Genomic DNA, 68,210 nt, shown 5'->3' with positions numbered 1-68,210 from the left:
CTCAAATGCTCATGCTACTTGAACTGGATGGATGCTTGTTGGAGCTTTAACGAGCATCGTCTCGCAAACTTCTAAAGTTTCTGGGTCCTTCCTCCACAAAATTTGCCCATTGACTCTTCTTTCACTTAGTTGTCACTTCTAAGTAGGTTCGCATCACTTCTGTTTTCGATTGGCAGTTTGTTGGGAAATGAAGCGGACGATCTACTCTCAGTAGCACTAATCACCGTTGGTGAGGATTTGACAACTATTGTCTTCCATTTTTTTCGAAGGGTCTTTGAACATGTGCAGAGCTCCTCTGCTGGATAGATAAGAGAATTGGGGTACTCGGTTTCGCCCATTCTCTTAAGAGTTGAGAAGGCAAAGGTTACTTGACTTCGCCCGCCCCCTCGAGGTTGTACTCCATGCATCGAGCTGGTTACTAGCCTTTGCCTGCTCTTTGCTCACACTTCTGAAGCACTTGAAGTGTTTGCACTTCTTGCATTGATTTAGTTACTGTGATTCACCTTCTCAATGCCATCGAACTTCTGGAATGCAGGAAGTTTTCACCCCAACTTAGAGTAATTCTCTCATAGGTTTGGTCGCCTCTGGGATTGTACCGTCTTCTCCATCAACACTGTCGCATACTCTACTGAGTAGCAAAGGTACAACAACGCGTACTGCCTGCTTCGTTCCTTGGTTATGCACTCTTGCATGACCTGAAGTCCTTCACTTTCGGCTATCTTGATGAGAAGCTCATTGACACTAGTCTTTCGAAGTTCCTTGGCCTCTGCCCTTCAGCCTTGTCTCGGTACTTGGAGTTTGCCTCTGCATGCTCCACCTCCTTGGCCCCTTTCACGACCAAGCGCTCTCCCTCCATGAAAGCAAGGGATCAATGACTTTCACGGAAGTCCTGCCTCCGCGGTACCATGGCGCTGCCATGCCCATGGCCCTACTATCCGTCGCCTCGCATATATATCCCTTTTCTTCACGATCAGTAGATATGTCTCTGTGGCACTCCTCCGAGTCCACCTTCATTCTAACTGATGCTTGATTTTCGGTAGCTAAGTCCCTCTAGACTCGTCGTCGCTTCCTCGCCCCTTTCGACCCCCTGCTTCAAAAACTCTGTGTTCTCCGAGCAGCTCCGTTTGGTCGATGGAAAGACAGACTGCAACTCCCATGCACGGCCTCTGCCATCACTGCTAGTCATAGGTGCCCAGCAAGCCAATCACGTGAGTGATGGCACGTGTGACTTGATACATAATCCTTTTGCTTATTATATTTTGGCGTATATCACTTTATAACAATTGCATATGTGCATATATATATTGTGATGTCCTTGGATTTGTGCAATGGGAATCGGATCGTGATGAGATCACGATAATGAGATCGATTCACCTTTAAACACATATCCTAAATAATCCCGGTCATAGGTTACTCGAGAAGGACATCGTGATAACCGGATAGACTGGTGTGTTGTATACCCGTCCATATGATGGATGCAGCTGGTCTCATAGCTGCTCGTGTAGGGACACTAGGGATACAGTACAGGTGCTCATTGGAGAATGAGTTCACTGATTGATCCGCTTACGGAATGCTGGATGGTTGATGATGCCTTATTGTCAGACAGCGATTTCGTAGTCCTAGTGGTGTATCTGGTCCTTAGACTTGAGACATCAAGGATGTCCTATATGAGTGCTCCACTCTTTGATACCAGACTTATAGGTTTGGCTGTCCCCAGATCTAGTACAGCTGGTCATTGGGAGTGGTAGTCGACCTTACGAGGGCTATTGAGTGTCAATAGAGGATCATCCACTCTCGGCGTCATGAGAGGAATATCCTATGTGTTCTTGCTCAGACAAATCCCTAGCCAGGGTCATTCAGGTTGAGAGAGAAAGAGTTCTCCGGGAGAATCCGATTAGAGCGAGACTCGAATAGAAACCGTATGGGTCTGACAACACCATGCTCGATATACGGTCTCTGGGATATTAGATGGATGAGGGACTATAGGTACATGGTAACTGAGGACAGACAGGTCCAATGGATTGGATTCCCCTGTATCGTCTGGGGACTACGGCGTAGTGGCCTAGTATGTCCGTAGTCGATGAGTCGAGTGAATTATTACAGAGATAATAATTCACTGAGTTAGAAGGAGTTCTGACAGGTATGACTCACGGCCAGCTCGATATTGGGCCTAGAGGGTCACACACATATGGTAGGCATTGCGATGAGTAGAGGTTCGGATATGAGATATCCGACGGAGCCCTTGTCTTATTGGATGCAGATCCAATACCCACTAGGGAAGGACCCATTAGGGTTTGACACGGGATCTCTATAAATAGGAGGGATTCACAGCCTCATAGGCTAGAGTCTTTGCTTGCCTTTCCTATTCTCCTCTCCCTCTCCACCTCAGAGTAGGCCTGGAGTTTTGAGGAGCGTCGTCGCAACCCTGCTGTGTGGATCACCGCTAGAGAGGAGGACGCTTGACCTCCTTCACCCTCTCCTAAGGATCTGCAAAGAAACAGTGATATACGATCTCCCTAGGTAACACAATCTCTATACGCAGTTTTGTGTTTTGCGGATTTTTGCGCACCAATCTTCGCACGACGACGAACATCTTTTTGGGAATCGGGGATTTTTGTTTTCTTGTTCTTCCGCTGCGCATATGATGTCCCACCAATGATTTCCCAACAGTGGTATCAGAGCCAGGTTGTTCGTGCGAATGATTGGTTTTGAACTACGTGTATTGTGTTTAGGAAGAATTTTGACGTCAAAATCGTTGACGCAAAAGCGAGGAAGGGCAGCAACAGTTGCTGCCCTCGATCTGCATGCCTGCAGCCACCTGCAGCTGCAGCCGCAGCCAGGCAGCACAGCGCCGGCGCATGCGCAAGCGCTGTGCCTACAGCAGCCGGCCGGCGGTCTGCTTGCAGTAGGCTTGCTGCTGGCGGGGCTGGCAGCCCACGGGCAGAGGCGCCACTGCTCTCGCGGGCGAAACCCCCCCCACAGGGGCGGCCGCCCGGCGGGACAGCACCGCCTGCGGAGGCAGCGACGCCCGAAGGGGGAGCCCACCGGCAGCGGCAGCGCCGCCAGCGAGCGTGCCGCCTGCAGGCGAGGGCAGCGCCCTCGCCCCGCCGCACAGGCCGCCGCCAGCAGGGTGGCGGCGGCGGCAGCGGCAGCAGAAAGAGGGAATTAGGGTTTTGGGCAAAAAGACAGTTTTGCCCCTGTGAATTTGAGAAATTCCAGTTTTTGTCTTTTGTCCAAATTATGAAAATACCCTTAGGAATTGAGAAATTCCCTACATGTCCCTGATTTCAGAAAAATATTAATTAATTAAAAGGTTTAGTTGATTATTATTTTTATTATTATCTAGTAGTCCTACATGATGATGATTATTTATACATGTGATGTATGATGTGTGGACGGATGATCATGGACCGTGTGATGTGTGTACTATTGATTATTATTATTGAGGTCTGCGAACCTCCATTATATTTCTCGATTATTGTCGGGCCTGCGTGCCTATGATTAAGTTGTAATCACATGAGGAGGCGCAGCGGGAGCGTGGATGCGACAGCGGGACCCACGAGACGGACGATCGTGATGCATGGAGATGCATCAAGATGTCGACGAAACCGATGAGGACGAGATGGACGATCACAGGGCATGGAGATGCACCGTTGCACACATAGATCTTGATGTGAGTGATTAGGCCTATTGGCTCGGGCCTAATCATATTAGGTTGTGGTCCATGATCATCTGGTGTGATTGCTTATACACATACTAGATATATATATATATTTGCATGCGATGTAGATATATATTAAATATGTATATGTGTGACATGTCATATTAGGAGACCAAATCATAGAAACATCTCTCGATAATATTAAGTCGGTAAACGTGAGGCAATTAGATTGACCCACGTGGCTTTCCATCGTTATGAGTAGGAACCGATTCCCGGTATAGGTTGAGTTGGTCAAGTCCCTCGAGACTTACCTATATCGCGATTCGCTATCTTGCTTACGACATAGAGATGTCACCGGTGACCTGAGGGCATGGTATGCTTGGTCGAGTCCCTCGAGGGTATATCATCAAATCAGACTCATCTTGTAACGGAGGTGTTGACTTAACCGAGCATCATGGTTGGTCGAGTCCCTCGAGGCCATGGTGATTCGGAGACCGAACAGGACGGGAATCACAAGGAGTTGTGATCGGCAAGAGTTGCCTACCTTTTAGGCTTAGTGTGATTGGTCGAGTCCCTCGAGGTTACACTAAGACGCTGATTGGAACCTGATCCCCACTAGAAGTCTGCCGGAGACTTCCGTTTCACGTGCTGAGGGTGTCGCGTGACTCGATAGTAAAATAGTGGGAGCATATTAAGATAGAAGTCCATATCTTGATAGTTTATTTCTTGCAAAATCTGCATGTTATTCATTTCTGCTACATCTTTATTTTCAGAAAATGTCGCTTTCAAATCCCTTACGTGGCATACTTGATGTCAACCGCCTCACTGGTCCAAATTATACGGATTGGCTCCGTAACTTGAGAATTGTTCTCACAGCGGAGAAAATCGTGTACGTCCTTGATACAGTGATGCCTACGCCCGAAGAAGGGGCAAGCGAGGATGAGATCGCTCGCTACGTGAAGTACATTGATGACTCCACTCTTGCTCAGTGCTATATGTTGAGATCTATGACTCCAGAATTACAGAGACAACATGAAAAGATGGATGCCAGATCCATTCTCCTACATGTCCGCAAATTGTTTGAGGAACAGGGAAGGACTCAACGATATGAGATATCCAAGAGCCTTTTCCGCGCTAGGATGACCGAGGGGACACCGGTTCAGAACCATGTCCTAAAGATGATTGAGTGGATAGAGAAACTCACAGGTCTAGGAATGATCCTAGAGGATAACTTGTGTGTGGACATTGTGCTTCAGTCCCTACTAGATTCCTTTTCACAGTTCATAATGAATTTTAATATGAACAAGCTTGAGGTGACTCTCCCAGAGCTCCTCAATATGTTGAGGGAGGCAGAGAGTACTATTAAGAAAGAGAAGCCAGTTCTCTACACTAGTGAGACCAGAAAGAAAAGGAAAGCAGAAAGGTCCCTTAAGAAGGGAAAGGGCAAGGGCAAACAAGGTAAAGCAAAGGTTGCTAAGAAAGACCCAACAAAGGACAAAGGCCAGTGCTTCCACTGTGGTAAAGATGGGCACTGGAAGAGAAACTGCAAAGAGTACCTTGCAAAAAGGGCGAAACAAAAGCTTGATGAAGCTTCAGGTACATTCATGATCAGTCTCCATTTGTCAGACTCTTATGATAACACATGGGTATTGGATACCGGTAGTGCTTATCATATATGCAATTCGTTGCAGGTTCTGGCAAGGCCTAGGAGACTAGAGAGAGGCGAGATGGACCTCAAGATGGGTAATGGAGCAAAAGTTACTGTATTAGCTGTTGGCGAGGTCGCCCTACATCTGCCTAGTGGAGCTATTATTGCATTAGATGCATGTTATTTTGTTCCTTCTATTATCAAAAACATTATCTCCATTTCATGTTTAACAGTTAGTGGATATAAATTTGTTTTTGAGAACAATGGTTGTTCAATATTATTAGATGATAAGATCATCACGAAAGGAACATTGCATAATGGTTTATTTATGTTAGACACCACTCCATATATCATGAATGTAAATGTGTCCAAAAGGAAACGAGATGAGTTGAACAGTGCATACCTGTGGCATTGTAGGCTAGGTCACATCCATGAAAGAAGGATTCAAAAGTTGCTAAATGATGGATATCTAGATCCATTCGACTATATGTCTTATGCAACTTGTGAGCCTTGCATTCGTGGAAAATTGACCAACTCTCCATTTAGTGGAACTGGAGAGAGAGCCACTGAGTTGTTGGAACTCATACATAGTGATGTATGTGGACCCATGTCAACTCATGCCATTGGAGGTTACTCCTACTTCATTACATTTACTGATGATTTCTCAAGGTATGGATATGTGTACTTAATGAAGTACAAGTCCGAGGCCTTTGAGAAATTCGGAGAGTATAAGAATGAGGTGGAGAACCAGACTGGAAAGAGTATCAAAACTCTTCGATTAGATCGAGGAGGTGAGTACTTAAGTACAGAGTTTACTCAGTTCCTCAAGGACCATGGGATATTATCCCAATGGACACCTCCTTACACACCTCAGCTCAATGGTGTCTCTGAAAGGAGAAATCGTACTTTATTAGATATTGTACGGTCCATGATGAGTTTTGCTGACCTACCCATCTCATTCTGGGGATATGCCCTAGAAACCGCAGCTTACCTTCTGAACAGAGTTCCAACTAAGTCGATAGTGTCTACACCATATGAGATATGGAAAGGGAAGAAGCCTGATCTTAAGGTTGCTAAGATTTGGGGCTGCCCAGCCCACGTTAAAAGACACAACCCCGATAAGTTAGAATCAAGGACAAAGCGATGCATATTTGTGGGATACCCCAAGGAAACTTGTGGGTATTACTTCTATCATCTCGAGGACCAAAATGTCTTTGTAGCTAAGAGAGCAGTGTTCCTTGAGAAGGAACACATTCTTGGCGGAGATAGTGGGAGAATGATAGAGTTGAGCGAAGTTAGAGAACCAAGCTCAAGCACCACTCTACAGCCCGAGTCTGTTTAGGTACCTAATACACAAGTTTCAACTTTACGCAGGTCTGATAGAGTATCTCATCCTCCTGAGAGATATGTGGGACATATTAGAGGAGAGGATGCTGAGGATATTGATCCTCAGACCTACGAGGAGGCTATTATGAGTATAGACTCCGGGAAGTGGCAAGAAGCCATGAATTCTGAGATGGATTCTATGTACTCCAATAAGGTTTGGAACCTAGTTGATGCGCCCGAAGGTATTGTACCCATCAGTTGCAAATGGATCTTTAAGAAAAAGATCGGAGTAGATGGAAAGGTAGAGACCTATAAAGCAAGGCTAGTGGCTAAAGGGTATCGTCAAAGGCAAGGTGTTGACTACGACGAAACCTTCTCACCCGTAGCAATGCTAAAATCCATCAGAATTCTATTGGCTATTGCAGCACACTATGATTATGAGATCTGGCAGATGGATGTGAAAATCGTATTCCTCAATGGGAACCTCGAGGAGGAGGTGTATATGATGCAACCTGAGGGATTCGTGTCCAAGAACTGCCCAGATAAAGTGTGTAGGTTGCTTAAATCCATTTATGGACTAAAGCAAGCTTCCCGAAGTTGGAACATAAGATTTGATGAGTCAATCAGATCTTATGACTTCGTTAAGAACGAAGATGAGCCTTGTGTGTACAGGAAGGTAAGTGGGAGCGCTATCACCTTTTTGGTGTTATATGTGGATGACATCCTCATCATTGGGAATGACGTAGGAATGCTATCCACAGTAAAGACTTGGTTATCTAGACACTTCTCCATAAAGGACTTAGGGGAAGCATCCTATATCTTGGGGATTAGAATCTATAGAGATAGATCCAAGAGGATGCTTGGCTTGTCCCAGTCCAGGTACATAGAAACCATTGTCAAAAGGTTTGGCATGGAAAATTCCAAAGGGCAAACATGAATATGATACCTTATACCTCAGCAATAGGGTCTATCATGTATGCCATGCTATGTACTAGGCCTGATATAGCGCATGCTCTGAGTGTCACGAGCAGGTATCAGGCGGATCTAGGCTTGGAGCACTGGAAAGCAGTAAAGTGTATCCTTAAGTACTTGAAAAGGACTAAGGATCTTTTACTAGTATATGGAGGTAATAGCCTTAAGGTTGAAGGCTTCACTGACTCAAGTTTTCAGTCTGATGTCGATGATAGCAAGTCGAATTCAGGGTATGTGTACACCTTGAATGGAGGAGCAGTGTGCTGGAAGAGTTCCAAGCAAGATACCACTGCTGACTCGACCACAGAGGCGGAGTACATTGCTGCATTAGATGCAGCAAAGGAGGGAGTCTGGATTAAGAAGTTCATCACAGATTTGGGAGTCGATACAGATAGCGACAAGTCGACTTCCTTATATTGCGACAACTATAGGGTGATTACTCAAATAAGGGAACCCGGGTCTCATCAGAAGTGTTCTGAGGAGGTTCCAGCTTATAAGAGAGATCGTAACCCGAGGAGATGTAGTAGTGGAAAGAGTTCCATCCGAAGATAACATTGCAGATCCACTGACAAAGCCGTTGTCTCAGATTGTCTATGAGCGTCACAGGAGTCTGATGGGGATCAGACACATAGGTGATTGGCTTTAGGTCAAGTGGGAGATTGCTAGTCATAGGTGCCCAACAAGCCAATCACGTGAGTGATGGCACGTGTGACTTGATACATAATCCTTTTGCTTATTATATTTTGGTGTATATCACTTTATAACAATTGCATATGTGCATATATATATATTGTGATGCCCTTGGATTTGTGCAATGGGAATCAGATCGTGATGAGATCACGATAATGAGATCGATTCACCTTTAAACACATATCCTAAATAATCCCGGTCATAGGTTACTCGAGAAGGACATCGTGATAACCGGATAGACTGGTGTGCTGTATACCCGTCCATATGATGGATGCAGCTGGTCTCATAGCTGCTCGTGTAGGGACACTAGGGATACAGTACAAGTGCCCATTGGAGAATGAGTTCACTGATTGATCCGCTTACGGAATGCTGGATGGTTGATGATGCCTTATTGTCAGACAGCGATTCCGTAGTCCTAGTGGTGTATCTGGTCCTTAGACTTGAGACACCAAGGATGTCCTGTATGAGTGCTCCACTCTTTGATACCAGACTTATAGGTTTGGTTGTCCCCAGATCTAGTACAACTGGTCATTGGGAGTGGTAGTCGACCTTACGAGGGCTATTGAGTGTCAATAGAGGATCATCCACTCTCGGCGTCATGAGAGGAATATCCTATGTGTTCTTATTCAGACAAATCCCTAGCCAGGGTCATTCGGGTTGAGAGAGAAAGAGTTCTCCGGGAGAATCCGATTAGAGCGAGACTCGAATAGAAACCGTATGGGTCTGACAACACCATGCTCGATATACGGTCTCTGGGATATTAGATGGATGAGGGACTATAGGTACATGGTAACTGAGGACAGACAGGTCCAATGGATTGGATTCCCCTGTATCGTCTGGGGACTACGGCGTAGTGGCCTAGTACGTCCGTAGTCGATGAGTCGAGTGAATTATTACAGAGATAATAATTCACTGAGTTAGAAGGAGTTCTGACAGGTATGACTCACGGCCAGCTCGATATTGGGCCTAGAGGGTCACACACATATGGTAGGCATTGCGATGAGTAGAGGTTCGGATATGAGATATCCGACGGAGCCCTTGTCTTATTGGATGCAGATCCAATACCCACTAGGGAAGGACCCATTAGGGTTTGACATGGGATCTCTATAAATAGGAAGGATTCACAGCCTCATAGGCTAGAGTCTTTGCTTGCCTTTCCTATTCTCCTCTCCCTCTCCACCTCAGAGTAGGCCTGGAGTTTTGAGGAGTGTCGTCGCAACCCTGTTGTGTGGATCACCGCTAGAGAGGAGGACGCTTGACCTCCTTCACCCTCTCCTAAGGATCTGCAAAGAAATAGGGACATACGATCTCCCTAGGTAACACAATCTCTATACGCAGTTTTATGTTTTGTGGATTTTTGCGCACCAATCTTTGCACGACGACGAACATCTTTTTGGGAATCGGGGATTTTTGTTTTCTTGTTCTTCCGCTGCGCATATGATGTCGCCCTATGATTTCCCAACAATCACGTTATAGGGCTTGCACCAATTCTGTTCTCCTTAGCTTCTTTGGGAGCAACGTTCGCTTACTCGACCTTGTCCTCTGACTTACCGGGCTCCCTTATGCGAATATGAGCTCTGGAGCAGTCCAACTCTCCAGCTGCTTCAATTATACCTCTGTATGATCAAGTCCCTCCTATGGGACTCACTGGTACTTGCATTCAAACTTTTCTCTTGGTGGAACACAGCCCCCATATGCTGATGACCAAGGTTTTCATCCGATGTAAAATTCGATGCACGCCCGGAAGACCCGCCTCTGCGGTACCATGGCCTTCACTCCTTGAATCCATAGCCCTTCTTGCCATCGTGTTGTTCACCGAAGTGGAGCTTCCAGTAGCTCCCGATCATACCTCCATATGATCTAGTCCCTCACGGGACTATGTCATGTGTATCGCATTGCCACGAACTGTTCCACCACGAACCGCTGCACCATGTCGCCTCCTGGTGACATCTCCATTGCATTCTGATCTTTGTGGGATGAACTCGAATTGTGATCCCTCCATGTGTGGCCTTTGCCAATACATCGTAGGGTCTCTTCCACCTTCGATTTTGTTTGTTCCTTTAGCAATCGACCTTCATCCACCCACTCTTGGATCACACCTAGATGAAGCACCGCTCTAGGATAGTCCGTCGCCTAGTAGCTCCCGAAGTCCACCGACTTCACTGTAATTAGTGAACCATTGTTTGGATCTTGAGCCTTTGCCCCTACTAGCACAATCTCCGCTGCGCACCGCTTCCTTCATGACAACTTGAATGGCAACACTGTGGCATATTCTTCAATAGTACCTGCCTCTGAGTCCTCTTGCCCCGTGCTAAGGCCTTCTGAACCCAACTTCGCCTCCGCAAATTGAGTCGCCTTAATTCCTCCATCAAATGCTCCTCCGAGGTAAGGTGCATGTGCCCAGAAGCTCCCTTCGTCTTTGGCACCATACAAGATGAGTCCACTCCATCAGAATGAATGACCCATGGAACAACATGATCCTGCTCTTACCTCCGCAAGAGTTCATGTCCTTGACCTATGTCTAAGGAAAGCACTATGCCTCCGCTCCATGTTCCATCTTCTATGCTGGCTCCCTTCATACGGCTTGGGTACTTCGTCAAGTTGCACCCAAGTTACTTCGCTCCTCGTTTTTACATTGAGTTAATGGTGGCCCTCGCGCCTACCATTCCACAGGTCAGCCCTCCCTTGAGTCCGATCTCCATATCGACTCCAAGTGTGCCTTCATTTATGTTGCTTTGGGTCGCTCCCCCACTTGATCTCGCAATGCATCTACCAATGCATTCTTTCGAGAGAGATCATGCGATGACTCCTCGCCGCTTGCTCAGTCCATTGAGCTTCGTGGAATTGTTGTTTGTTGAGGTACTCCTCCTCAACTTGTGAGGTCCGTCCCATATGATTCTCCCTTTGGAGAGCCGGGACTTATCCCTCCTGGATAACTGTCCCGTTGGAGCAATATCTCTCTTCGTTTCGGAGACCACCATCCCCTTGGACTACTCCGATCTGCTGAACAAACTGTGCATTGTTCTGCCTCCTGCAAACGCACTTGCTAGATTGCGACTCCACGTCAATACAGCTCCCGCTGCACCACTCAAGGTCTAGCAACATGCTGAACTCATTGCACACTTCAGCATCCTACGGACATATCCTTCACATACCGAAGAGAAAGTTTCAATACTCCATGGCGCCGAGTTTCGGTCGCCTTGGGATGGCCACGAACATTCCATCGTCCGCATACAAGCCTATGCATGAGTACCAAATTCTTCGAGCTAGCAATTCCCCTCACCTCTGTGAGCTTTGCATAACTCTTTTGGTCGTTGAGCAACTCATTCCACCTTGCATGGTCTCATCCTTTATCAAGCGCCTTGCTTGCCTTGAGTACCATCAAGTATAGTTGTCAATGTTGAGCCATAGCTCAAACTCAGCCATCCCAACTTTTGTGCGCTCTGCATTCTTCCAAGCTTGCCTGTTCTCATGGTGCCTCTTGCGCGATGGGGTGGCCATTCCTCTGAATGTCAATGTCAGATGCCCGCTCCTCCGAGCAACTCCTTTTCCCTACATCTCCATGCCCGTTTTTCCCCTCAAACGGTCGTGCGTGTGCTGACTACCCTCAATGCAGCCCTGCTAGGTCCCCCACATTTGCATGCTAAGTGTTTCTATGAGTGCTTGTCCCGCTCTGATACCATATGTCACGGATTTAGCTGGTTTTGCCTAAGTCGTGCGGCACCCTTGCGTGTCCGTCCGCAAAGGTCAGCCTCGCCGAAGCCTCCCATTGTCCCTTAGGACCAGCGAAAGAGAGAACAGGTTAGAGAGAATGCCTCACTCGGGATCCACAAGCAAACATCTCCGAAAACACTTCATAGACAATGCAAATTACAAACAGACTTTACAAGCTCTGAACAATTGCACAACAAAAGGGTAAAATGGTCTATTATAGACCGAGAATCTCTCACACGTGTCCACATGACACAACCTTTATTTACAAGCCTAAAGCGGCCACCAACCTAACTAAAATGGGACTATTAAGCCTTCGGTCGTCCCTCTACATGTTGTACAAAGCATGAACATACCAAAAGACACGGACATACATAAGTATTACATCGAACATCCTGTTTAGAAGTTTATCCGTGATAGTTCGTCAAAAGTTTTGTCAGAACCAACCGAGAAGTCTAAGAGCTTGCCAAAGAAGCTTGTCGGAACTCACTAAGAAGATCGTCGTGAAGTCTAGGAGATTACCGAGAGTCCCTGGAACATTGCCGAGAGATCATCGGAAGTTCCCTGGAAGATCACTAGAAGAAACTAGACTTACAAACTTGTTTAGCTTAGGAAATGTCTTAGAATTCATAGTTAGTACATAATTGGGATTGAAATTGGGCTAACCCAATTAGGAGCCAGTTGGGCCCATGTAAGAACTATGTTGGGCCCAATGAAAAGGCCCAAACAGTGACCCAAGAGGTGGCACCGTCGTGGCACAGTCTCCGAAACTATGTTAGGCGGTGGTACTGCTGGTTTGGGCGATGGTATCGCCTAGTACAGTGTCAGTGTCAGACTGACACTAGCGATGGTACTACCCAGCACAAGCAGTGGTACCGCCCGAACCCAGGAAACCCGGGATGAGATGTTTTTAGGCTCCAAGTTTGAATTAACTTGAGGCCTATAAATACCCCTCTCATCCTTGATTAAACAAGACAAGACTTGAGAGTAAAAATAGAAAGAAACGTTGTTGCAATCTTATGTGAACTCCTCTCAAAAAGTTCTAAGTGTTAGAATAGTTTGAGAGAGGAGTAAGTGGGGGTATAAGGGTTATCTCCTAAACCCAGTAAAAGGAGAATTGAGTTGTAAAAGAGTAGTTGGTCTTCACCCATTGAAAAAAGACTGATAGTGGATGTCGGTAGCCTCGACGGAAAAGGAATCGGCGAAGTGGATATAGGTCACGATGACCGAACCATTATAAAAATCTGGTTTGTGTTTCTCTTGTATAATTTACTTTACTACAAACCACTTTACTTGCTTTACATCTACTATACTCTTCCGTACGCTTTCAAAGTTAATACCTTTACGAAACGGATTTCGTCATAAACGGATTTAATCGCAATGAAGTTTTGAACTGACGTAATTTTTACTACTGCATTAATTCATCCCCCCTCTTAGTGCCGACTCTTTTCCTAACAATTGGTATCAGAGCCTCGTAATTTCTCATTTGGTTTAACACCCAAGAGAAATAGCTCTTTTTGGCTTTTAGGAGGGTTACTGTCTCATTCGTCCTCCCTTGTTCAATGGGATGGACTACACATATTGAAAACTCGAATGAAAGTTTTCTTACTTTCTTTGGATTTAAATTTATAAAGTATTATTGAAAACGGTTTTCGAATGTCTTCTCTTCCGATGAACCATTGAAATGATTTGGAGAAGAAGACTTTTTCTCTAAATGCAAAGGCTATGAATGCCTTATTTTGCGCTTTAGATAAAACTGAGTTTAATCGGGTTTCTACTTGTGAAATGACTTTCAATATATGGCATACTCTTGAAATCATACACGAAGGCACGAATAGAGTAAAAGATTTGAAGATTAATTTTTTAATGCATGATTTTGAGCTGTTTCAAATGAAGCTAAGTGAAACTATTGTTGACATGTACACCCGCTTTATAGATGTTGTCAATAGTTTAAAAGTTCTTGACAAATGTTTTTCGAATCTTGAACTTATGAATAAAGTTTTACGCTCACTTTCTAAAACTTGGAATTCAAAAGTAACGGCTATTCAAGAATCAAAAAACTTGAACCATTTACCAATTGAAGAACTTATAAAATCATTGATGACCTATCAAATGACATACAATGCACGTAAAGAACTTGAGAACCACCTTCCAAAGAACAGGAAGAATTTCGGACTTAGAATAATTGAAGACCACTCGAGCATAAGCTCAAGTGATTGTGAACTTGAACTCCTCATGAAAATTTTAAAATAAGAATTAAAAATTAAAAATGAACTTAAAAAGAAGAAAAGGATGATTTTGGACGAATTAAGCTTATCCGAAGACGAGGAGAAAAATAAAGACGAGGTGGCAAACTACGCCTTAACGGCATTCGATGATGAGGTAATCAAAATTCCTTTAATTTATTTCGAAATTATATGATGCTTTTCATGAGTTATTTTTAATTTAATTTAGAATAATTATTTTTCTTAAAAATTGCATGTTTAAAAATGAAAATACAAAAAAAAATATGATCATGCTAGTAATTTTGAAAATGATAATGAAAATTGCATGTTTTATGTTAATGGAATAAAATATTAGATTTAAATCTAATGGTCCTATATTTGTTTTTCAAGAAGAAATAATGTATATGTTGATGATTTTCGATTTTGATTGAAACCATGCTTGATGTCTTAATGAAAATATTAAGAAGTTTGATATCATGCTTAATGATGATGTATGGCTTTTGTATGGAAAACTAAGCATGAAAAGTTAGATTCACCTAAAAAGAAAAATGCATGACTACAACAAACAAAATGATCTTGATGGAAAATGCTTTATGTTTGATGAAATCAATTTCGATGATGCATAATGATATAATTATGTAATGAAAAAATTAAATATTTTAAAATCATGATTTAATGTCATGCATAATGATCATGCTTAATAAATTTCGAAATTATGCGATTCTTAAGATTTATGGATTATCAATTTTTACGGTAATGAAAGTGGCTTTTTCGGTTTTGAAACATTGATGCCTATTTTTATTTGACATAAATAAAATAAATCACATGAATTGAAACAACTAAAAAGCGGAAAGGTTTTTCCTTGAAAATTTTATTTTTTCCTACTTTATCGATTTTTTCAAAAAAGGGATTAACGAATCTATTTATATCACTTTTATGAATCTCTTGGACCATAAAAATGATTTTGATGAGTTAAATTTGAATGAGACTTATCTTGATTTTTCGAGATTTATAACTTGAGATTTCTTATGCATGAATCAAGATATTATATCATTTGATCTCCTATGTTTCTTTTTGCTATTTATAAAAAAAATTGATTAAATAAATCATGTCTTGTGGCATTCATGATTTGATATTATTATCTTTTATGACATGATATGCAAATTCCTTTGTATTTATGGTTGTAAACCTCATGTAATCAGTAGAGCATTGATGTAAAAAATTGTATTCTTCCACTCTACTTCTTGTTTCTTATTTACAAAGACATAAGGGGGAAAGAAAATAGCTAGCATCTTAAAGAGAACCAAATTTGTTATCTTGAATGATAAACTTAGACATGTTAGATCTTCCAAATGCATAAATTCCTCTTATACATTTTTCGGATTATGATCTTGATCTCTTGAATTTTAGACTTGATCTTTCATTTTTTATGATTGAAATATTGATGTAATGATTTGGAATCATAGATTTTATATTTTGGAAATATACATGATAATTTGGTAACATGCATGCTATACTTCAACTTATGATAATGATGCATTCAATGATGAAATGTTTATGATGAAAAATTGTTTTGATATTCATGACTTGATTTATCATCTTTATTGTTTAACCTTTGTCATAATTTGAAAATTGATGAATTACACAGTTGTTTTAGTTATTCCCCTCCTTTTGCCAATGACAAAAGGGGAGAAAGAATTTCTAGCGTGCACGTCCCTTTTACTTGATAATGACATAGGGAGAGCAAATTTTGCTAACTTGCTAGCTATCTTGTATACTTCGAGAAGAAGCAAGAAGATTGCTTATCTCAAAAGATGCAAAAATCTTGCCAACTTTCATGTATATAAAACTTGCTAGCTCACAAATTGTAAGGAGAAAAAAACTTGTTAGTTTGCTTGCACATTTAAAGAGAAGCAAAAATTACAAATATACATATCGCAAAGAGAGGCAAAATTTATTAGTTTGCTTATCTCAGAAGCAAGAAATGCTATCTTACAATATAAGCAAAAATGCTATCTTACCTATCTCAAAAATCAAAAGTTGCAACTTGCATATTCTAAAATTTTGTAAAATTTTTGCTAGCTTGCATGATGATAAAACTGGAGATTTATGATGCAACGATTTGAACTTGTATCTCAAACACTTAGATAGTTATACTTCTCCTTTTTGTTGATGACAAAGGGGGAGAAGTATGATGTTATGCATAAGTTTATGATAACATATTACTTGGATTTTTGAATCCAAGAGTCTCTATCAATACGACATATTGATAGGGGGAGTTTGTTTAAACTCCGGGACTTAAGATTAACTCCATCATTAATTGGTTGTCATCATCAAAAAGGGAGAAATTGTTGAATCTCAGATTTTGATAATGAAACCAATTGATATGTGTTTATGATTTGATCTACGTTTTGAGTGACATAGGATGCTTCGATCAGGATGAGACAATTAAAGCAGGAAGAATCATGTTGGGCCGTGAAACATGTCAGAAGATTAGACGTCGAGCCGGAGGATCGGTCGACGTATTGACAGAAGGCTTCGGGCCATGGATTCAGCCATCGGGCCAAGAAGAACGGATCTTACGCTAAGGATATCGGAGTTGCAGAGTCAACTAGCGGATTGGGCAATAGGCCACAAGAGAGGACGATGCGCCGAAGAATCGAACGAAGCGTCGATAGACTAATGACATGCCGGACAACATGATTCAAGCTTAGTAATAATTGTCTAGATCGAAGTGTATTTTTACATATGCAGGATTAACTACGATAGCAAGACATAAAGCAAAATGAAGTCCTTGAGTCAAAAATACGATTTCGTTAGGAGTTCGAGAGTTCGTCGGAAGTTTAGACATTCATCGGAAGTTCTGCCAGAACCAACCGAAAAGTCTAGGAAATTACCAAAGAAGCTTATCGGAACTCGCCAAGAAGATCATCGTGAAGTCTAGGAGCTTACCGGGAGTCCACTAGAACATTGCCGAGAGATCGTCAGAAGTTCGCCGGAAGCTCGCCGGAAGAAACTAGACTTACGGACTTATTTAGCTTAGGAAATGTCTCAGAATTCATAGTTAGCACATAATTAGGATTGGAATTGGGCCAACCCAATTAGGGGCCAGTTGGGCCCATGTAAGAACTATGTTGGGCCCAATGAAAAGGCCCAAACAGTGACCCAAGAGGTGGCACCGTCGTGGTATAGTCTCAGAGACTGTGTCAAGCAATGGTACTGTCGGTCTGGGCGATAGTACCACCCAAACACAGCCTCCGAGAGGCTGTAGGTGGTGGTACCATCAGTTTGGGCGATGGTACCATCCAGCACAGCCTCCCAGGCGATGGTACCGCCAGACTGGGCGGTGGTACCTGTTACGATCAAGAGTGGCACTAAGAGGGGGGGTGAATTAGTGCAGCGAAAAATTCTTCGATTCTTGTATAAAATATTTCGTACGTTCGATGAAAACTGAATTGGAATGATAGCAACTTGAAATGTATGAGAGCGTAAATAAGATGAGGAGGAGAAGTAGTTTGCAATGAAATGAATTGCAGTTAAAGTAAATTGCACTAATGAAAAGCAAACCAGAATTTACAGTGGTTCGATCAACATGACCTACATCCACTTTCGGATTCCTCCTTTGATGAGGTCTTCGGCGTTCACTAAAGGCCTTCCTTCAATAGGTGAAGATCGAACACCTCTTTACCGCACTTTCTCCTTTTCTCGAGTTTAGGAGATGAACCCTTACAAGTCTCGCTCCTATTTCTTGGATGATTACAAGGCTAAGAGATGAAGTAGGAGAACTCTAACTTTTACAACACTTAAGACTCAAGAACTCAAGATTATGCCAATAGGTTTCGTGCCCTTTCATGAAGAAAAGGGTGGGGTTTTTATAGGCCCCAATGGCTTCAAAAATGGAGCCAAAAAGTGTCTAATCTCGGATTTTTTGGGTCCTAACAGTACCACCACCATTATTGGGCGGTATCACCGCTTGACACATGATACTAAGCGGTACTACCGCTCAGTTTGGGCGGTACCACCGCTTGACAAAGCTCGGAGACCGAGCTCTAGCGGTACCACCGCTGGCAGCAATAACTGCCGATAGTACCACCGCCCAGTCTGGGCGGTACCACTACCCAGATTTCTTGGGGCACTACTTTCCAACCGGTGCCACTGTCGGCCAAGAATTTAGGGCTGAATTAGGTGTTCAATTCGGCCCAATTTAGCCCTATTAAGGGCCCAATTGGCCCCTAATTAAGTTAGTGGGATTACCTCCCAATCCTAAATTAATTTATGCTCTAACTACGATGATTAAGAAATGTTTACTGCACTTCTTGTTCCGGTGCGTCAATTGCTCTTCCGGTGAGCTTCCGGCGAACTCTCGGCAATGCTTCGGCGGACTCCCGGCAAGCTCCTAGATTTGCGATGATCTTCTTGGCGAGTTCCAACGAGCTTCAATGGCAAGCTCCTCGACTTCTTGGTTGGTTCCCACAGAACTTCCGATGAATATCCGGACTTCCGTCGAACTCCCGAACTCCCAATGAGATCTCGATCTTGACTCCGGCACAACACCTGCTTTATCTTACTGCCTTCATAGTTAATTCTGCACACTTTTCTCAATATATAAATTATATCAAATAAATTACAATTGACTTCATCATCAAAATCCGAGATTCAACAATACCGCCCAGTATAGTGTCAGTGTCAGACTGACATTAGCGATGGTACCGCCCAACACAGGCGGTACCATCGTCCGAACCCAAGAAACCCAAGATGAGATGTTTTTAGGCTCCATGCTTGAATTAACTTGAGGCCTATAAATACCTCTCTCATCTTTGGTTAAACAACACAAGACTTGAGAGTAAAAATAGAAAGAAACGCTGTTGTAATCTTGTGTGAACTTCTCTCAAAAAGTTCTAAGTGTTAGAATAGTTTGAGAGAGCAGTAAGTAGGGGTGTAAGGGTTATCTCCTAAACCCTGTAAAAGGAGAATCGAGTTGTAAAAGGGTAGTTGGTCTTTGCCCATTGAAAGAAGACTGATAGTGGATGCTGATGGCCTCGACGGAAGAGGAATCGGCGAAATGGATGTAGGTCATGACGACTGAACCACTATAAAAATCTGGTTTGTGTTTCTCTTGTACAATTTATTTTGCTGCAAACCACTTTACTTGCTTTACATCTACTACGCTCTTCCATACGCTTTCAAAGTTAATACCTTTAAGAAACGATTTTTCGTCGGAAATGAATTTAATCACAACGAAGTTTTGAACTGACATAATTTTTACCGTTGCCCCTCTTAGTGCCGACTCTTTTCCTAACAGTGGTACCACCACCGGTCTGGACAATATCATCGCCGGCCCTAGTGGTGCCACCACTTGGGCCAACTAAGGGTCACTTAATGAGCCTTCCACTTGGCCCAAAATAGCCCCAACTCAAGCCTAGTTGGCCCTTAATTGAGTTAGTAGGGTTACACCCAAACCTAACTCAAATTAAGGCCTAACTTCGATAATAAGGACTTAAACAATTAAAAGACAATAAATCTAAGTTGTCCGGCTTGTCATTTGTTCATCCAAACTCCCGACGAACTTTCAGCACATCGTTTGAACCTTCGGCGTATCACCCGATCCATGAGTAAGTTGACTCATGCAACTTCCGATCTTAGCGCAACGTCCAATTCTTCTGGCTCGATGCCCATTTTCTTCCTCCGGCTCAATGGCTGATTCTTCTTGCTTCAATTGTTTTGCTTTTTCTAATTAAAGTTAGTCCTGCATCACTTTTCTCAAATAGCACATTAAATCATAAAGTCATCAATTGATTTCATCATCAAAATCCAAAATTCAACAATATGTCGCTTTTTGATTATAACAATCAATTGATGATGAAGTTAAAACTAAACTCCTATTTATATGCTATATTGAGATAACTTTAGAGTTTAAATCGAAATAATTTTAATCATTTTCTCTGTAAACTTTATTATTTCATGTTGATGAACTGATGCGCCATGGCTGGTGAGTTAGCACGGCTCGATTCGCGGGTCGATGTCGGGAGTCTTCGGTCTGCTGAGCTGGTTGCCGAGGTCGATCATGCCCACAGGACAGGATGCTAGTGCCAGAATATTGATTGGCGTCTCTCAGTCGGGATGCTGGTTGGCGACTCTCGGTTGGGATGGTTGCGGCTCGGGGGGTGGCCGCTATCCTGCACAAAAGGCCCTCGTCGTGTGGTTACCGACTTTAGCCTCTCATCGAGTAAGTTAGTGCTTGGTTTTGTTTTCTTTTCTCCTCCTTTGGCCAGATGCCGGCCAAGGGTTTTTATACTACTGTACGAGGGTCGGTCGTACCAGGGTTTGGCGTGGTGGCCGATCTTCGAGAGGCGAGGAGGTACATTTGTGTGGCCGATCCTCGAGGGCCAGAGGTTTTTATACTACTGTACCGAGGAGTGCCTTGGTATGGATCCCAGCTCGGTGCGTGGGAGTACTCCTCTTGTTGACCTGGCAGTGGTGTGGTACGACACTGGTCATGACGTGGCCAGGGCCCAAAATATACCTTATCACTTCTCCCCCCCATTGAGGCGTGTCGTGGGGTCCTTGCGAGAGGACGAGGGGTGCACCTGTGTTAGAGTGCTGCGTGTGTATTGATTGCTCGTGAGGGGAAATCAAGCTGGTTCATCGTGGGGCTACTTGGCAAGCGATGCCCCATGCTTTTGGAAGGATTGGAATTGCTAGCCAGGCGACTGGGCCCAAGTAGGATGGTACTAGCGAGTCGCTGGTCAGGGGATCGAGCTGCGTGACTCGAGCAAAGATCGGACCTGTTGGCAGAGTGACTGATCTCGGACTCAAGTTTAGGACTAGCGAGTATCAAGTCGGGGGCCGAACTGCACGACTCGGGTAAAGACTGGACCTGTTGGCCGAGTGACTGATCTCGAGCTCAGGTTTAGGACTGGCGAGTCACAAGTCAGGGGCCGAGCTACGCGACTCGGGTACAGACTAGACCTGTTGGTCGAGTGATTAATCTCGGGCTCAGGTTTAGGACTAGCGAGTCATAAGTCGAGGGTCGAGTTGCGTGACTTGGGTAAAGACTGAACCTATTGGCCGAGTGACTGATCTCGGGCTCAGGTTTAGGACTGGCGAGTCGCAGGTCGAGGGCCGAGCTGCACGACTCGAGTAAAGATTGGACATGTTGGGCGAGTGATTGATCTCGAGCTCAAGTTTAGGATTAACGAGTAGTAAGTCGAGGGTCGAGCTGTGCGACTCGGGTAAAGACTAGACCCGTTGGCCGAGTGAGTGATCTCGGGCTTAGGTTTAGGACTGGCGAGTCGTAAGTTGGGGGTCGAGCTATGCGACTCGGGTAAAGACTGGACCTGTTGGCTAAGTGACTGATCTCGGGCTCAGGTTTATGACTGGTGAGTCGCAAGTCGGGGGCCGAACTGCACGACTCTGGTAAAGACTGGACTAGTTGGCCGAGTGACTGATCTCGAGCTCAGGTTTAGGACTTGGTAGTCACAAGCTGGGGGTCGAGCTGCGTGACTCGGGTAAAAACTAGACCTATTGGCTGAGTGACTGATCTCGGGCTCAAGTTTAAGACTGGCGAGTCGCAAGTCGAGGGCCGAGCTGCACGACTCGGGTAAAGACTGAACCTGTTGGCCAAGTAACTGATCTCGGGCTCAGGTTTAGGACTGGAGTGTCATTGGGTGGCACGCCGAGGTGCACGTGTGTGCCACCATGCTACGTGGCATGTCGAGTGGAGCGACACAGGCTATAGCGGGAGATCTCCTTGGATTCCCCCAGATTCTCTAGTCTTGGAGCTCCCGTCGAAAGACTGCTCGTGACAAGAGGCCTCCCTTCCAGAAGCCACTCGTGATGAGAGATCTCCCGCCAGAAATCGCTCGTGATAGGAAACTTCCCGCCAAAGCCTACGTCGCTCCACTCGGCATGCCACATGGCACGTGCGTGCGCCCCGGTGCGCCACCCAACGACTCGCTAGTCCTAAACCTGAGCCCGAGATCAGTCACTTGGCCAACAGGTCCAGTCTTTACCTGAGTCATGCAGTTTGGCCCCCTAATTATGACTCACCAGTCCTAAACCTGAGCCTGAGATCAGTCACTCGGCCAACAGGTCTAGTCTTTACCCTAGTCGCGCAGCTCAGCCCTCGACTTACGACTCGTCAGTCCTAAACCTAAGCCCGAGATCAGTCACTCAGCCAATAGGTCTAGTCTTTACCCGAGTCGCGTAGCTCAGCCCTCGACCTGCGACTCGCCAGTCCTAAACTTGAGCCCGAGATCAGTCACTTGGCCAACAGGTCTAGTCTTTACTTGAGTCGCGTAGCTCGACCCTCGACTTGCGACTCGCTAGTCCTAAACCTGAGTTCGAGATCAGTCACTCGACCAACAGGTCCAGTCTGTACCCTAGTTACGTATCTTGGCCCTCGACTTGCGACTTACCAGTCCTAAACCTGAGCCTGAGATCAGTCACTCTGCCAACAGGTCCGGTCTTTGCTCTAGTCGCATAGCTCAGTCCCCTGACTAGCGACTCGCTAGTACCATCCTACCTGGGCCCAACCGCCCGGCCAGTAATTCTAATCCTGCCAAAAGCACGGGGCATCGCCCGCCAAGCAGCCCCACGACGAACCAGCCCAACTTCCCCTCATGAGCAATCAATACACACGCGGCACTTTGACCCAAGCGTGCCCCTCGCCCTTTCGTAAGGACCCCATGACACGCCTTGGTTGGGGGTAGAAGTGATAAGGTATATTTTGGGCCCTGGTCACGTCATGACCAACGTCGCACCACGCCACTGCCAGGTCAGTAGGAGGAGTACTCCCATACGTCGAGCCGGGTTCCGTACCAAGGTACTCCTCGGTACATCCCGTCCAAGAAAGCTCGAGACGACGATCGCACAAAGATACTTCCTCTTCCCTCGAGGATCGACCGCCACACCAAACCCGCGTACGACGGACCCTTGTATAGTAGTATAAAAACCCATAGCTAACATCTAGCCAGAGGAGGAGAAAAGAAAACAGAACCAAACACTAACTCACTCGTTGAGGAGCCAAAGTCGGTAACCACCCGATGAGGGCCTTATGTGCAGGAGAGCGGCCACCCCCCGAGCCGTGATCATCCCAACCGAGAGTCGCCAACTAGCTTCCCGATTGAGAGATGCCAATCAACATTCCGACGCCAGTATCCCGTCCTGCAAGCGTGATCGACCTCGGCAACCAGCTCAACCCACCGAAGACTCCCGACATCGACCCGCGGGCTGAGCCGTACTGACTCACCAGCCACAACGCATTAGTTCATAAATAATGAGTGCTTTTTAGGGAATTCATCCAAAATTATTTCAAAAAATATATATATATATTATAAAAATTCATTCCAAATATATATAAAAAACATATTCCAAAATTATAAAATATAGAAAAAATTATTGTTTTGCAAAACTATGGGATCTTAACATATATAAAAAATAATATATTTTGATGGCGTCGCCCGGACTCGAACCGGAGACCTTCAGTGTGTTAGACTGACGTGATAACCAACTACACCACGACACCTTTGATAGGTGGATGTAATTACATTTTCTTTAAATAAATAAATAATATAATAGATTCTACATAATTTAAGACCATCTCGCCTGTCCCACTTTCTTCGAAACCCTCGCCACCCCCTTCTCGATCACATCTCGTAACCTCTCCCCTCCCCCACTCACTTTCTTCGATTTCCTCAGCCGCCGCCCCGTACTCGATCGATCGGAGATGTCGAGCGCCCTGGACATGTCCCTCGACGACATCATCAAGAACAACAAGAAGTCCACCCCCGGGGGCCGCGGGCGAGGCCGTGGATCTGCCGCCGGACCTGCCCGACGCGTTCCCAATCGGTCGGCGAACCGATCCGGCCCCTATTCAGTCGCGAAGGTACGCTTTATGGTTCCGTAGACCCTGCGATCTTTGATCTTCGCCGGTCAGGTCGAAACGTGTCCTCTGATTTTAGGGTTTCCCGCTTTGATCTTCGATTCAGGCTCCCGATTCGGCGTGGCAGCATGACAAGTACGCCGCTCAGACGGGTGCGCTCCCTGCTCCTGCTGGTAGGGCTTCCTCCATAGAGACCGGCACCAAGCTCTATATTTCCAACTTGGAATATGGGGTTTCGAATGAAGATATCAAGGTGATATTCGTATTCTTGTTGTTTGTCCTTTCTGATCTGATATTTTTGTTGGTGGATCTGAATCTTGATATCTTGTCTTCAGATTGTCAAAGTTGTTTTGTTGAATGCCCGACGAGCTTCATGTTTTTGCCTATGATTCGTTTTTGTGCACTCTTTCTTTTCTAGCAAGATATGTGGATCTGTTGTTCTATCACATAAATTACCTGGATTGGATTTTCTGGTGCTATGATCCGGACATTTTTCAGACCGGCTCAAACATTCATGTGAGTATTAAGAGGGAATACCTTCTCAGAACCCAACATATGGTAGCTTGTAGGGTTAGACAGAACAAGAGACGGGGTTTATGAAAAATGGTTATAGCATCTGGATACCCAAAAAAAAAAGAGAAAGAATTGTTCTTTTTATTATCTCAGGGTGCTTGAATTATTGAGTCACTGTTTGGTAGCTAGATCCTGTTTTCTGAATTTTGTGAACCATTATCCATTGAAAAACTGCTAGTTAAGTTTCTTGATCTTTACTGGAAATTTCAGGCTACACGTTTTTACGAAACAAGTAGGCTTCTCGAATTTGTAAAGAAATGTTCTTTTTGTAAAGCAAGAATTATGGCAGAAAAATGATAATCAAGAAATGATGGTAAAACATTGGATGTGTTTGTTTGTCTAAAATATTTTCTGTGTATTTCACTGGAATTCTGACATCTTTCTTGTAGATGAATGTACGTTTGTTTCTATGTATCATGTTTATTTATGGTTTCATTTTACAGAAAACAAATATTGGTGCAATTTGTAAGATACATGCATGTGTGAGTTTGGATACTTGTTCAAATTTCATATAGGAAGAGAATTCTTTTCTCTACTTTTTCCTATATTCCAATTCTTGGTTTTCTGCATTTGTTTAAGTTGTTATGTTTTATTTGTTCCAGGAGCTTTTTTCAGAGGTTGGTGATCTGAAGCGCTATTCAATAAATTATGACCGAAGTGGAAGATCTAAGGTATTTCTTCAGCTTGACTGAGGTTCTTGGGTTTCAACATAGTTGTCTTCATCTCATTCTTGGAAAAAAAAAAATCAAGGGAACGGCTGAAGTTGTCTTTTCGAGGCGGGCAGATGCTTTAGCAGCTGTTAAGAGATACAACAATGTGCTGCTTGATGGAAAACCAATGAAAATAGAAGTTATCGGAACGAACATTTCAACACCGGCTGCTATCCCTCAATCTGTCTTTGGAAACTTTAATGGCTCTTCCAAAAGGTCTGTTTTCTTGCTTCATGAGATGCCAGATTTAATCTGTCTATTGTTTGTTTGAATATGGTGTTTGAAAGATGACTAAGTTTGTGATTGTTCATATTTTTACATTATATATTCTTGGACTATAAGATTGATCAAGGTAAAAAAAAAAAGGATTAATCAAGGTATTTGAGATGTGTACATACTTGACTGCATCTGCCTATTATCATCTTTCTGTTACCCAGCATTTTATGATTATGGCTCATTATATCCATTGTTTCCAAAGTTTAAACTTTTTGGACATATATGTTTCATAAAGTAGAGTTATTTTTACAAAGGGTTCTGAGTCTTGTCTCAGATGTAATATTGCCTTGATGTACATTTGTTAAGATCAACACTTGATGCCGCAGATTGTTTTGAAGAATGTGAAAAATATAAGATATTCCTGGTACAGGTCAGGTCCAATCCTCAAGAAAAGGTGAGGTTTGACTAGGTTCCACTTGAATTGCATATTTTGGGGTTGGATATCAATTAGCACTTCTTCTGTGAATTATGGTGGTCACAATGGAGGAAGCACGAAAGAGAAGCCTACATAACCTAGGTACTCATGGGGGTGGCAGCATAAACAGCACATGGAAAAGGAGAGATAATATGATACAGAGAGATATTGGTTCATCAAAAATGTTCTTTCATTGGGTCCATTTTACAGATGGATGTTCGTTGTTGCCAAGTGCTATAGAATTAAATAACAGTATTTTCCATTTACTTTGGACTCTTGACCAATTGAGTAAAATGTATTTTTACATCTCAGGCTGAATCATCTCCTTTAGAAACTTCAAGCTAACATATTAGGGGCAATTGTGTGGTGATAATGATATACTTCCATCTATCTTATACTCAAAATCATTGTTGAAATCATATCCTGTAAGAATATTACAATCATACTTGAAACCATTTTGAACATAGAACACCATTTTTGGAATAACCGATCATGTTGATACCAACTACTAACAGTGACAAAAAAACGTCAGTTCTCCAGAAAAAAGACTAAGTTTTTGTTTTTTTATTTCTCTGCATGTATATTAGGTAATGTTTATTATACCTAAGCGTATAATTTGTTTTCTTGCCTTCAATGAATCCAACACCCAGTTGATATGTTGTAGTTTGGCTGATTTATATCACAATGCTTTACTCACAGATTCTAATTATCTTTTTAGAGATCATGTGCTTGTTTCATAGATTTGTTTTTCACACACCTAGCTGTTCCATTCAATTCTTAAATGAAACAACACATAAATAACTTAGTTAGCTTAACATTTCTGCCATCTCTGTTTCAATTAACATGAGTCTTCTTAACTTGCTTTTGAATTGCAGCACTGGACCAGGAAGGGGTTCTACAGGGCCACAAGGTGGTGGCCGTGGAAGAGGGAGAGGCCGTGGTCGAGGCAAAGGCCGCGGTGAACCAGTTTCTGCTGACGCACTTGATGCTGATTTGGATAAGTACCATGCAGAAGCAATGCAAACCAACTGAACACTTCTAGCTGGCTTCTTTGGTTTACAATCGCTTGCTTGATGCTGCTCAATACTTTTACTGTTCTTCAAGCATGCATATTGTAGGAATTGAAGATGATACTGTTAAAGCACTTACTCGGTTTTGGGGCTTTCATTTTCATATTGTTATTGCTTTATGACTTCTACTTGCTACTGGGGTTAAAGACATAAAGTGAACATCTGGTGTCTGTTCTTAGCAGTCATTCATTTGGTTGGTCAAGCTTCTTTCTCTTTACTTTATATTTGCGGCTCGATGTCGTTGTTATACAAACTGGTAGAGCTGGACTTTCCATGGAGAACCTGCATGATAAGTATTTTTGCAGCCATAAGCTGGGCAGCCTGCATCACATGAAGGTATGTAATCTGATTAAATTTGCAATTTGATTTTGTAGATGCTGAATAAACTAATCTTTTGTTGTTTCTGAACATACTGAATGTTGTTACATTGATTCTTTGGATAGGTGGGCCCTGTGAATCCTCCATTTGTAAGAAAGCTTTCCCCTTCAACGTACTTGGAGTTCATTTAAGCTATCTGGTCATTTGTGGTGTGTGGTTTCTTTGTTCAACCGAAGACCATGTGCTGCACTTATGTTTCAATTTGATAGTCCTTTAGTCAGTGTTAATACTATGATGATACATGGTACTGATTGGGTTCTGTGGAAGTATCAGTTAAGAGAAGCTTGCTGCTTGTGGAATTGCATCAGTTTGGGATGCCACAGAAACATGTTTTCATGACTGACTATATTCTTCTAGGTGTCTAGTGTCGATGTAGTATCGGCTCCAAATTTTTTTGATGGAAATATAGGTGATGCTAAAGGATGGTTAGTTTTTGGGTGGCCCTGGATTCGGGATGGAGTGAGTTGTTGGTCACATAATTGGTGTGTTTCTCAAGGATGTTCATCAATTCACTACCATGCTGGAAAGAGGGGAGTGAAGGGAGTATTCATGGCTGATGTTCTTCCAACTGGAAATCCATCATGGCCTGGTAAATGGTCAACCCTGCTCAAAGTAGATATCATTTTTCTGGTTGGAACTTTTGCAGCTCAAAGTGTTATGGAATACGAAGTATTCCTTATAATTTTATGTCCTAGTAACTTGAAAGGATTATCAAAGTGTGGATTTATTTTATAACCAAACTTGGAAACGGAGAATATAGAAAAAGACCTTGACCGTGTGGAGATGTCTATACGCCATCAGATTTAGCTGCAGAAGGTTCTAATGGATTGCAGACCTGCTACTTGGGCCTTTCATCATGCCTAATATTTTTGTGCATGAACTGGTCTAACTTGGCACCTCAGTGCTTCTACTTGCATCACACTGCTGAAGTTCTACACAATTCTTCCCAGATGTTTTGTAGCTTTTGTTAGCAGTGTTACATTTTTCTATTTAGTTAGGCAATTAGCCGGCAAGAAGATGGTCATGGTCATGTTAGCTAAAGGGCTTTGTTGAAGTCATGCTTTTTTAAGGCAGATGACATAATACTCTATGATGCTTGGCAATTCTGCAGAATCAGCTTGTCTGGTAAGTTATTTTGCACTTTTTGGTGATATAGTTTTTGCAAAATATCTTCCTATTTCGATCTGCATGCATGTTGTTGGCTTTGTTGTGCATGTTGACATTCTATCTCGACGATATTGAGTGCATGCTGTCTGAGTATTCAGGACAGGCGTGGCTTTTTGTTTTGCATTTTTCTTTTTGTTGTTGCATTGACATTCACTTTTGCCTGCGGCTAAATTCTGGTCATGTCAGCCCATTAGAATTGGTGCCTTGTATCGTGTGTTGATCTGGTTTTCTTTTTAACCATATAGCTTGCATGATGTCTGTAATGTGTCTTGATGGTTTTATAGCCATATGCTGTCTCTTTGCATTTCATGATAGGCAACATATGGAACTTGGGTTTTCACAGAGAATGGGACCAAGTTTGGATCCACATACGATGCATAATACTTAGAAGGTGGACGTGGGAGGTGTATATGTCGATCCAGTGATTTATGTGAATTATATGATACAAAAAAACCCATACTCTTGTAGGCAGATCATTTGGGGTTCAACTATTGAATTGTTTGCATTCGCATGTTAATTCTGCATCTTAAATTTCTTTAACAAGTTCGTATGATATTTCGGATCACGCTAACTGTTACGACAAATCCTTTCATGTTTCGACAAATATTATGCTGTTAGTAAAATCACTGGAATCAGTGTACGTACCCGGAGGTTCCTCGGGGCTTGCGTTGTCCTCGTATCTGCCGCATGGGATGTGGCGTGATGTGATGCGTCGGGTGGGGAATTTGAGACGGAACAGGAGATCGGTGACATTAATAGAGTGTTGAATTGAAATAATCTGAACAGCGAGAGTATATAATCGCCGAGGCTAAAACCATGGATCTGCACTTATATTAAACTTAGATCATCTAAGTACAAGTTTTGTGGAAAAGATCCTGAACCGAACATATATACCGAAGCGTCATTAATAGATGGTAGCAACCCTGTCCAGCATACAACTTGATTGTTTGCACCGAAAACAACGATAAAGTGATAATATCTCAATTATTTGTAGTCAATATATGGATCTGTTGTTGCCGTCATTGACGTCTATAAAGGCGCTCGTATCTTAGTTAAAGTGTCTAATATTTGTGTTTATTATTTTTATTCGTGTACGTCTGCTCATCCTGACCATGCCATCATGCAAATAGATCTCAAAAAGCAGCTTAAAATTGGTACCAATTATTCGCCCTAGCTTGGGATCTGTAGAACTCCTATTATGTTACTGGTATGTGATTATATTTAACCATGCGGTTAACATGTAATGCTATCTTTCATCGTTATTTTCAGAGGCACTGCACACGTAATGGGAGAGAGAGAGAGAGAGAGATTGATTGATTGCTGCAACTTAAAATTCCGTCTGCTATAGTGCCGCTGGACTTCCGTCTTTACGAGGATCGCTGACCGCAATTAGCCGCCCGTGGAAGACACCGTCGCCGTTCTTCGCTTTACTATCTGTTTTCCGCTGCATGTTCGGCACCCGCTCGTGAAGGTTGTGTACGACAAGCTGGGAGACAGCACCCAATGATAGACTGCGGAGGACGTGACCCCTCTGCTCCAGAAACAGCTTCCCCTCGTTTGCAAACTCAATGTGCTCCCCGTCGATCGCTGTGAAGTTCTCGTAGAGCACCTCGTTTGGAATGAGCTGCAGTGCAGAGATTATTAGACTCAAACAATTTCAGTAGAAGTTTGAACCATAAGCTAATGTACAGATTATTAAGAGAATATTCATGTGATTGATAGAGTTGATGACATATTGGGTTTGACCTATAACTTCCTCGTTTTCTCCTCTTTCTTCTTTTTCCGAGGTTTTTTTCAGTTTCTTATTGACAATATGCGACGGCATTCTGCCTAAATAGTAGACACAGGTGATAAATAAGAGAATACTAAAAATTAACCTATTAGATTTAGCAAGATACCTATTAGATTTAGATCGAATAGAATGATTTTGCCGTATCCAGAATAATACCAATCCAACCTATTTCATGAAGAAAATGTAACCAATTAACCAACCAATAAAACTACTTGTTACAAATAACATCTTGTTGTTGCATCGAAACATATAAATGTTGACTAATCTGGCTATCGTTGAACTTGGTAAAATGAAATGGTTGAATAATTAAAAAAAAGAGATTATTCAGGAATACACATTGAATGCTGAGATTACGCATTGAATTTCTGGTAGTAGACCCATAATAAAAAAAGTTAACAATCTGAAGCTTTTTGAGTTGTATTGATGTTTAATTTCATATATGCTAGCCTTGATTAGCTTAACTCAAGTTTGTCATCGTGGATTTGAAAATCTTAACGGGCCACCAGTTCTCAAAAGAATGAGTCAAAATTTTATAAAAAGTACAAAAAAAAGTTGGTCGTTGATTATAGCCGATAAAAGTTTAGAGAATATTTATGTTTAAGAGACTGAAAGATGACTAAAGAATACCCATACATTGTTAAATATAAAATATTAAAAGAATCAAGATGGTAAGATGACGGTCATATCCTAATCCTGTGTTCAAAATATAACAGGCCTAAACCACTCATGTTAACCCGGATCAATTTGATTTAAACTTATCATCATTGATTACACTAATCTATACTTTTGATCACCCCATTCTGAAATTGTTGGCTTATAAATGTGATTCAGGTTAGATGCATATTCTATATAAGCAAGGAAAAAAAAAGACTATATAAGCAATGCTTTGTTGGCCAGCAGAAATGTTGTAAGGAGCAGAAAGAATAACCGTGTGGAAGACCCTCGGATGCTGAACAGCTTTTAGTGGCTCCATTCTCAGTATGAAGTGGTTCAGGAAAACCTGCACAACTGCCGGAATTATATTAACTCCACCACTGGCCCCAACAACTCCGGCAAGCTGATCGTCCTGAACACAAAACAGCCACCACACTCGATTTCAGTAAGTTGCATAGTACAATTGAACTTTGCACAAGTTTTCATCAAGATAATAATGTATCATATATTTTAGCAGAGCAGTACTACTTAATCCGCTAAGTCTTCCTCAGTATCTGATCAGTAGAAGTCATCAATGTATAGCAGCAGTGCACCAAAGGGTTGCCACCACAGAATCATCCTCACCTTTAGGATAATGATAGGTGTCATAGAAGACAATGGTCTCTTTTTTGGCTCAATAAAATTTGCTGGTGCCGGTGGAAGGCGATCGGGAGTAGCTTCCGTCGGCGTCGAGAAGTCATCCATCTCATTGTTCAGCACAATGCCTGTTGACGGCGACATCACCCGAGCCCCAAAATACCAATTCACTGTGGTCGTCAGAGACACCGCATTCCGATCAGAATCCACCACGCACAAATGGCTCGTTCCATGGTCTCTCAACTGGCTCCATCTGAAAACATGCAATAAACTGAGCCAAAGCAGTCTGTTTCTTGCTAACACAACCATGTTTAAGTGTACTGAGATTATAAGGAAAGGAGGATGTGGTGGACATGTATGTTTAGACCTGCATGGGATTTGTTTCAGATGAACTCCAACTATTTCAATGACTCAAACTGATGCATTGTTAACCTATTCAGTTGAATCATGATCAATGTAGTACACCAATCAAGTCCTGATTCAAATCTTTATCATTTCTTTCAATAATTATTGTCTTAACTCCGATGCAACACGAAGAAAAAGAATTAACAAAAAAAAAAAAAAAAAATCACCTTGCCAGATAGTAGGATGGCTCAAATGTGGTACTGTCGTCGATCTTCTGTTGAAGTGTCTGAGCAAAACTTGACGAAAGCATGTCGGAGACGTATTCCTCGACATCAACAAAATCAGGATCCCCGAGATTCATCCTCACGCCAAACATGTGCTTTAGTGCTTCGATAAGCCGGTGGAGACCGAGCAAGCCTTCCACACCTTCTGATGATGACTCGTAGCTCCCTAAAATGTTGAGAACCTATTTGTCATCATCAAAGAGCTGCCCAAATCAAAAATTGCCATTTGGAACTCAAATGCAAAAAAGGGTCACTCGCTCACTCACCAAAGACATCCCCACCGTGCCACTGGAAGGTGGGGGCATACCCAGTATAGTATACCCCATGGCGTTGGCTACCATGGCTTTTGTGACCTTGACCCTGTACTCCTTCAAATCCTCCATCGTTGCAACCCCGCCAGCATTTCTCACATCCTCGATGAACCTTTCACCGATGCTCCCATTGTAGAATGCCTGCGGTCCCTCGGTTGATATCACCTCCAATGCATTGGCGAGTGCAGGATTGTAGCAAGTGTCATTTGTCTGCAGCAATCTCCCATCGGGTGCTAGCACCGCCCGCAACCCAGGGTCTGCAAGTACATCCTCCTCCTTTGTCCTGATGGCATCTGCAAGATAAGGCACGACGAGGAATCCATCTCTTGCGAGGGTTATGGATGGTCGCAAGAGATCCTTCCAGGGAAGCCTTCCGTACTTCAACCAAGCTGTGTGGAGGCCTGCAAGCTCTCCTGGGATTCCCATCGAGAGTGCACCCTTGGACTTGGATGATGGATCATTCTCGTACATGTTCTGTTCAGATTGCAAACGGTGAGATGGTGATCGATTTCCGTGCCGATCACGATGATGCACGCTGTGCTACTTGATGGGGTTCGTGACAGCTTGTTGGCATAGACTTTGAAAAGCATTTATTTGTACATAAACTATGCAGAGAGAGACAGCGTTTGATGAAATGTATTCCAATGTAGAATTTACTGGACTTATCAAACAGGGAAGTGGGAACATGAAATGAAATGTGCATAAGAAAATGTTGATGTGGATATGAGATCGGCAGATGCATGAATAGAAAAGGCAACACAAAGAGTATGACTCGATATAAACTGGGAAATTGCACATTATTTTCTGGGCTTTTACTGTGACACTAATCTAAAGAGGGAGGGCTGCTTACGAGGCATCGCATGCATCATGGTTTGCTTTAAGATTCGGGATGTTTGGAACCGCTTAGCTTAGTTGGGTCCTGTCATTTTTACGATTTTGACACCATCAGCTTTTCCGCACGACTCTGAAAGCCGACGCGACGTCACGAACGATTGCTTTCTCTCATTTTCACAAGTTTCCCCCCCTTCAGCTTCATCATCTTCTGTGCACGCATCTCGATGCACGAGTTGAAGTGGACGTCACCCGCACCGCACAAGAAAGAGGCCAATAAAGTGACGGTGAGCCTCGTCTGTGTGGGCCAACGTGGGGCCGGGTCTCCATCAAGTCCTGTGCTGCCGACCAATTGCATCCACCATCATCGTTATTACCCACTTACATCCAGTGAAGCCTTGACACGTAATAGCGTGAAAGCCAACCTCTACGATGCGTATTGTCTCATCCGTATAATTTACGAAACAAATGTGACTAATAATAAGTTGATGTTGACGAGTGCACCAGTACGACGCACAAAAGTTCTCCGTCCAAAAGCACCAATAACTCATCCGTGGGTTTAATATTGGCCGCAGGATGGAAGGCAAAAATGGATGAGACACGAAAACAACAAGAGACGAGAGAGGCCTAACCTTCGACGCCGCGATAGGGGCCGTCTCGCGGGAATCAATGGCCACGGCCTCACCGGAATCTGCCGATCGGACCACCATGAATGCGCCGCCACCGATCCCGCTTGACACCGGGTGCACCACCCCGAGGCACAGCGCGGCCGCCACGGCCGCGTCGACCGCGTGGCCACCGGCCCGCAGTGCGGCCGCCCCGACCTCCGAGCACCGCCAGTCGTCCGCCGCCACCACCCCCACCTCCGATTCCACTTCCTCCGGGCTCCCCGTCATCCCCCGCCGTTCCCGCCCAATCTTCGCCGCCCGGTCGCGGCCGCCGGGGCCGACGACCACCACGACGAGGAGGATACCCAAGGCTGCAAGAAACCAGAAAAGGCCAGCTCGCTTCAAGTAACACGACGATAGAGTAAGAGGAGCAATGTCGGAGCCGTTACCGATGAGGGCTCCGGCACTGGCGGCGTACCACCAGATCCGCCGCCGGGAGGCGGCACGACGACCGAGGAGGGAGGACCCGAGGTCATCAGGAGTCGCCATGAAACGAGGGCGCCGCGCGTGGAGGAGAGCGGAGGGATATTCTGTCTACCGTGGATTCCTCTCCCCCTGCAATCTGACACCGGGGAGGCGAATATGGAGTAGAGTTACTTAAGTAGCCTCGTGTCCCACTCCACTCGAATACACGGAAAAGCCAGAACGAGTTAATTGCGAGAAAAGGTGGGTTGATATTTTCTTGGTTTCGGGGCCCACGGTCGCGTCGCTGTTCCCCGTACTCTCCTTGACGTGCCACCTAAGAGACGTAACATTTGCTTCCTACGCTTTGTGACGTTCTGCGCGAAGACAAGCAAGGAATCTCTGTGCCCGGTTTCGCTGAGCAGGGATACATAGTTTGTTGGATCCGATCCGATTAGATTGGACCGAATTTGACATATATATATATATATATATATATATAGACAATTAATTTAAGATTCTTAAGTGGGGAAAAAAAATAAAAGATAAACAACACCCATGAGGCCACTTCAACTAGAAGTCTCAACTTTCTAACCATCATTATTATAATCTCAAATATTTTCCTAAGAATATGTTTATAAGAAAATAAAAAATAAAGAAAAGAGAAATTATACTTGTTATATCTAATTTTGGTAAGCTATACACAGACCATTATTGATTGATTCTATATCATGAAGTACGTGGGTCGTGTTACAAGTTGTAGATTGTATAGATTCCTTTGTTTTTTTTTGTTGCAAAAATCATATATATATATATATATACATGTATATATATATATATACACATGTATATATATATATATATACACATGTATATATATATATATATATATATATATATATATGTATATGTATGTATATGTATATGTATATATACATATACATACATATACATATATATATATATATACATGTATATACATGTATATATATATGTATATATATAATATCATTCTTATATAAAAAAAATATATCAACACAATTCAAAATTCATATATATAAAATAAAAAATTAAAATAGTGTTTAAATCTTTCTAAGGTTCAAATCTTTTAGTTAGGAAATCAATCTAGTTTAATTTTTTAATAGTTATCTACTTGTGAATGAGTTTCTAGATTTTCTAATTTGTAACTTTATATTTAGTCAAAAAGAATATAATTGATATCTTTGTCCGTCCAATGTAGCATTGATTTATATGCAAAAAGTGCCTTCTCCTGAGACGAAAATATCATATGATTTTATCTTCACAAAGATCAAAATCAAGAGAGGCTTCCTGAGTTGGTCCTTCTGACACTCAAAATAGTCTCAATATCAACCTTTGTGGATCTATATTCTTGATTTCAGCACCTCAGTTGAATGGTGTGTTTTTATATCTAACCTTGGAGAGGTGGAATATTCTCATGAATATTTCATAGGGGAGGTGGTTTATAGTTTCCCCGAGCTATCCTTTGGGCTCCTGTAAAATATTTCCATGAATATTCAGTAGGAAAGGTAATTTGTAATGGTCTTGAGTTGCCCCTAGTACTCCTATCCACATGGGCAAGTAGGTGGCAAGCTATCTGGGCCTTTTTCTCACAGGTCTTATATAACACTTGCGTGGCAAGTGATGATTGGTCAATTGTATATTTCCTATCATTTTGTCCCTTCCCCCCTCCCAAGGTATGCTTCGGGGCTTTTATAAGAAGGGTTTGAAGTAGTTCGTTTGATATAGGAGTGTTTGGGATCTCGTCTTACGGGTCGGGTTTTCTCGATTCAAATGTTTCGGGTATGTTGGGCTTATGTTTTTGCCATAGTAGATTTCTCTTGACGCAGGTTGAGTTCTCGACTCACACGTCTCGAGCACATTTAGCCTTGAGCCTTTACTATAGTAGATTTCTCTTCACGTGGCTCGGGTTTTCTCGACTTATGTGGCACAAGCATATTTGGCCTTGAGCCTTCATAATAGTAGATCTATCTTGGCATGAGTCGAGTTTTCTTGACTCACGTGTCTCGAGCGGGTTTGGTTTTGTTCCTCCTCCATACTAGATCTTCTACTACAAGTCAAGTTTTCCCGACTCATGCATCTCGGGCACGTTTGGATTTGTGTCTCTATTATAGCGAATCTTCTACCACAGGTCGAGTTTATCGTAGGGGAGGCGGTTTGTAACTGCCCCGAGTTGCCTTTGGGCTTTTTATGGAATATGTCGATGAATATTCAGTCGGGGAGGCGATTTGTAACCACCTCAAACTACCCCTTGGACTCTTGTCCACACGAGTAAACTAGTGGCAGGTTGTTTGGGCCTTTTTTGTAGGGAAATCTATGGGAGACATCACATGCACAGCGGAAGAATAAAAAGAAAAATATTAGATTTTCATAAAAAAGTTTTATCGTCGTGCAAATATTGGTGCATAAAAATCCGTGAAACTAAAAACCATGTGTGAGATAGTTGTGTTACGTAGGGAGATCATATATCCCTAAATTCTTCAAGAACTATGGGAGAGAATAAAAGAAGTCAACTATCTTCATTTCTAGCGGTGATCCACACGGTAGGAGCTACGAAAACGCTCCTCAAATCGCTGCCCAAATCTCCACAGACCCCAAATAGGGGCTGCTGGTTAAGAGAAGGGGAGAGGAGAATAGGAGATGACAGTAAAAAAGGCTTAGCCTATGACCATTTGGTTCCCTCCTATTTATAGAGGTCCCTTGTCAACTTAACCCTAATAGATCATGCCCTATTGGGTACTAGATCTCCATCTAACTACTCAAGCCTCGTAGATTAGTGGATCTCTCTCAAATAATCTCTCGTTGGCTCCTATTGGATCTCATCCATAGGATCCAATAATTCAGGTTTATTGAATATCCATCTAGAATTCTTATCGATACTAGAACTCATAGGGAAGAAAATGGATTTATGGATGGAATCAAATATGCAATATTTACAGAAAAAAAATATTCGGTTATTGGGGAACAATCAATATACTTCTAATGTTGAATCAGGATCAACTAGGATAGAAATAAAGCATTGGGTTGAACTCTTCTTTGGTGTCAAGGTAATAGCTATGAATAGTCATCGACTCCCGGGAAAGGGTAGAAGAATGGGACCTATTATGGGACATACAATGCATTACAGACATATGATCATTATGCCTCAACCAGGTTATTCTATTCCACCTCTTATAGAGAAAAGAACTTAAAAGCAAAATACTTAATAACACGACGATACATTTATATAAAACTTCTACCCTAAGCACACGCAATAGAGCTGTAAACAGTCAAGTGAAATCCAATCCACGAAATAATTTAATCTATGGACAACATAAGATAGGGGCTCCAACGAATATTTCATATCTGAACCTGTACTCGTCGTAACACCTACCATATGTGTGTGACCCTCTAGGCTCAATATCGAGCTATCTTTGAGTCATACCTGTCAGAACTCCTTTTGGCTCAGTGAATTATTATCTTCGTAATAATTCACTTGACTTATCGACTATAGACGTACTAGGCCACTACGCCGCAGTCCCCTATAGTCCCTCATCCATCTAATATCCCAAAGATCGTATATGGGCATGGTGCTATCAAGCCCATATAATTTCTACTCGAATCTCGCTCTAATCGGATTCTCCCGAAGAACTCTTTCTCTCTGAATCCGAATGACCTGGCTAGGGATTTGTCTAAGTAAGAGCATATGAGAAATTCCTCTCATGACACCAAGAGCAGATGATCCTCTATCGATACTCAATAGCCCTCATAAGGTTGGCTGTCACTTCCGATGACCGATTGTGCTAGATCTAGAACTTCTAGGCCTATAAGTCTGATATCAAAGAGTGGAGTACTTATACAAGACATTCTTTGTGTCTCAAATCTATGAATCAGATACACCATTGGGATGATAGAATCAATTTCTAACAATGAGGTATTATCAATCATCTAGTATTCTGTAAGCGAATCAATCAGTGAACTCATTCTTCAATGAGCACCTGCATTGTATCCCTAGTGTCCCCACTCAAGTAGCTATAAGACTAGCCGCCTCCTGTTGAATCTCGGATTTTGTTGGTGAAACCAATTAATAGCGTTTATGATTTAATCTACGTTTTGAGTGACGTAGGAATAACTTTGATCGTGAAGAGACAATTAAAGCAGGAAGAATCAATGTTGGGCTGGAGTGGAATATGTCAAAAGATGGGACGTTGGATCGGAGGAAGGTCGACTTGTCGACAGAAGGCTTCGTGCCATGAGTTTGGGCATCAGGCCTAAAAGAGCGGATATTACGCCAAGGAGATCGGAGTTGCAGAGATCAACATGTCAGAAGATTGGACGTCGGGCCGATGGATCGGTCGACGTATCGACAGAAGGCTTCGGGCCGTGGACTCGGGCATCGGGCCAAGAAGAGCGGGTATTGTGCCAAGGATATCGGAGTTGCGGAGTCAACTGGCCGATTGGGCAATAGGCTGCAGGAAAGGATGATGCGCCGAAGGATTGGACGAAGCGTCAATGAACCAATGACATACCGGACAACATGTGATTAATGCTTTGTAATAATTGCCTAAATCAAAGTAGTTTTAGTTATAATTGGATTGGTTTCTAATGCAATTAAGCCAACTCAATTAGGGGCCAACTGAGCCCAAATTGGGGCTATTTTGGGCCAAGAGAAAGACACATTCAGTGACCCAAAAGTTCGGTCCGGTGGTGGCACCATTAGAGGCTCAGTCTCCTCCAAGGAGACTGTGTTAGACGATAGTACCACCAGATTAGGTGGTGGTACTTCCCAATGTCAAGCGATGGTATCGCCTAGCGTCAGAGGGTATTGGCGGTGGTATCGCCAGACTAGGTGGTGGTACTGCCCAGTGTTAGTGTTGCAGGCGGTAGTACCGCCCAACACAGGCGAGGGTATCGCCAGGACCTAGAAAACCCAGGATGAGACCCTTTTTAGCTCCAATTTTGAAGCTATTTAGGATCTATTAATACCTTAGCTATTCCTACATGGAGGAGCAACGAATTAGAACAAAAGGGGTTGTTATTCTGGGTTATAAAATTACTAAGTGCTCTCCTCCTTGCTTTCTAGTTTTGAGATCATTCAAGAGAGGTGTGAGGCTTATAAGGATTATATTCTAAACTGATAAAAATGAGAAAGAGTGTAAAAGGGTAATTGGTCTTCACCCATTGAAGGAAGACTGGTAGTGGAAGTCAGTGGCCTTGAGTGAAGAGGAATCGGGAGTGGATGTAGGTCACGACGATCAAACCATTATAAATCGGTTTGTATTTCTGTTTTGCTATTTATCTTTATTGAAAATTACTTTACTTCCTCATTACTTTAGCTGCACACTCTTACGAATGTTTTCAAAGTTAAATATTTTCAATACGAGCTTTTATTATACGAAGATTTCTGACTAAACGTGATTTTTACGTACGCACTAATTCACCCCCCATAGTGCCGACTTGATCCTAACACCTCTATCATATAGATGGGTATATAATATATCAGTCTGTCCAGTTATCTTGATATCCCTCTTAAGTAACCTATGATCGAGATTATTTATAGTCTATGTTTAAAGGTGAATCGATCTCATTATCGTAATCTCATCACGATCCGATTCCCATTGCACAGATCTATGGACATTACAATATATATACGCAACAAACAATATGAAGTGAAAAAAATATCATAATAATAATAAGCAATAAGAGTGTCATGTCATACGTGCCATCACTCATGTGATTGGCTTATAAGGCACCTATGACTAGCAATTTCCCATTTAACCTAAAGCCAATAACCTATGTGTCTGATCCCTATCAGACCCCTATGATGCTAAAAGACAATATGAAATAACAACTTTGTCAATAGATCTGCGATGTTATCTTTGTTGAATCTTAGATTTTGATGATGAAATTAATTGATAAGTTTATGATCTAATATATGTTTTGAGTGACACAAGACTAGCTTCGATCATGGAGAGACAATTTGATTAAACAAGGAAGAATCAATGTTGGGCCAAAGTAGAACATGTTAGAAGATTAGACATCGAGCCGAAGGATCGATCGATGTATTGGCAGAAGGCTTCGTGCCATGAGTTTGGGCATCAAGCTAAGAAGATCGAACATTGCACCAAGGAGATCGGATGTTGCGGGAAAACAACATGCCGATTGGGCAATATGTCGAAGGAGATGATGATGCATCAAAGGGACAGACTAAGCACCGGATGAACCAATTGCTAGTCATAGGTGCCTAGCAAGCCAATCACGTGAGTGATGACACGTATGACTTGATACAGAATCCTTTTGCTTATTATATTTTGGCATATATCACTTTATAACTATTGCATATGTGCATATATTTATTGTGATGTCCTTGGATTTGTGCAATGGGAATCGGATCATGATGAGATCACAATAATGAGATCGATTCACCTTTAAACATAGATGCTAAATAATCATGGTCACAGGTTACTCGAGAGGGACATCATGATAATCGGACAGACTGGTGTGCTGTATACCCGTCCATATGATGGACGCAGTTGGTCTTATAGCTGCTCGTGTCGGGACACTAGGGATACAGTACAGGTGCTCATTGGAGAATGAGTTCACTAATTGATCCGCTTACGGAATGCTGGATGGTTGATGATGCCTTATTGTCAGACAGCGATTTCGTAGTCCTAGTGGTGTATCTGATCCTTAGACTTGAGACACCAAGGATGTCCTGTATGAGTGCTCCACTCTTTGATACCAGACTTATAGGTTTGGCTGTCCCAGATCTAGTATAGCTGGTCATTGGGAGTGGTAGTCGACCTTACGAGGGCTATTGAGTGTCGATAGAGGATCATCCACTCTTGGCGTCATGAGAGAAATATCTCATGTGTTCTTACTCAGAAAAATCCCTGGCTAGGGTCATTCGGGTTAAGAGAGAAAGAGTTCTCCGGGAGAATCCGATTAGAGCGAGACTCGAGTAGAAACCGTATGGGTCTGACAGCACCATGCTCGATATACGATCTCTGGGATATTAGAAGGAGTTCTGATAGGTATGACTCACGGCCAGCTCGATATTGGGCCTAGAGGGTCACACACATATAGTAGGCATTGCGATAAGTAGAGATTCAGATATGAGATATCCGACGGAGCCCTTGTCTTATTAGATGCAGATCCAATACCCACTAGGGGAGGACCCATTAGGGTTTGACAGGGGACCTCTATAAATAGGAGGGATTCATAGCCTCATAGGCTAGAGTTTTTTGCTTCCCTTTCCTATTCTCCTCTCCCTCTTCACCTCAGAGCAGGCCTGGAGTTTTGAGGAGCGTCGTCGCAACCCTGCTGTGTGGATCACCACTAGAGAGGAGGACGCTTGACCTTCTTCACCCTCTCCTAAGGATCTGCAAGGAAACAGGGATATACGATCTCCCTAGGTAACACAATCTACTCTATACGCAGTTTTGAGTTTCGCGGATTTTGCACACCAATCTTCGCATGACGACGAACATCTTTTTGGGAATCAGGGATTTTATTTTCTTGTTCTTCCGCTGCGCATGTGATGTTGCCCCCAAGATTTCCTAACAGAATAATGCATAGTTTGTTCAGTAGATCGGAGTAGTCCAAGGGGATGGTGGTCTCCGAAACGAAGAGAGATGTTGCTCCAATGGGACAGTTATCCAGGAGGGATAAGTCTCGACTCTCCAGAGGGAGAATCATGTGGGACGGACCTCACAAGTTGAGGAGGAGTACCTCAACAAACAACAACTCCACGAAGCTCAATGGACTGAGTAAGCGACGAGGAGTTGTCGCATGATCTCGCTCGAGAGAATGCATTGGTAGATGCATTACGAGATCAAGCGGGGGAATGACCCAAAGCAACACAAATGAAGGCACACTTGGAGTCGATATGAGATCGGACTCAAGGGAGGGTTGACCCGTGGAATGGTGGGCACGAGGGCCACCATCAACTCAATGCAAAAACGAGGAGCAGAGCAACTCGGGTGTAACTTAGCAAAGTACCCAAGCCGCCTGAAGGGAGCCAGCATAGAAGATGGAACATGGAGCGGAGGCACAGTGCTTTCCTTGGACAGAGGTCAAGGACATGAACTCTTGTAGAGGCAAGAGCAGGATCATGTTGTTCCATGGGTCCTTCATTCTAACGGAGCGGACTCATCTTGCATGGTGCCAAAGAAGAAGGGACCTTCTGGGCACATGCACCTTATCTTGGAAAAGCATGTGATGGAGGAACTAAGGCGACTCAATTTGTAGAGGCAAAGTTGGGTTCGGAAGGCCTTAGCACGGGGCAAGAGGACGCAGAGGCGGGTACTCTTGAAGAATATGCCACAGTGTTGCCGTTCAAGTTGCCATGAAGGAAGCGATGCATAGCGAAGATTGTGCTGGTAGGGGCAGAGGCCTAGGATCCAAACAATGGTGCACTAATTGCAGCGAAGTTGGGAGACTTCGGGAGCTACTAGGCGACTGACTGTCCTAGAGCGGTGCTTCATCTAGGTGTGACCCAAGAGTGGGTGGATGAAGGTCGATTGCTAAAGGAGCGAACAAAATCGAAGGTGGAAGATGTTAGGATCGAGAGCACTAAGAGGGGGGGGTGAATTAGTGCAGCGGAAATCTTTCAGCGATTAAAAACGAAAGCTGCGTTCGTTCGATAAAAACTATTTTGATGCAAAAGCCAATTCTAAGATTACTTATGATTAAGTGCAGTTTATGTCTAAACACAGTTTGCGTCTAAGCACAATTTATGCAGTTTGCAGTTTGCGTCTAAATGCAGATTGCGTCTAAGCGCAGTTTACATCTAAGCGCAGTTTGCGTCTAAGCTCAGATTGCGTTTAAGCGCAGTTTGCGTCTAAGCACAATTTATGTCTAAACTCAGATTGCGTCTAAGCGCAGTTTGCGTCTAAGCGCAGTTTGCGTCTAAGCGCAGATTGCGTTTAAGCGCAGTTTGCGTCTAAGCGCAGTTTACGTCTAAGATCAGATTGCGTCTGAGCGCAGTGCAGTTTGCGTCTAAACGCAGTTTTACGTCTAAACACAATTTTACGTCTAAACGTAGTTTTACGTCTAAACGCAGTTTGCGTCTAAACGTAGTTTTACGTCTAAACGTAGTTTTACGTCTAAACGCAGTTTGCGTCTAAACGCAGTTTTACGTCTAAACGTAGTTTTACATTTAAAAGTAGTTTACGTCTAAAACACAGTTTTACGTCTAAACAGAATCAAGACGTAAACGTAAACTGCAAAGAAACTTGTTCGCAGAAATCAGTTTGCAGTTATAAACAGAATCAAGACGTAAACGTAAACTACAAAGAAATTCGTTCGCAGAAATCAGTTTGCAGTTATAAACAGAATCAAGACGTAAACGTAAACTGCAAAGAAACTCATTCGTAAAAGCGCAGAAGACAGTTTACAGTTATAAATAGAATCAAAACGTAAGTGTAAACCGCAATGTAGAGATCGTACGAAAACACCGATTTACGTCTGAATGCAGATTTGAAAAGATCAGCACTTAGAAACTTGTTCGTAAAGGCGCAGAGAGCAGTAGCTATGTAGGAGGTTTGCAGTAATGATAAAGTGCTCAAAATAAATGCAAACCAGAAATTTAGAGTGGTTCGGTCAGTCTTGACCTACTCCACTTTTGGCTTCCTCCACCGACGAGGTCACCGACGTCAACTAGAAGCCTTCCTTCAATAGGCGAAGGCCAACTACTCTCTTACAGATTCACTCCTTTTGACGGGCTTAGGAGACAACCCTTACAGAAGTTTTCTCTCCTCTCTTTACAACTCAAACTTGAAGAATAGAAAGAGGAGAACTAGCAGTTTTGAGCTCTAAGAAACACAGAAAGATAGCAAGATTTCGAGTGTGTGTTCTGTGCTTTCAGTGCTGAATGGGTGGGGTATTTATAGGCCCCAACCCAGTTCAAATTTGGAGCTCAAAACGATCAAATCCCGGAATTCCGGGATCAGGCGGTTGTACCTCCTGACTGGAGAGGTTGCACCGCCTGGCAGAGCTCGAAGACTGAGCCCAGGCGGTGCCACCTCTTGACTGAGGCGGTTGCACCTCTCTGCCAGAGCTCGAAGACCGAGCTCAGGCGGTGCCACCTCTCTGTCAGGGAGGTTGCACCGCCCAGTCTAGCTCGAAGACTGAGCTCAGGCGGTGCCACCTCCTGGCTGGGGAGGTTGCACCGCCCAGTCTCGCTGGGAGGCTTAGCCCAGGCGGTGCCACCTCCTGGCCTAGGCGGTTGCACCTCCTGGTGCAATCAGGGTCCGAATGGTTAGCTCCATTCGGCCCAATTTCAGTCTTTCAAGGGCCCAATTGCCCCAAGATTAAGCTAATGGGATCACCTCCCATTTTCCAACTTAATCAACGTGCTAACTACGATTAGATCTAAGACAATTTCTGCAGCTTTGCTTCGGTGCGTCAATCGCTTCTTCCGGCGAGTTTCCGGCGAACTTTCGTCGATCATCCGATGAACCCTCGGTGATGCTTCTGCGGACTTTCGGCAAACTCCTGGACTTTGCGACGATCCACTTGGCGAGTTCCGACGAGCTTCGCTTGGCAAGCTTCTGGACTTCTCGGATTTGTTCTCGCAGAACCTCTGACGACCGTCCGAACTTCCGTCGAACTCTCGAACTCCCAACGTGATCATGATCTTGACTCCGGCGCAACTCCTGCTGCTTGTCTAACTTTCATCGTAGTTAATCCTGCACACTCAAAACAAAAACTTTGATCGAGACAATTAATCCTAAGCAATTAACCAAGTTGTCCGGCATGTCATTGGTCCCTCGACGCTTCGTCCGATTCTTCGACGCATCGTCCTTTCCTGCAGCCTATTGCCCAATCGGCTAGTTGACTCCGCAACTCCGATATCCTTGGCACAATACCCGCTCTTCTTGGCCCGATGCCCGAGTCCACGGCCCGAAGCCTTCTGTCGATACGTCGACCGATCCACCGGCCCGACGTCCAATCTTCTGACATGTTCCTCCGGCACAACATGATTTTCCTGCTTTAATTGTCTCATCCTGATCAAAGCATCCTGCGTCACTCAAAACGCAGATTAAATCATAAACATATATCAAGTAGTTTCATCATCAAAATACGAGATTCAACAATCTCCCCTTTTTTGATGATGACAACTACTTGATGACGGAGTTAACCTTAACTCCCGGAGTTTAAACAAACTCTCCCTATCAATATGCCATATTGATAGAAACTCTTAGATTCAAAAATCTAAGCAACATGTCATCATAAACGGAGTTAACCTTAACTCCCAGAGTTTAAACAAACTCCCCCTATCAATATGCCATATTGATAGAACCTTGAATTGAAACTGAATTCAAGTCATTGCAATATTCATCATGAATACTTGCAACACGTTATCATGAACTTATGCATAAACTTATGCATGTCATGTCATCAACATACTTTCATCTCCCCCTTTGTCATCAACAAAAAGGAGAAGTACCACAATCAAGTGTTTGTGATATTGGTTCAACTCATTGCATGAAAAACATAATATCAAGTTTTATCATCATGCAGTTTTGAAGCCGGAAAATTTAGCAAATGTTACATCATGCTTAGAACATTCAAGCTATCAAGTTTTACAGCATGCAAGATAGCACTTTTATAACATGCAAGCTAGCAATGTTGCAACATTTTAGAACTTGCAAGCTAGCAATTTAGAGATGTTCAAGAAGGCAACTCTTGCTTCTTGAAATATGAAAATTTTGTCCACTTTGCTAGATGCGCAAGTTAGCATGTTTTGCTTCTTGAGATAGGCAAGATAGCACCTTTGTTCTTTTTGTTTCTTAAGATGTTCAAGATAGCAATTTCTTCTCTTTTGAGAAGTGAAAATTTGCTTTCTTCTTGAATTGTGCATGCAAGTTATCATTGTCAAAAAGAAGGGAAAACCCTTTCTGTCAATTTCTAAATCATGACAAAGGTGAGTAATCATTTTTATTTCAAAATTCCATAATTGAGATAAACCTTGAATTCAAATCAAGGCAATTTTAATCAAGGTTCATATCATATGCAATACATTACGTAGAAAGCATAAGTATTGCATGCATCATTTTAGCAACAAATCGTAGCATTTCATCACATGGCAAGATATCATCAAGTAGAATTACGATGCAAGTTCTTGATATCTTAACATGATGAAAATTCAAATATGGCACTTATAGTATCAATTCATATATTTCTCCCTCTTTATCATCAACAAAAGGAGAAGTAGCTCTAGCTATTTTAAAATATATGCAAGTTTTTATAACATGAAGCTATATTTTCATCACAACATATAAGCACAAAAGCATAGCAAGATTCTTAGGTTCAATCATGGCAATTCAACACTTGCTTCATGTGCAAGATTGCACTTGCTTTTCTTTGGATGTTCTAACTAGCAAAAGCTTTCTCCCCTTTGTTTTTGTCGAAAAGAAGGGAGAAATCAATGGCCAAAAATTTTTAATTATTATACAGGACATATTACAAAATCTTGTCATGATATTAAGAAAGTTCAAGAAGGACATGATCCATTCAACAAATCCTTTTAATAGGGCAAAGGAATTATATAACCAAGAATCATGATTAAAATATTTCAATATCATAGATCAAGTCATGATTCGTGATTCATCATAAAGCAAATTAATTTTCAATCATCACATAAGGCATTTAAAGAATTTTTGAAACATAGAAGAATGATTAATTTAAGCATGTAATGTTTCAATCAAAATCAAGTCATGAATACCAATACTTTGATATTGTGAGTATCAATTCATGAATACCAAAAGATATTATTTGTGATTTCAATTTTGCAAGATCATGATTATGATTTAGACATAACTTATTCAAATCAAATCGTCAACTTGAAACTCATAATCAAGTCATTAAAATTAATTTCGAAATTTACAAAATATCATGAAATCAAAAGACAAGTTGCATTTCATTTGAAGAACTTCTTTTTGATAAATGTAGGGAGCATAATGAACGATCTTGATTTATAAAGAGCTTCATGTTATAATTATCAAGATCATGATTTTAATACTTATTCTCTTTAGCAAAGAATCACAAAAGCACTTTATTTTTGCATAAGAAATCTCATTGTATTATGATTTATAAATTCTTTTTATGCACATGAATCATAGGAGATATGTATGTGAAACAAATCTTTGCAAGCAAAGACACTATCATTCATATTTCAAGATGGAATTTATAAGCAGGAATCATTTCATCAAATCCATTTTAGAAAAATATTTTTCATAAGTGTATGAGAAAATCCGATTGTTAGGATACCAATTGTTAAGTGAATCCGAATATGAAATTAGTACTTTTATGCATTCGGATAAGATTTTGCTATAGATTTTCAAGTTCAATTATGAAGATAAAACATGCTCATGATCATAAAAATTTATGTATCCAAAACATATAATTTCCAACATGTTATAGTGTAAAATCATCATGGCAATTAAGTGTTTTGAACATTGAATCAAGAATGTCCGAAAAATAATCTTAACACGTTCATGCATTCGAGCACATTTTTGCCATAGTTTCTCAAATATACTCATGAGAATAACACATGCTTATCATTGGCTTAAAATCTCATGCATAAAATTGTTAATCAAAATATTTAATTTCATCATTATGCATTTCTTCAAATCAAACATGATCTTTAATCAAAATCGAGAAATAACAATGGAAATCAATGTAATACACATGATTTCATATTTTCAATCAATATCATTTTATTTGTTTATCATAAAATATGCAATATTATCATTTTCGAAATTACTTAGTATGATTATTTTTTTTTTTAACATGTAATTTTTAAGAAAATTAATTCTAAACTAAAAGAGAAAAATACATCATGAAAGCATCAAGTAATTTCAAAATAAATTAGGGGGATTTCGATTACCTCATCATTGTAGGCTGTTAAGGCGTAGTTTGCCGCCTTGCTTTTGTTGACTTTCTCTTCTTCGGAGGAGCTCGATTCATCCCAATTTTTGTTCTTCTTCTTGCGTTTAAAGCAAGTAGTTCGATTCTTTTTGCTTTTTAATTTTCGTTTCATTTGTAGTTTAAGTTCACCATCACTTGAGCTTATGCTCGAGTGGTCTTCAAATGTTCTATGTCCCAAATCCTTCCTGTTCTTTGGAAGGTTGTTTTGTTCATCATTGTCCTCATCACTTGAGTCATCGCTCAAGTGGCATTCATTTGTCCAGAGTTCCAAATCCTTCCTGTTCTTTGGAAGGTGATTGTGTTCAACATGTTCATCATGTGCATTGTGCACCATTTCATATGTTATCAATGAACCAATTAGTTCTTCAAGTGGTAAGTTGTTTAGGTTTTTAGCTTCTTGTATTGCAGTTACTTTTGAATCCCACTTCTTAGAAAGAGAACGCAAAATCTTGTTTACGAGTTCAAAGTCCGAAAAACATTTTCCAAGAGCTCTTAAACTATTGACGACATCCGTGAAACGGGTGTACATGTCGCCTATAGTCTCACTTGGTTGCATTCGAAAAAGCTCGAAATCATGCAATAAAAAGTTAACTTTCGAGTCTTTGACACTACTAGTTCCCTCGTGCGTGATTTCAAGTGTTCACCAAATGTCAAAAGCTGTTTCGCAAGTAGAAATCCGATTGAACTCATTTTTGTCCAAAGCGCAAAATAAGGCATTCATAGCCTTTGCGTTTAAAGAGAAATACTTCTTCTCCAAATCCGACCATTCGTTCGTCGGTTTAGAGGGAAGTTGAAAACTGTTTTCAATGATATTCCATAAATCCAGATTTAGAGAAATCAAGAAAACTCTCATTTGAGTTTTCCAATAAGGATAGTCCAATCCGTTAAAGAACGGTGGACGAAAGACCGAAAAGCCCTCTTGAAGAGCCATTTCTCTCGAGTGTAAATCCGAAATGAGAAATACCCCGCTCTGATACCAATTGTTAGGATCGAGAGCACTAAGAGGGGGGGGTGAATTAGTGCAGCGGAAATCTTTCAGCGATTAAAAACGAAAGTTGCGTTCGTTCGATAAAAACTATTTTGATGCAAAAGCCAATTCTAAGATTACTTATGATTAAGTGCAGTTTATGTCTAAACACAGTTTGCGTCTAAGCGTAATTTATGCAGTTTGCGTCTAAATGCAGATTGCGTCTAAGCGCAGTTTGCATCTAAGCGCAGTTTGCGTCTAAGCTCAGATTACGTTTAAGCGTAGTTTGCGTCTAAGCGCAGTTTACGTCTAAACTCAGATTGCGTCTAAGCGCAGTTTGCGTCTAAGCGCAGATTACGTTTAAGCGCAGTTTGCGTCTAAGCGCAGTTTACGTCTAAGATCAGATTGCGTCTGAGCGCAGTGCAGTTTGCGTCTAAACGCAGTTTTACGTCTAAACACAGTTTTACGTCTAAACGTAGTTTTACGTCTAAACGTAGTTTGCGTCTAAACGCAGTTTTACGTCTAAACGTAGTTTTACGTCTAAACGCAGTTTGCATCTAAACGCAGTTTTACGTCTAAACGTAGTTTTACGTTTAAAAGTAGTTTACGTCTAAAACACAGTTTTACATCTAAACAGAATCAAGAAGTAAACGTAAACTGCAAAGAAACTTGTTCGCAGAAATCAGTTTGCAGTTATAAACAGAATCAAGACGTAAACGTAAACTGCAAAGAAACTCGTTCGCAGAAATCAGTTTGCAGTTATAAACAGAATCAAGACGTAAACGTAAACTGCAAAGAAACTCATTCGTAAAAGCGCAGAAGACAGTTTACAGTTATAAATAGAATCAAAACGTAAGTGTAAACCGCAATGTAGAGATCGTACGAAAACACCGATTTACGTCTGAATGCAGATTTGAAAAGATCAGCACTTAGAAACTTGTTCGTAAAGGCGCAGAGAGCAGTAGCTATGTAGGAGGTTTGCAGTAATGATAAAGTGCTCAAAATAAATGCAAACCAGAGATTTAGAGTGGTTCGGTCAGTCTTGACCTACTCCACTTTTGGCTTCCTCCACCGATGAGGTCACCGACGTCAACTAGAAGCCTTCCTTCAATAGGCGAAGGCCAACTACCCTCTTACAGATTCACTCCTTTTGACGGGCTTAGGAGACAACCCTTACAGAAGTTTTCTCTCCTCTCTTTACAACTCAAACTTGAAGAATAGAAAGAGGAGAACTAGCAGTTTTGAGCTCTAAGAAACACAGAAAGATAGCAAGATTTCGAGTGTGTGTTCTGTGCTTTCAGTGCTGAATGGGTGGGGTATTTATAGGCCCCAACCCAGTTCAAATTTGGAGCTCAAAACGGTCAAATCCCGAAATTCCGGGATCAGGCGGTTGTACCTCCTGACTGGAGAGGTTGCACCGCCTGGCAGAGCTCGAAGACTGAGCCCAGGCGGTGCCACCTCTTGACTGAGGCGGTTGCACCTCTCTGCCAGAGCTCGAAGACCGAGCTCAAGCGGTGCCACCTCTCTGTCAGGGAGGTTGCACCGCCCAGTCTAGCTCGAAGACTGAGCTCAGGCGGTGCCACCTCCTGGCTGGGGAGGTTGCACCGCCCAGTCTCGCTGGGAGGCTTAGCCCAGGCGGTGCCACCTCCTGGCCTAGGCGGTTGCACCTCCTGGTGCAATCAGGGTCCGAATGGTTAGCTCCATTCGGCCCAATTTCAGTCTTTCAAGGGCCCAATTGCCCCAAGATTAAGCTAATGGGATCACCTCCCATTTTCCAACTTAATCAACGTGCTAACTACAATTAGATCTAAGATAATTTCTGCAGCTTTGCTTCGGTGCGTCAATCGCTTCTTCCGGCGAGTTTCCTGCGAACTTCCGTCGATCATCCGATGAACCCTCGGTGATGCTTCTGCGGACTTTCGGCAAACTCCTGGACTTTGCGACGATCCACTTGGCGAGTTCCGACGAGCTTCGCTTGGCAAGCTTCTGGACTTCTCGGATCTGTTCTCGCAGAACCTCCGACGACCGTCCGAACTTCCGTCGAACTCTCGAACTCCCAACGTGATCATGATCTTGACTCCGGCGTAACTCCTGCTGCTTGTCTAACTTTCATCGTAGTTAATCCTGCACACTCAAAACAAAAACTTTGATCGAGATAATTAATCCTAAGCAATTAACCAAGTTGTCCGGCATGTCATTGGTCCCTCGACGCTTCGTCCGATTCTTCGGCGCATCATCCTTTCCTGCAGCCTATTGCCCAATCGGCCAGTTGACTCCGCAACTCCGATATCCTTGGCACAATACCCGCTCTTCTTGGCCCGATGCCCGAGTCCACGGCCCGAAGCCTTCTGTCGATACGTCGACCGATCCATTGGCCCGACGTCCAATCTTCTGACATGTTCCTCCGGCACAACATGATTTTCCTGCTTTAATTGTCTCATCCTGATCAAAGCATCCTACGTCACTCAAAACGCAGATTAAATCATAAACATATATAAAGTAGTTTCATCATCAAAATACGAAATTCAACAGAAGAGACCTTGCGATGTATTGGCAGAGGCCACACATGGAGGGATCAGAATTCGAGTTCATCCCACAAGGATCAGAATGTAATGGAGATGTCACCAGGAGGCGACATGGTGTAGCAGATCGTGATGGAACAGTTCATGGAAATGCGACACACACGACATAGTCCCGTGAGGGACTAGATCATACGAAGGTATGATCGGGAACTACTAGAAGCTCCACTTCGGTGAACAACATGACGGTAAGAAAGGCTATGAATTCAAGGAGTGAAGGCCATGGTATCGTAGAGGTGGGTCTTCCGTGCATGCATCGAATTTTGCATCGGATGAAAGCCTTGGTCATCAGCATATAGGGGCTGTGTTCCACCAAGGGAAAAGTTCGAATGCAAGTACCAGTGAGTCCCATGGGAGGGACTTGATCATACAGAGGTATGATCAAAGCAGCTGGAGAGTTGGACTACTCCAGAGCTCATATTCACTTAAGGGAGCCCTGCAAGTAAGAGGATTAGGTCTAGTAAGCGAACGTTACTACCAAGGAAGCTAAGGAGAATAGAATCGGTGCAAATCCTACAACGTGATGGTAGAGGCCATGCATGGGAGTTGCAGTCTGTCTTTCCATCGACCAAAGGGAGCTTCTTGGAGAATACAAAGGTGTTGAAGCAGAGGGTCGAAAGGGGCGAGGAAGCGACGACAAGTCCAGAGGGACTTAGCTACCCAAAATCAAGCATCAGTTAGAATGGAGGTGGACTCAGAGGAGTGCCACGGAGACATATCTACTGATCGTGGAGAAAAAGGATGCAGATGCGAGGCGACGGATAGTAGGTCCATGGGCATGGCAACGCCATGGTACCGTAGAGGCGGGACTTCCGTGAAAGGCATTGATCCCTTGCTCTCATAGAGGGAGAGCGCTTGGTCGTAAAAGGGACTAAGGAGGCGGAGCATGCAGAGACAAACTCCAAGTACCAAGACAAGGCTGAAGGGTAGAGGCCAAGGAACTTTATAAGACCGGGTGTCAACGAGCTTCTCATCAAGATAGCCGAAAGTGAAGGACTTCGAGTCATGCAAGAGTACATGACTAAGGAACGAAGTAGGCAGTACGCGGTGCTGTACCTTTGCTACTCAGGGGAGTAGGCGGTAGGGTTGATGGAGAAGACGGTACAATCCCAGAGACAACCAAATCTATTAGAGAATTACTCCAAGTTGGGGTGACAACTTCTTGCATTCCAGAAGTTCAATGGCATTGAGAAGGTGAATCACAGTAGTTAACTCAACGCAAGGAGTGTAAACACTTCAAGTGCTTCAGAAGTGTGAGCAAAGAGTAGGCGAAGGGCAGTAACAAGCTCGATGCATGGAGTACAACCTCGAGAAGGCAGGCGAAGTCAAGTAACCTTTGCATTCTCAATCCTTAAGAGAATGGGCGAAACCGAGTACCCCAATTCTCTTATCTATCCAGCAGAGGAGCTCTGCACAAGTTCAAAGACTCTTCGAAAATAATAGAAGACAATAGTTATCAAATCCTCACCAATAGTGATCAGTGCTACTTAGAGTAGATTGTCCGCTTCATTTCTCAATGAAATGCCAATCAAAAGGGGAAGTGATGCGAACCTACTTGGAAGTAACAACTAAGTGAAAGAAGAGTCAATGGGCAAATTTTGTGGAGGAAAGACCCAAAACTTTAGAAATTTGCGAGACGATGCTCGTTATAAGCTCCAACAAGTATCCACCCAATTCAAATAGCATGAGGCATTTGAGAGACTAGCACAGTAAGGATGGTCTTTTCCTTTATTTAGAGGATCCGCAGGAATCAACAAGGATCAACACAACTCAGCTAACCCCACACCAGAGTCAGAGTCATTGGTGAGTTGAAGTAGCATGGCGGATCAAAGGTTTGACTACTCAAAAACAGTAGCGGAGAGCAACTGAGAGCCAAGAGGTGCATTGTAGCTGGAGCAGAAGATTGAAGACTCAACAAAGGCGAGGAGTTGCAATGTCGACAAAGGCTTCAACGAGGACGTCGAAGGAATAAGTGGGGGAGAATGTCACGGACAAACTTCTAAACAAGATGTTTGATATAATGCTTATGTATGTCCGTGTCTTTTGATATGTTCATACTTTAACTAGCATGTAGAGGGATAACCGAAGGCTTAATAGTCTCATTTTAGTTAGGTTGGTGGCCGCTTTAGGCTTGTAAATAAAGGTTGTGTCATATGGACACGTGTAAGAGATTTTCGATCTATAATGGACCATTTTACCCTTTGTTGTGCAACTGTTCAGAGCTTGTAAAGTCTGTTTGTAATTTGCTTTGTCTATGAAGTGTTTTCGGAAATGTTTGCTTGTGGATCCTGAATGAGGCATTTTCTCTAACCCGTTCTCTCTTTTGTAGGTCATAAAGGACATGGGAGGCTTCGGGGAGGTTGACCTTTATGGACGGACACACAAGGGTGCCTCACGACTTAGGCAAAACTAGCTAACTCCGTGACACAATGTCAGGTGTCGGGCAGTGGTACCGCCAATACCCCGAAAACCGAGAAAGTGATACTTTTTTGCTCCAATTCAGAAGCCATTGGGGACTATAAATACCCCATCCTTTTCTGCATGAAAGGGCACGAAAGTATTGGTATAATCTTGAATATTTGAAGTGTTAAAGAGTTATAAAAGTGCTAGAGTCCTCATCCCTTTCTAAGTGTTGAGATCATTCAAGAGAGGTACGAGACTTATAAGAGTTATCTCTTAAACCTATGAAAAGGAGAAAGCACTGTAAAAAGTGGTTGGTTTTCACCTATTGAAGGAAGACCATTAGTGGATGCCGATGACCTCGACGGAGGAGGAATTCGAAAGTGGATGTAGGTCACAACGATTGAACCACTCTAAATTCTGGTTTGCATTTCGTCTTAAGCAATTTACCTTTCTTGCAAGCTACTTTACCTTCTTACTGCTTTCTCTACACTCCCATATGCTTTCAAGTTAAAATCTTTATGAAATGATTTTATCGAAATCGAGTTTAATAAAAAACGAAGACTTTTGAAACGGATAATTTTTTCATTGCACTAATTTACCCCCCCCCCCCCTCTCTCTCTTAGTGTCGCTCTTGATCCTAACACCACCGCCCAGACTAGCGGTATCACCGCTTGACACAGTCTCGGAGACTATGCCACGAATGGTTCCACCTATTGGGTCATTGTTTGGGCCTTTCACTTAGCCCAACACAACCCAAACTTGGGCCTAATTGGCTCCTAATTGAGTTGGCTCAATTCCAACCCAATTACGTCTAAAAACTACTTCGATCTAGATAATTATTACAAAGCTAAATCAAATATTGTCCGGTATGTCATTGGTTCATATACGTCTCATCCAATTCTTTGGTGTATCAGCAAGTTGACCTCCACAACTCCGATTTCATTGGTGTAATTTCTGCTCTTCTTGCCCCGATGCTCGATCCCATGGCCCGAGGCCTTCTGTCGATATGTCGACCGATCCTCTGGTTCGACATCCAATCTTCTGACATATTTCACTCCGACTCAACATGATTCTTCCTGCTTTAATTATCTCTCCCTGATCGAAGCTTCCTGCGTCACTCAAAACGTATATCAGATCATAAACACATCAATTGATTTCATCATCAAAATCTAAAATTCAATGGTCTTTGTGTTTATCTATGATGCCCTTGAGACAAGACTTCGCTTTCTCTCCATCTAGTGATGGTGTCCTGCCTAGAGTGATGGGATATATTGTCATCTTAGATAACATCTAACTCATGACACTAACTAATAGGGTTTATCAAAAAAATGCAGGCAGGTAGATATCACCCCAACCCACAAGGTTCAACCTCACTTGGTCAACAAGCTGCATAGACAACACCTTTCTAGAGCAGGTTTACTACCGCTACAACTGCATATTGTATTTTGGTGAAAATTGTTTTTGATGAACATTTTGAATAAGTTGACATTTATTTACCTTCGATTCAACTTTTGAAAACTAGGTTTTTTTTTTTGTTCCTTTTTTATTTGTCTTGTTAAAAGTATTTATAAACATTAAACATTTATGTTATAATCAGAAATGAAAAGTTGAGATCATTCCCCAAGAATAGTTGAAGAGAATGAAAAGTTGAGAACTCTGTTGGACGCTAAGAACAGTACTTCTAGACTTTGGTAGTTATTGTGTTTCTGAGATTTTTTATAGCCAGTTGAATATGCTGATTAATTGGTTAATAAATATGAAAAATATGTAGTTTCTGTCCTCTGTTGTTGCCTACAATGTGCCATTTATTAGATGGCTTCTAACCAAAGTTTTCAATCCAACCAAGGGTCAATTTTTATTTATTTACTATTTTTCCTGTTGATACAGAGCTTTACAGGTTGGTTGAGCACCCTACCAGTACCTTATCTTTCTGACCAGTTGTCAAAACCAGTATTGGATTTTTAATCTTAAATCCTTGCTTCTAACAACGCGCAATATGAGCCTACATTCTTTCTATAAAGATCAACAAAATAATAATAATAATATTATTATTATTATTATTATGGTGACATTTTTGGTGGTGACTAATACTTATTGTGGATGAGTGCAAATGACTTTGACTATCGTGTCCCTCTCAGACTCACAGCTTACCAACAACAATATATTTCCTGGAGATTTTTTTTGTCTCCGCATTTGCTTTAAAATGATTGTAATTACCTACGACGTCCATTCCAGTCAGTCATATTGATTTTTATAGTTGAGATTAGTAATGCTGGTGGTTGGGATTTGAGATTTGTAATTACCCACTGCTCACATTATTATGCGAATATTACATGGAAATAAAAACATTAAAAAAAAAGTATTATTGTGGCCCCTCCGTTTCGTGTCCGCTGGATTCGGTGGGAACTGTGGCACCCACGGCAAGCGAAGGCGGAAGGCTCCAAAACGGAAGATGATGCCGCCACGTTCCGTTTCTGGTGGTAAAGCCGTGGAAGAAAGCAGCGAGGCGAAACGAGCGGCTGCCGCCCCACGGTATTAAACGACTTCGCACGAACCGTGCGTTTGTGGGCCTCTCACTCCACGAGACCGCCAAAGCGGCCTGATGCCGCCGCCTTCCTCCTCCTCCTCGTTCACCGCGGCGGTGGCGGCTCCCGCCCTATGTGCCCGCCGTCAAGCGCGCCGCTTCTTCTCCTCGGACTCTCGGCTCCGTCCACGAACCGATCGACGCCGGGGCCAGTGGCCTCTCGCCCTCGCCTTCACGGCGCAGGGCCCCTGCTGCCTCTACGTGGGCCCCGTCGAGACGGCCAGTAAGGAGATGCTCGAAGCCCTCTATCAGCAGGTGCTATTTCCGTTCCTTCTTAATTTGCTTATAGCCCCTTTTTTGTGAGTTGGAAGTAGCACAATTATATCACATCTCCTTGGTTATTGTTCGTGTTCCTAATTTGTTTGTAATTGCTTCACCACACCTTCGACAACTTATCATGGTATTCTTTTTTTTTTGTATTTATTGTTGCTTTCTTTTCATATAATTAAAAGGAACGTCATTTTTTTTAGTATTAAAATGTTGCTACGGAGGGAATACGGTGTCAATTTTTGGAAGCACTGTTTTACATTGTGAAACCCGTCACGTAAGCAGGTCTTATTCTACTTCAGCTTAAATATATTCTGAGCATCGAGCTAATTAATTTGAATATTATATGTAACTAGATGTATAAGGGACTGTATATTTTATTAAGATTTAAAGTATATCTTTTAGAAGATTTTAGATTGTTATCTTTTATCTTTTAAATAAGTTGATTAAATAAAATTTTAGAGATAAGGATCTCCTTGTCATTGATATCTACATGTATAGATCCATTCAAGTCTAAGTGTTTAGGCCTATAGGGCTTAAGTCAAAGAGTAGTTTAAGATCCTGTAAGTGTTTTTCATTTTGATAAGTTCAATATAACTTTTTTTCTTTTACTTCTGCCTTGATTTCTTCTTCTATTTAGTTTGATCTTTGGCCGGTAGTACCTTGTTACTATTATTTGAGAAAGGGTTGCACTTGCATGTGATCTCTCTTTTTCTTCACACAATATCAGAGCTATAAGAGTGGTAATCTATATTTCAAAATCTCCTTGGTGAAGAAGATATCATTTTTCAACTATGGATTACAATAGTCGAGTTGGTGGGTTTGATATTGAACTTTTCAATCAGTCTAACTATGAGATCTAGAAGACTTGTTTGAAGTCTTATCTCATAGGGGAAAAAGATATATGGGATGTGATTGGTGGCAATGTAACAACAGCACCAAATGCTATAGATAGGGACGCCATAAAGAGATGGAGAATATTAAATGCAAAAGCTGAATTTGTGTTAAAGAGATCTATTTCTCATTATCCTTGAACACATTATTGGTTGCAAATCAGCTTTAGAGATTTGGATAACTCTAGATGCATTGCTCAACAAAAAGAATATGGTTTGGTTTTAGTATTTGGAGAATGATTTAGCAAACACTATCTAAAATGATATCTCAATTTCTCAGTATTTTTTAAAGATTAAAAATTTATGTTCAGAGATATCACTCTTAGATCCAAATGAGCCTATTTCTAGTGTACAAATGAAACGTTATATTATTCATAGTCTTTGATAATATATTTTTCATAGTCTAGTGTACAAATGAAACGTTATATTTTTCAAATGATGAGAGTTTATACTTCAGGTAGAGATGAAGATGTCCGTTTTACAAATAAAAAATAGGTAATAATAAATATAAAGATAATAAGGATGATGCTAACGGCAAATCAGAATCTTCTTCGAACAATGGTGTAAATCGAAAGAAAACCAAGTGTTATAGGTGTGGCACGTTAGGCCATATCAAGAAAAATTATTATGTTAAGATTAAAAGAGGAAATATTATAAACAAAGAAGATTGTTCTAATGCTACTTATGAAGATTAGGACAAATCTTTTATGGCTGAAACTGTTGAAGCCACGACATCTATCACCTTCGAACATGATTGGATAGTTGATTCAGGATATGATCATCATCTCACTAGTGATGGTACCAAATTCATCAATCTTCGTCAATGTGAAGGTAATGATGTAATTATCATGGCAGACAACACTATTCACCAACTGGAGAAGGAAGGCACCGTTATAATCTCAAATAAATATAATGATCCTATTATATTAAAGAGTGTGTACTATATTTTAGGTATAAAGAAAAATCTTTTTTTTGTTGCAAATTTAGTTGATGCTAGAAATTATGTTCTTTTAAGTCCTAATGAAATCAAGTTTTTTCGTAATATAAAAAAAATAAATGCAGATATAGTATATACTGTTAAAAGGGTCAAAGATTTATATATTTTGTCAGCATCTAACTTTTATTTTAATAAGACGAGTAAAAATGATGATGCATCAATCTAGCATGCCAGACATGGTCATATAAATTTTCTTAAATTAAAGATTATAATACAGAAAAGTGTAGTTAATAGTCTTTCCAATCTTACTACTTTTAGTAGTAAGAAAGTTTCTAAGGTTGTTAATATGACAAAGCACACAAGCAACCTTTTGATATATCACTTTCAAGATTCAAATTTTTTTTAGAGCTTATTCATGAAAATTTAATGGGTCCTATTCTAACGACATCTTATTCAAGGTCTCGTTATATGCTTCTCTTTATTGATGATTTTACGAGGTTCACTTGGGTCTACTTTGTGAAGGAAAAATTAGAAGTTTTTCATAATTTTAAAAATCTAAGTTAACAATTGAAAGTGTTCTTGAAAGGAAAATTAAAAGGTTACACACCAATAATAGTCAGGAGGTCACTTCTGGTAGATTCTTCTCCTTTTGTAAATAATGACATCAAAAGGGAACTCACATGTGTAAATATACCACAACAAAATAGTGTGATAGAATAGAAGATTTAACATCTCGTGGAGACTTATAAGTGTTGGCTTCATGCAAAGAATTTACCCAAAGCCTTATGGGTAAAAGGTATGACATGTGCAATTTATGTTATTAATCGAACTCCTCTTAGTCCAATCAATCTAAGGTCTCTATATGAGCTCATGTTTAGGGAGAAATCATATATTAAACATTTCAGAGTATTTGGTTCTTCATGTTAATGTTCACATACCAGACTTAAAGAGAAGTAAGTTTGATGTCATGGTCAAAAAAATACATGTTTATTGGCTATGATAAAAAGAAAAATGATTGGAAATGCATGGATTCACAAACACATAGGTATGTGGCATCTCGAGATATTATGTTTGATGATGTTTCTTTTTATTATCTTTCACAAGCAGTTTTTTTTTACAATATCAATCACAACAATGGAAGTGACATATGTTCAAGATTTGTGGTTGAGTTTCCTTTGTCATCTAATATTCCTATGGATTTTGACTCTTCTTCTTTCTTATCTGTATCTACTTCTATTATTTCATCATCACCAATGGTGGAGCAAAGTGACAAGGGAAGTAATGATTTTTATGAAGAAGAAATTCCAACATCGAGAAGATAAAAAAGAATAATTATCAAACCAACACGTTACAAAGATGGAAACAATCTTAGCATATATTACTGTTTCTTTTCTGATTCAATTGATGATTTTGAGCCTACTTGTTTTGATTAAAGCCAAAAGTGTTAAGGAGTTGGAAGATGCCATGAAAGAAGAAATGAAAATTCTTCATAAAAATGAAACTTGGGTTCTTATGCTAAAGCTTGTAGATGTAGATCTAATTACTTGCAAATGAGTTTACACGGTGAAACGTAAGTCAGATGGAAGTATAGATTGCTCTAAAGCAAGACTTGTTACATGGGGGTTTTCTTAAAAATATGAAGAAGATTATAAGAAAACCTTTAGTTCTGCGGCCACGATGATATCTATCAAGATGGTGATTGCTCTGGCAGCTAATCTTAGATGGAAACTTTGATAACTTGATATGGAAAATGCCTTCTTATGGTGAACTTGACAAGGATATTTATATGAAACAACCACCGGAGTATATTTCTATTTTCAAACCAAATTATGTTTGCGAGCTCAAGAAGACCCTCTATGGGTTAAGCAAGCTCCTAGTGCATGGGATAAAAAAATTTCTTACTTACATTTCTATGATTATTTTTCTTTTTATTCAGATCCTAGCTTTTTTATTAAAAAGCATGGAAGCCTACATATTATCGTTCTTCCATATGTGGATGATATGATTATCACTGGTAATGACAAAAGAGAGATTTCAAAGTTTCGTGATGATATTTTTCTTCGGTTAGAAATGAAAGACTTGGTGGAGTTTAATATTTTTCTTGGTTTGGAGGTAATGAATACAAAAGAAGATATATTTATCTCTCAAACAAGCTATACAAAAAAAATTATTGAAAGATTTAGAATTAACAAAAGTAAGAAGATTTCTACTCCACTTGATGCAAATATAAAGCTAAGATGTAATGATGGCAAGCTTCTTTCTGACCCTCGATCTTTTCACACATTTATTGGTAGGCTCATCTACTTAACAATTACAAGAAATCATTTTGTGCAATCTCCAAAGAAGTCACAACTTGATGCAGCAAAGAGAATTTTAAAATAATGTGAATTCTACCCTTGATTTGGGATCGTTCTATAAGAATGACATACATCTTGAATTACATGGTTATGTAGATGTTGATCTGGGAGGTGATATAGATAATCGTAGATCCACTTCTGACTGTCTTTTCATATGGTTCTGCTTGTATCTCATGGTGTAGTAAGAAACAACAATCAGTTTCTCTTTCTACAACCGTAGCAGAATACAAGGCTTCCTCACTTATTGCTCAAAAATGTATCTGGTTAAGGCATTTAATCGAGGACGTTTGCTATCAAATTAACAAACTAATTATTTTGCAGATTGATAATTAAAGTGTCTTAAAATTGACTACAAATCTAATTTGTCATGTAAGAACCAAACATATTGAAATTGAATATCATTTCATCCAGGAAAAGGTGCTTCAAGGTGTCATTGAGGTCATAGAGATCAAGAGCAAAGATACTGTCGAATATATCTTTCCCAAATCTCTCTCTAAAGGACTGTTTGAAGATTTTCGAAGCAAGTTGGGACTTATCTTCAAAAGTATACTTTAATGGGGAGTGTTAAGATTTAAAGTATGTCTTTTGGAAGATTTTATATTGTTATCTTTTATCTTTTAAATAAGTTGATTAAATAAAGTTTTAGAGATAAGGGTCTCTTGGTTTAAATTATTATTCTACACTTATAAATAGATGGCATTTACATCTGTAGATTCATTCAAGTCTAAGTGCTTAGGCCTATAGAGCTTAAGTCAAAGAGTAGTTTAAGATCTTGCAAGTGTTTTTCTTTTTAAGAAGCTCAATATAATTTTTTTTTACCTGCTGCTTTGGTTTTTAATTTTTCTATTTGGTTTGATCTTAGGTTAGTAGTATATTGTTACTATTATTTGAGAAAGGGTTGCACATGCATGTGATCTCTCCCTTCACACATTTTCATCTAAATTCACTTCTACATACTTTTTTGACAATACACATGAGAGGATGTTGTTAAGCTTGTATATGTTAATTTACATAATAAATTTAGCCAATCGGAAAATGAGGCATATACTATTCATGAACTAGAATATAACTAAGTTTGAGTATTTTAGTAGTCATCTGGTGGTACTTTGTCAATTGATCATGTGGAACATCACACAAATCACTTGATTATGGTTTCCAAGGCCATTTAATTATTTATCCATTTGTGAAATACCCTCAATATCTTGAATTTACGATATCTAATGCATTTGTATGTTTCATGCTTGTTTGTTTATCGTAGGCAAGGGATTCGTATTATAGTGGTAATCCTTTGATTGTTGATGACATGTTCGATAAAGTTGAGGTATGACCAAAGAAACCCTCTTTCTTACATGCCATTCTTTTTCATAGATGTTATCCTCATTATGTTTTACAGTTGAAGCTGCGGTTGTATGGATCAAAATCTGTTGTTAAGTATCCTCGGTGCAGCCTAAGACAACATTCAACCTATTCAGATGCTGAGGTAACTTCATTTGAAGTTTTTCCTTACATATACACAAATGGATTATTTTTATTTTTACTCTTCCGACACTGTCATTCTACCTGTTTGAGGTTTTGATATGACCTGGGTGTAGACAGGAAGATCCTTCACAAGCTTTTGCTCTAGCAAGTGTATGGATGTTGCTGCTTGCATTTGGGACCTCTGCAATTCTTGTGCCTACCATCTATAGCCTCAGTCTGGCTCTCAGTGATATTTTCAACTTGAGATATTTCTTTTATGGTGGTAGATCACTATTTGAATTGTTTATGATGGTCAATGGCTTTCTGATCATGGGACTCGGTTGTCTGATTGGTTATCCTATTGCATCTGCTTCTGGTAAGTTATGATGCACCTACTGCACTATGTTGGTGGTTGCCAGAGTTTAGACTCATATTGCATACTTGTTAGAACCTATGTGACTGCTTACAAATAGGGATGTTGATGTAGCTCCATAACCTGATAATCATTTCTGGACTTTGAGTATCAATCCTTCAATTTTGGATCTAGTGACGGGTGGATATAGATTCGTGGATCTATACAAAATAAAAAGATGACATAAATCTGATATCTAACCTGCATATGAAAATTTTAGATTTACATCCAATTTTGAATGCTACAATCCTTTATCAGATTCCAATTGTAAATGCAACAACTTGGTACACCCTGATTAATTCAATTTTCAGAATATGAATTTCTTTTTAAAATTGTCTGAGCAATATATTCTCTTTCTTTGCTTTCATTGTGTTCAATTTCCAGGAGCAAAATTGTTTTCAATTGTTTAGTTGATGTGATAACTTCAGTTTTTTATTTGTGATTTTCTAGTTTCATAGCGGATATATGAAAAAGGGAGGAACTTGACGCCCATTGTCATTAGGACGTTTATTTCCTGTGCTTCATATTGAATTCCCTTGAAGCACAAAATGATTATCTATCTTCTTAGATCCAAAAAAACACCTCCGTAGTTAATGCCAAGGTTTCAGCAAACTTCTTTTTATGTCGTGACATCTCTGAGATTTTGCATCATGTTACATTATTGGCATAGATAAGTTAACTGCTCCAGTAGACAAGTTTCCATCAAAATTTAGCTAATATGATTCTTGTTTTCTACTTTACAGTCCAAGCACTGCAAGGCCTTTGGAGGAAAGAATTGGTAGCGCTAAAAGGTTCATGCCCAAACTGTGGGGAGGAGGTTGACTACTCTGGATATATCTTTAATGAAACTATTTACAATAAATATTTTCTGCCAATGCAAAAAGCTACGGTGATGATATATCAAAATTGTCATCTTGCAGGTCTTTGCTTTTGTCAAATCCAAAACTTCATATAGACATCCTCATCGTGCAGAATGCCACGTGTGCGAGTGCACCTTGGAGTTTAGAACAAAGGTGGAGGTATATAATTACATATATGTATATTTCATGTTTCATACACCATGTGGTATGTATTTGAGAATATATATATATATATATATATATAAATCATTTGACTGCATATAATTATTGATATTAATAAATATGATAAAATAAAATTTATAAACTATATTTGTCAACAAAGATAAAAGTGGCAAAATATTATGTGAGCACCCATTAGAAGGAGAAAAACTTGATCTGATTATATTGAGTCCCTAGGATGGTGATTCTCAGAAGACAAGACTAATAAATTACCTGACATTGGAAGGAAATTTAAAATATGATAAAGCACCTAAGAGCATACAAAACTGTAGGATGGCATCATGAAGCACTAAAGAAAGAGAGAGACAGAGAGAAAGAAAAAAAAAGAAGCTAAATGTTACAAGTGTAAACTGATGTTGATGCGGGTCGTAGACAAAACAAGCAAAAGAGGATGGTTTACTTGAGAACTAGTCTGAGCCGAACTGTTTGCTTGGCAAGAAATGTACACTGTGTAGCTGCTATCAATCTCATTTATGTTTCCTAAATGTTTACTCCATTCTCATCCTCCATATGAAAGTAAAAGATGCTGGATTGTCCATTTCCTATCAAATTGATATATTTTTTCTCAGAACATGACATTTTCTTTTCTTCCCCCCTAAGATAATAAGTGTCAGTTGCTGAATCTGATGGTAAATTTGCTCCAGAATCAAAATTGTACCATTTGACTTTGCTAACTAGTTCTTGTCGTTCTAATATAGGAAACCTTCTCGACACCGGGCAGACGTTGGGTTTATGGCCGTGTTTATCTGGTTCAATAGACATGAAAAGAGGGTTACAGACAAATGTAAATTGTAGTCATGGGTTCCCTTCAATGTTATTAAGATCGTAATGATAAACGGTTAGTTGGTTACAGTTGACAGATATTTTGTTTGCTGCAGTTCAGTAGTGTATGAGGGGGTAATTACTTTGTCTGATGCTTTTTGCCTAGTAATGAAGGTGAAGGTAGCCCCGAAGATCTCCCTGCTGCGATATCGTATAGCTTTGGTACATTTCTAGATTCTGTAATGTGAACCTTGGTTCTTAAGTTCAATTGAAATTATTGACTATTTACCAGGCATTGATGCTGGTGATAAATTCTCGATGCTGGTGTCGACTAACTTGGATGGTTGGATTGAGATCATCGATTAAAATATTCCCTTGTACAATTTAGTGTGTGTATATATATATATATATATATATATATATATGTTATTGTCATCACATTATTACTCGAAGCTTTCCCCGTTAACATCCGCTTCCAAAGGCCAGTAGTCGATCGATCTCTCCAAACCAGGCCAAGCCCTAGAAATCTTGCGATCCCTTGAGACCCAAGCGGAGCTGCAACGAGACCTCAGCAAGAAGCGCTCGGATTCGAACATGAAGAAGACCAAATCAGTAAAGGCGCGATCGCAGCTGCAACAGAACGGCCACGCCCTTAAGTCTAAACTCGCCAACTTGCTCGATCCTGAGGCCTCTTGGGATAAGGTCTGCCTCGAATCTCTGGATATTGTACCCTTGCCTTCAAGAAGCTGTTCGATCTTGTGTACTTGTCCTTGCTTCTTTTTGGGCAAGGCATATAGGTTCGATCCGTTCTTGGGCATTAATCGAGGGTGTTTTCGTGTGATTTTTTTGTTGGTGTAGGATCAATTGGGGGACGTTCTGCACTGAATGCGGCAAGCGTTGGGCCTCGTGTGTGGTTTGCTGTGGGGTGCCTATTCCCTTGGGTGGTGCTACCTGGATTGTTGTGTAAGTTCTTCGAATCACCACTCGTAATAGTAGTTTTGTGTACAATGGATCATTTTGGTAGCTCACAATCATGGTGAATCATATTAAATATAACACTTTGATGCTAATCTAAATTCCACGAAAACTTCAGTTGATGTGCAGAAGGGAGTGTGTAATCTTTACAAGAGAAACTGTTTCTACATTGGATGGACGGTCGATTAGCTAGTTGATTAATTGAAAGTATGTCTGCGAATCAAGTTATTGAAATCAAAACAAAAGGAAGGTTTCACTCAATCTTGAATGTCAGAATGCCTGAACTATAGTATCTGATTTGACATAATTTTTGGTGCTTGCACTTGTTAGATATTAGCAGGTACAATAGATCATTTTCTTTCCAATATTAAGGTGCCATTTTGTGGATGCTCTGCAAGATTCATCATCACTTTTGTATTGTCCATCAAGTTCTCAATAGAGTTCATATTAGCTCAAACTTTCCAGGCTCCATGCGTATTAGCCCACCTTTAGGTTTTACTGTGTACAGTTGAAATCAAGGATTTTTGCATTGGTCACACAAAGACAGGCTCACACATTTGGTAATAGGATTGGCATACATCAGCTAATGTGGGGCTTATGCAGTATCACGCTAAATGGGGGATCCCGGTCTGTTCAAAGACTGATACAGTAACCAACATAACAGAAAATAGAGCATAACCTTCTCATAAGTTTATCCATTATAATTTGATGTTTCAACTGGTTCTAACATCCTTCAAAATTTCTCTCTCTAACAATTACTAGTTGGACACAAGAATCTGCAATAGGTTTACTGTTACAGGGTTACTTGTCCCTGGACAAGCCCTAGGAATGACCAAAGCCTAATTGGCCCTAGATGGACCTTTTTGACCATCATGAGAGCCCAAATATATGTCCATTCAGCTTGGTTAAATTCGGGATGGTGGCACCTAAGAATACAATCCAATGTGGAACAAGTTCTGTGCAACTTGCAGCAATGTACTAACAAAAGTACCACATCTTGGGCTTACACCAAAGTGGTATGGCCTCTCGTTTTCATGCTCTTGTTTGCTAGTACTTTCTGATGGCTGGTACTGTGATTCCATGGAAGATGGTGAAGACACTATAATTCTAGAAGCTGAAAGATGATATTAAATTATTAAGATAAAGAATTTATTGCAATTGAGTTGTTCCCAAAGTAGACATTCCCTGAGAATCAATCAACAATGAATTATGGAACTACTTTATGAGTAAATGGACCCTATTTTGTTACTTCTGGTTTGAAGGAATCACTCTCCAATATTCCCAATAGTGACCTATATTGATCAATAAGGTTGCAGAGGAGCCAACCCAATCAATATCCTTACCATCAAAAGGAAGCTTAGATTCATAAGATTTGACTGTTGACTTGTGGCCTTTTCTTCTTTATGGCCATCTTGAGATTTGATACTTATTTTATACAAGTCTGCAACTTCTATACTGAAGTTTGCAGAACAAAACAACCATAACAGCTAAAAGATTATGCCAACTGTGCCATTTTTCCCTTCACATGATCTCATATATCAACTATCATCTAAACATGGTGACTAGCTTTCGTAAACGTAGATTTCAGAAGAATGTTGACAAATATGAAATGAGCAACGCAAAGATATATTTATCCTGCCCATCATAAATTCTAGTTTCTTACATTGCATTTTGAATGCGAGGTATTATCAACACATTGGTATCAAGTGAACCTATTCAGTAGAACCTAAACAATAAATTTGAGAAATTGTGCTGCTCTATGGAATTTCACATGCTCAAGTTGTTTTACCTTCTATATCCTGAATTCTTTACATCATGATTTTGTCCAAATGGTTGATTGTAACTTTGAAAATGAAGCCACTGGTCTATCAATAAGAGATAATTTTGTTGGAACTGCATTAAGAAGATAATTTTCTTTTCTTACATATTCTTGTTGGCTGCAGCTTGCTTGGATTC

General features: G+C 41.3%; 3 protein-coding genes and 1 non-coding gene across 8 annotated transcripts; 2 read left to right on the top strand and 2 right to left on the bottom strand.

Moving 5' to 3' along the window:
• Positions 1–23,685: 23,685 nt before the first annotated feature.
• On the bottom strand, positions 23,686–23,759 carry TRNAV-AAC (transfer RNA valine (anticodon AAC)). Its single transcript has one exon. It is a non-coding gene; the product is annotated as a tRNA-Val (tRNA).
• Positions 23,760–23,851: 92 nt separating this feature from the next.
• Positions 23,852–27,382, top strand: LOC135676726 (THO complex subunit 4A-like). The gene is made up of 5 exons (XM_065188213.1): positions 23,852–24,119; positions 24,223–24,369; positions 25,292–25,360; positions 25,440–25,615; positions 26,966–27,382. Exons 1-5 carry the CDS (start codon positions 23,961–23,963, stop codon positions 27,120–27,122), a joined length of 708 nt encoding a protein of 235 aa, XP_065044285.1. The 5' UTR covers positions 23,852–23,960; the 3' UTR covers positions 27,123–27,382.
• Positions 27,383–29,888: 2,506 nt separating this feature from the next.
• On the bottom strand, positions 29,889–34,873 carry LOC135676725 (glutathione hydrolase 3-like). Of its 2 annotated transcripts, XM_065188211.1 has the most exons (8): positions 34,616–34,842; positions 34,191–34,537; positions 32,683–33,201; positions 32,360–32,598; positions 31,776–32,040; positions 31,426–31,563; positions 30,604–30,662; positions 29,889–30,329 (listed from the first exon to the last, which is right to left on the bottom strand). In XM_065188211.1, exons 1-8 carry the CDS (start codon positions 34,713–34,715, stop codon positions 30,095–30,097), a joined length of 1,902 nt encoding a protein of 633 aa, XP_065044283.1. In that variant the 5' UTR covers positions 34,716–34,842; the 3' UTR covers positions 29,889–30,094. The 2 variants fall into 2 exon arrangements, with proteins under 2 accessions (XP_065044283.1, XP_065044284.1); XM_065188212.1 differs by lacking the exon at positions 30,604–30,662 and having other exon boundaries at positions 34,616–34,873.
• A 22,062-nt stretch (positions 34,874–56,935) lies between these two features.
• On the top strand, positions 56,936–65,574 carry LOC103988890 (PGR5-like protein 1A, chloroplastic). Of its 4 annotated transcripts, XR_001978272.2 has the most exons (8): positions 56,939–57,369; positions 62,827–62,889; positions 62,962–63,048; positions 63,165–63,402; positions 64,182–64,255; positions 64,359–64,457; positions 65,216–65,355; positions 65,446–65,574. XR_001978272.2 is itself a non-coding variant. In XM_009407566.3 (7 exons), the coding sequence occupies exons 1-7, from the start codon at positions 57,133–57,135 to the stop codon at positions 65,273–65,275; spliced, it is 852 nt and encodes a 283-aa protein (XP_009405841.2). In that variant the 5' UTR covers positions 56,936–57,132; the 3' UTR covers positions 65,276–65,574. The 4 variants fall into 4 exon arrangements, 3 of the variants coding, with proteins under 3 accessions (XP_009405841.2, XP_065044282.1, XP_009405840.2); XM_009407566.3 differs by having other exon boundaries at positions 56,936–57,369; positions 64,359–64,451; positions 65,216–65,574; XM_009407565.3 differs by having other exon boundaries at positions 56,940–57,369; positions 65,216–65,574.
• The last annotated feature ends 2,636 nt before the right edge of the window (positions 65,575–68,210 follow it).

Source organism: Musa acuminata, chromosome BXJ1-6 (genome assembly GCF_036884655.1).
Source record: "Musa acuminata AAA Group cultivar baxijiao chromosome BXJ1-6, Cavendish_Baxijiao_AAA, whole genome shotgun sequence".
Classification (NCBI taxonomy): domain Eukaryota; kingdom Viridiplantae; phylum Streptophyta; class Magnoliopsida; order Zingiberales; family Musaceae; genus Musa; species Musa acuminata.
This window is presented reverse-complemented; position numbering and strand designations above follow the sequence as displayed.

What these genes read in the sequence shown, in the direction of transcription:
- LOC135676726 (XM_065188213.1), top strand. Translation starts at nt 23,961, where the DNA reads ATGTCGAGCGCCCTGGACATGTCCCTCGACGACATCATCAAGAACAAC. An exon ending in ACCGAAGTGGAAGATCTAAG is followed by an intron (nt 25,361 to 25,439) that starts GTATTTCTTCAG and finishes AAAAAAATCAAG; the next exon opens with GGAACGGCTGAAGTTGTCTT. An exon ending in TTTAATGGCTCTTCCAAAAG is followed by an intron (nt 25,616 to 26,965) that starts GTCTGTTTTCTT and finishes TTTGAATTGCAG; the next exon opens with CACTGGACCAGGAAGGGGTT.
- LOC103988890 (XM_009407565.3), top strand. Translation starts at nt 57,133, where the DNA reads ATGCCGCCGCCTTCCTCCTCCTCCTCGTTCACCGCGGCGGTGGCGGCT. An exon ending in CAACCTATTCAGATGCTGAG is followed by an intron (nt 63,049 to 63,164) that starts GTAACTTCATTT and finishes GGGTGTAGACAG; the next exon opens with GAAGATCCTTCACAAGCTTT. An exon ending in TCCTATTGCATCTGCTTCTG is followed by an intron (nt 63,403 to 64,181) that starts GTAAGTTATGAT and finishes TCTACTTTACAG; the next exon opens with TCCAAGCACTGCAAGGCCTT.
- LOC135676725 (XM_065188211.1), bottom strand. Translation starts at nt 34,715, where the DNA reads ATGGCGACTCCTGATGACCTCGGGTCCTCCCTCCTCGGTCGTCGTGCC. An exon ending in CCCCTATCGCGGCGTCGAAG is followed by an intron (nt 33,202 to 34,190) that starts GTTAGGCCTCTC and finishes CAATCTGAACAG; the next exon opens with AACATGTACGAGAATGATCC. An exon ending in GCACGGTGGGGATGTCTTTG is followed by an intron (nt 32,599 to 32,682) that starts GTGAGTGAGCGA and finishes GATGACAAATAG; the next exon opens with GTTCTCAACATTTTAGGGAG.